The sequence below is a fragment of the Oryzias latipes genome, chromosome 16, assembly GCF_002234675.1.
Source record: "Oryzias latipes chromosome 16, ASM223467v1".
NCBI classification, from domain to species: Eukaryota; Metazoa; Chordata; class Actinopteri; order Beloniformes; family Adrianichthyidae; genus Oryzias; species Oryzias latipes.
In genome coordinates, this window is record NC_019874.2 from 28,158,267 (window position 1) to 28,230,355 (window position 72,089).

The window sequence follows — 72,089 nt, forward strand, 5'->3', positions numbered from 1 at the left end:
TTTCTACATTCAAAGTTAGACTAAAAACATTCCTCTTTGGACAGGCTTATTGTCAGACTAGTTAGTATTCAGAGATTATTTAACTTAATGTTAAATGTGTTTAAATTAAATTTAATAACAATAACTATTGGTTTTAGTAGGCTGCTAGAAGTTGAAGCTGGGGTAACTATGGTGCTCTGGGGTTCTGTCCTCTATTCTCTTCAACTTCTACCCTTCCTCTCTTCTCTATTCTTGATCATTATTCATCCTTTAGTTCTCCATGCCTCTGTTTGGTGCAGTGCGATTCATGTATTCTCCCTCTTTCCCCTCCTGGGGAGTGGGAGTGCTTCCAGATTCCAGTTGGCTCATCCGTGCTTCTGTTCCTGACCGTGTACCTTGTCTCTGGCTTGCCTCTGCTACTGCTCCTACACCCGGCTGTCCCCTGACTCCGTCTGGATGAAGCTCATCTGCTGGACTTTAAATATGTAGTTGTAGAGTTAGATAAGTTAATTCTTCTCTATGAGTTCTGGTACATCGCCTGTCCATCCTGGGGGAGGATTCCTCCTTCATGTGGGCACCCCTGAGGTTTCCGGAATCCGTTTTTTTTAGGAGTTTTTTCTTACCACGAAGGAGGGTCTAAGGGCAGGGATGCCAGTTTAGCTTAGTCTGTTTAGTTAAAGTTTTAGTATTACCCTATTGAATTCTATGCATTTGTGATCCTTTTTGATTGTATGTTTACTTTACAATTACTGTACGAAGCCCACTGAGACGACTGTTGTTGTGAATTAGGGATGCACGAATAAAATTGAATTGAATTGAATTTGGGAGTGTGATTTCTTTAGCCTATCTTTAGCCTATGTCATCAAAATCTGCCAAATGTTGTGCATTAGCTTTAGCTTGGGCTCCAGTGAGTACAGCACCAGACATTTTCCCATCAACATCAGCACGGGTTTTCATTGACTTCAGTGGCTCAGTTTTTTTTTTTCAGCAAGTCCATGAGAACAGGTAAATCACATCCGAGAATAGCATCTACACCACAGCCAACGTCAATAGATGGCCCTGATCATCAATGTTGTCACAGGGTTCTCTTAAGAAATCCAGGAAAAACATCAACTTGTAGGCAAGCCAGAAAAAGATTTCCTTTTTTTTATTTTAATAAAGTCTTTAGGGCACACAAAAAATAAAGCAGGAATGAGGTCAAAAACAACACACATATTTGTCTGACTTCAGAACAATTCACCTTCTTTGTGTTGCCACTCCCACCTAATTAGGCATTTTACACAAAAGAAACAATTATTTTCAGAAATATTTAATTCCTGTTATTCAGGTCAGAACCGTCAGAAAACCTTCTTGTTTTAACCAGCTAGCATTTCTTAAGCCGTTTGGGTTGTTGTCATGCTGAAAAGTCTGCCATAATAATTTTTACTATGCATACACATAAGCAAACTGCTGAACAAAGACACTTTTGCCCTTTTCTAGGAGCGTAAAGGCTTAGTTTGAATCCCGTTCAAACACGCATAAAAATGAAACACACTTTACAGACTTCCAAATGTTTGAGAAACGTCACACATTTACAGACTTTGTCATGTAGGATTTCCCAGCTTGACTTTCTAATCAGGTTTGATCAAAGCTCTGGTCTCACAGATCCAGCGGTTCCGCATGGTGCAGCTCACTTTGTCCCAGCTGGCCAGAGGATCTGCTTGTGGTTTACTTAAAGCACAGGCCTGTGTGTAGCCCGGCTGCTCTGTTGCCCAGAACCTAAGAAAGAAAGTCATCATGGTGGAGATTCAGAGATGTTGGAATCAGTTTGTTTCAAGGTACTATAACAAAAATGAACAAGAACATATCCATATACATCCACATGTAAATGATGCCAATACAATTACTCTTTATCATATTTGCTCTTACACATTTAAACGTGACACACTGAATCTATTTAATCCGTGGAGTTTGATTCATTGTTTGAAAGGGAGTGGGAGGAAATGAATTCATATAATCCCAGTGGGGTTTACTTCACTTTATTTTTATAAATTCAGATAGATATCAGCAGCAGTGATGATGAAATTATGTATGTGTGTTTTGTCCATCCATGCATGTGTGTTGCTTACATCACTGTGAGATTTCCTCCATTTATCCACATCCATGTGCCAGATGTGTCTGTCTTGCTCAAACCGATCCAGTAGCCATGCTTTGGACTGTCATATTCACTTGTGTTATTATTAATGAACTCCTGCAAGTAAAATACAGGAAAATATCACTAAAAAACTTTTAGTTTTTAACCTTATTTTGGAAATGCAACAGCACTCACATTTACATTTAGCATTAAAAAAATAACTTTTTCATGAACACAGCTTCACTGTTTTATTTTTTTATTTAACAACGTCATTGTTGCCATCCTGAAAAAAAAAAAAGTTCTCTTAATGCTCTCTGTTGGTGTGATTGTTTGCGCTGCAACAAACTGGGGTCGTGTCCAGGGTGTATGCTGCCTTTGCCCAACAGTACCCGGGACAGTCTCCAGCAACCCTGGGACCCCAAAAGGGATACAGTGAATAGATGGATGGATGGATGAGAAATATATATACTGTACTTCACAATAAAATAAACCTGCATCACTTTTATAATTAATAAAGAATTGTATAAAAGTATAAAAATCTATCAAAAGATAAATACAACTAACAATTTCTGCAACTAAAAAGCTAGTAGAGACCTGATTGTCACGGTGGGGGGGTGGCTCGAGAGCCGGATGGACCCAGATGCAGAGACAGGAGGCACACAGTTCCGGGGCAAGGGGTTTAATCACAAACAAACGAAAAGCGCTGCAGAGCAGGATGTCAGATCAGGAACAAAAAACTCACTGTGGCGTGGCGTGGCAAGAAACATGGGACATGGCATGACAAAACATGAACACCAGACAGGAAATAACTAATGGACCAACACAGGAGGAAGGCAGAGACAAGACTTAAATACAGACAGGGCAGACAAGACACAGGTGAACACGATCAGGGCAGATGGGGACCAAAGGAAGTAAAACTCAAGAAAACAGACAAAACAGGAGACTTTCAAAATAAAACAGGAAACAGAAACAAGACAGAACAAGGACCAAAAACAAGACAACAAGTTCAAATCATGACAGTACCCCCCCCTCAAGGAACCGCTCCGAGGTTCCAAAAGTCACATGAGGGGGGGGCCCCGGAGGAAAAACCTCGACGGGCACAAGAGTCCAGAGGACGGCCGGGGTCCGAGCGGTCCGGCGAGGCAGGTCCGGAGGACGGCCGGGGGGCCGAACGGTCCGGCGAGGCAGGTCCGGAGAGGCAGGTCCGGAGGACGGCCGGGGGGCCGAGCGGTCCGGCGTGGCAGGTCCGGAGGACGGCCGGGGGGCCGAGCGGTCCGGCGTGGCAGGTCCGGAGGACGGCCGGGGGGCCGAGCGGTCCGGCGTGGCAGGTCCGGCATGAGATGCGTGGAGTCGTCAGGCGTGGAGTCAGGCGTGGAGTCAGGCGTGGAGTCAGGCGTGGAGTCAGGCGTGGAGTCAGGCGTGGAGTCAGGCGTGGAGTCAGGCGTGGAGTCAGGCGTGGAGTCAGGCGTGGAGTCAGGCGTGGAGTCAGGCGTGGAGTCAGGCGTGGAGTCAGGCGTGGAGTCAGGCGTGGAGTCAGGCGTGGAGTCAGGCATGGAGTCAGGCTCTGGCGGGTCGGGCCAGCAGTCGGAGTCAGGCTCTGGCGGGTCGGGCCAGCAGTCGGAGTCAGGCTCTGGCGGGTCGGGCCAGCAGTCGGAGTCAGGCTCTGGCGGGTCGGGCCAGCAGTCGGGCTCTGGCGGGTCGGGCCAGCAGTCGGGCTCTGGCGGGTCGGGCCAGCAGTCGGGCTCTGGCGGGTCGGGCCAGCAGTCAGGCTCTGGCGGGTCGGGCCAGCAGTCAGGCTCTGGCGGGTCGGGCCAGCAGTCAGGCTCTGGCGGGTCGGGCGTGGAGCCGAGCTCAGGCGGGTCAGGCGTGGAGCCGAGCTCAGGCGGGTCAGGCGTGGAGCCGAGCTCAGGCGGGTCAGGCGTGGAGCCGAGCTCAGGCGGGTCAGGCGTGGAGCCGAGCTCAGGCGGGTCAGGCGTGGAGCCGAGCTCAGGTGGGTCAGGCGTGGAGCCGAGCTCAGGCGGGTCAGGCGTGGCAGTGGAACCGGGGACCCATCGGGGCGCAGGCGGCACCCCCCTGGGAGCTGGGATGGGTCGGGGTGCAGGCGGCACCCCCCTGGGAGCCGGGACGGGTTGGGGTGCGTCCGGGACCACCACTGGACATGGCTGTGGTGCGTCCGGGACCACCATTGGGGGAGGTTGTGGTGCATCCGGGACCACCACTGAACGTGGCTGTGGTGCATCCCGGACCACCACTGAACGTGACTGTGGGGGACGGCGGGGACGACGGCGACGTCGACCCCCCCTCATGGCGAGACGGCTCCCAGTGTAGTCCTGCTCTGCTGGGTCCAGAAAATTTGGTTGGTCCATTCTGTCATGGTGCAGGGGGTGGCTCGAGAGCCGGATGGACCCAGATGCAGAGACAGGAGGCACACAGTTCCGGGGCAAGGGGTTTAATCACAAACACAAACGAAAAGCGCTGCAGAGCAGGATGTCAGATCAGGAACAAAAAACTCACTGTGGCGTGGCGTGGCGTGGCGTGGCAAGAAACATGGGACATGGCATGACAAAACATGAACACCAGACAGGAAATAACTAATGGACCAACACAGGAGGAAGGCAGAGACAAGACTTAAATACAGACAGGGCAGACAAGACACAGGTGAACACGATCAGGGCAGATGGGGACCAAAGGAAGTAAAACTCAAGAAAACAGACAAAACAGGAGACTTTCAAAATAAAACAGGAAACAGAAACAAGACAGAACAAGGACCAAAAACAAGACAACAAGTTCAAATCATGACACTGATCCCACTTCCAGTTCTGTGTCTTCAACCTATGAAATTTAATAAACACAAAAATAGTATATAAAAAGAAAAAAAGTTTCGGATTGAAAATTGATTAAAAAATAAAAAAGGGTATTAGAAAAGTCCCAAATATCAGTTTACCGTAAAAACTCGAATGTTCTTTGTAATTGAAAAAATGTTTTCCATATTAAAGACTTTAAATATTAAAGATCCACTCTGATGAAAATAATGTTTTTAACATGTTCTTGTGGTAATTTTCTGAAGGTGGAGGACAAATATAAAGAAACTTAAGCTCGAGATTGTGTTTCTGAGTATTTCTTCATTCAAATGGTTGTCAATCAGAGCTGATGAAAAAATGCTGTTGGAAAAAGGCTGTATTTGTGACTTAGAAATACACGGGGCGGGCCTCAAGCTCAGGATTCTGGACAGGATTTGTATTCCAACGATTCAACCAGATCAATCTGTCTTAAGTTGTAATTTGAATTTAAACAAATTGACCTACACCTTTTTAAAATTGGTTCAAAACGGAACGAAAATGAATCAATTACATTGATACTGGAAAATACCATTTGGATTGAGGTATGGTGTTTTTTTTTATTACATCGTGAAAATGACTAAGAGCATCACAGAAGACAACACCCATGTGAATAGGTGAACACTAGTTATGGTATAAATGGAATCTTTGTTAAAATAAATAGTTAATTTACCTAATTCAGGTGCATCCACTTTTAAATATAAATTCATGCACATCTTTCCTCGTCTTGGCTGGCATCTGGCTCAAAACTGTACGGCCGGAAAGCTCCAATATTGTTAGCCATTTTTATTGTTTTGCTATTATTGGGTTGGGGGTGTAAGCTAGCAGGAGAGAGTGTAAACAGATGGATGATGGGAAGTGGGGAAGGCTTACATAAGTTTATTGGATTTTGGCTAAAAACTGCATCATCATTATTGAAAGACCACTAGGAACACTTTGAAGGCAGTTCAAAAGAGGATGAGAGTGAGACTTTATCCTTAAAGCAAAATACAACATTCAAAACCAGTAAGGTAACCTCAAGCTGAAAGCTTGTTAAAGAGTTGATGGACTATCTGAAACATTTTCTTAGTTGTAAATGTTGATAAATGAAGGGAGTCTTGCCTGTTCCTCCAAGGTTTCAATCACCACCAGATCAGCCTTCTTCTCTTTGCAGAACTCCTGGCTTTTCTTCCAGGTTTTCCACTGACTGTAATACATATCCTTTGTGAACAGGTAGCAATTTGACTGGAACAGAACCCAACCATCCAAGCAAGGTTTACACACTGAAGAACAAAACAAAATGTAAATGTAAAATAAATATATATGTTACTGTACATCCTTTAAATTCAAAGGAGGGGTTTAAAGCCCCACCTTTCTGTGGACAGAGTTCAGTAACAGGGAAGTTTTGGTAGTCCAGGATGACACTGATGGTCCAGTTCAGTTTGTCCCTGTCTGTGCTCAGGTTCTGCATCTGTCTCTGTAAGGCGGTCTTCTCCGTCTGCAGCTGCTGGTTCTGCGCCGTTAACATCATGCTCTGTGTTCGGTGCTCCTGCGCGACTGTAGTCAGACAGACTGATTTGTTGTTGTTCTCACACCAAAAATCTTTGAAGCACGAATGAAACAGACTTACAGGAGATGCTGAGAGAGGCAATGACAAAAATCAGGATGAGACAAAGGATGCCTAAACTGGCAGCAGCCCAAACAAGACGACCATGAGATGCAGGTTTCTTCTTATCGTCTAAACTTGAAGCAGAAAAAGTCAGATTTCTGTGATGAAGTCCAAAGTGGTTTTCTTTTGTTTCCTGTAAAAACTGACCTGAGGTTTTTGGATGTGTGTCCCATGACTTCTCTTCTGTCTTCACCTCATCATAGATGACCTCCATGTTCTGTGTTTTTTCTGCAAAGAAAAATGCCTGCAAAGGTCAAGAAAGCTGGATCGAGTCTGACAGACTTTCAGCACTTGCATTTCTAAATTTACCATGATTTAAAATCATAATAATAATGCTAATAATAATAATGTAACATAATTAAAAGTTGAATAAAAAAGCATATAATTAAAACACTATTTTTGTATTCATGACAAAATAAAAAATGACTTGTAATGATAAAAGTCAGTTCAACCAAATTATCAAGAACAACAATATTACCCCCAAAACCTTTCAACAGCTTTTCCCATCATCAGTCTGTTGCCACACACAGATTCAGTACTCAGCTCAAACATTTCCTTAGGGTGACATCATCTTAGTCTAAACCCAGAACTCACCTTCCACTGACAGACCTGGACAGATCTACCAATGGTACTTTATAATCTCTGGTCATTTTCTAACACATCTCTTCTTATTGATAACTTGATTTTAGACAAGATGAACAGAGGATTTATACAGGGATTTGAGCATCTTATTCCATTCATGTGTTCGTGTTTTTTAATTAATGGTTTTATTTCAGGTCCTGCTGAAGGTTGGCGAATTGTCAAGGGTGAACCCCGCTTTCACCCAATAGTCACCAGGTTAAGAAAATGGGTGGGATGGATGGATGGGTTTTAATCCAAAAAGTTCCTAAAAGAACCATAAGAAGATGCTGCCTAACACAATAGGAACAAACTTCACATATTTAAAAAAATGCACAGCATCTGTTGAGCAGATCTATATCTGCTCAACATTTTAACAGTAATCTTAATGTAATATCAGACAAAGTTGCTCCATTAAATCTTAAAATTGTTAAACTATAAATATGCCCACAGTAGAAAATGGAAGGAAATTGAGCTAAAAAGGCAGTGAAGAAGAGCTAAACGAATGTGGCATAAAACATAGTTAACTGTTTCCTATCAAATCAAGTGTATTTTGCACTTGTAAATTGTTTATCCATTCAATGTAAACCAGCTGATTCTGACATAGGGAAAAGCAGCTTTCTGCCATTATGCAACATGTTACTAACATCAAGTTTTGCATTTTGTGTTGCAATGTATAAAGAAGTTTCTCCAATGCTGCTTTTCTTCATGTCAGAATTAATTGATTGGACAAACAGTCGAAGAGTTTAAAGAGCATGCTGTTTGCTATTGCCAGCAACATTTTTGGTGTTAAAGGGTTAACTTCAAATGCTGGTCTGCCCACAGTCTGTGATGAAGGGGATTGCACATTTTTTCTTCAAATCAGTTGTAATTATTATATTATGTTTTTTTTTTATGTCAATGATGGTAGTTTTTTTAAAGATCTTTTTATCTGCTTTAGCTTATTAGAAAATTAGTGTTCGAGCAACTTCTGGATTTTTGACGCCTGGCAAGAACCGTGTCTGAAGAAACTAAACCCAACTCACTAAGCAGTATTTGGCTGCTTTATTTAAAATTTAACAATCCTATACAAAAGACTTTTTGCTACAAGGTTTATGCTTGTGTAAGAGAGAAGTTAGAGAGAAGTTAGATTGTCTAAAAGGTTTCATTGGAACAGAAAAACATCTGCTTACAGCATCGTAACGGCCTGTCTCCTGGAACTTAAACTACAATGCAAACAAGCACTCAGTCCATACAGACAACATCATAAAAGGACCAGCAGTTTAAACAAATCAGAGGCAAAACAAGAATGTGTCAAAAATGTTCTCCAATTTGGTCGGATGACAGAAAGGACCAGGTACAGGATGCGGGGAGGAATCACCCTCAAGTTTGACTGTTTTTTAAAACTTTTTTTTAAACTTAGAATGATCCATTTAAAAAGTATGTTTTATTAGAAAAACTGAAGTTTTTCATGAACCTCTGTACAATTGAAATGACAATCAAATCACTTTTAAGTTCAAACAAAATAGAAGCATTTATTGGTTTTGTTAAATTCACTAAAAGTTTGGGTTCATAAAAGCCAAAAATGGAGAAGAAAAGTCTCACCTTGAGCAGATGTATTGTTGGCCTTAAAAGTCACATTTATGTAATTAAGATCCTGGTCCTGTCCCGCAGTCATTTAGACTTTAAATTGAACAAAGAAAATCTTAGCAAACCAAACTGAACCACAGAGACTTTGGACAACAAAAGCACAGAAAGTGCTCTTACGTGTGCCCAGTTCTCCTTTTTGGGGGTACAGCTGAGTTACGTGTGATATCCTGTTACACATTTGAGTCATGGAAAAAAACAAGCAAATGCAGAAGAGACTAAAGCCAGAGCCAGGGTTGCATCAGTCTGGGCTCAGGACCAAGGAGCCAGTCAAAAAGGAATTCCCATTAAGTGGTGGTGGACTCCAATGTAGCTTAAAAACGATGAATTCTTGTTGACAAACAGAAACAAGCACATCACAGAACAGCCTCCTTTTTTAAACAAAAAATGTAATGAACAGGACTTGAGAAGCAGGAAAGAAGCTCTTAATGCAGGGGTGTCCAATTCCAGGCCTCAAGGGCTGATGTCCTTTATGTTTTCCAATCAATCTGGCGTTGAAGCTCCTTATTGGCTAAACACACCTGATACAGGTAATCAACAGCAAATGAGGCAGGGTTTCTGGAAAACCAGCAGGTTGCCGGCCCTTGAGGCCTAGATTTGGACACCCCTGTCTCAATGGATTGATACTTCCAGAAGTTTCAAACTATTAACATTTCAAAGAAGATTATATTTCTGTGTATTGATTTTTGTTCCAATTGGCTGTTTTACTTCTTTGAAAAGGCATTAAAATGTGTGAATTAAAGTTGGAATGTATATTGGCTACAAAAACCTGGCAAGATCCATATTTAACAAGCAATCTGACAATCACTGACCAAAGCCAAACTTTATTTAGAGTGGCATTTGTTGTGTAGTGGGACCTTGTTAATGTTTTCAGTGGATTTAACTGTGTTTATGTTTTTGCACGTTTTAGTTAGTCCAATTTGTTTTAAAGTGTCCGTATCAACCTTTTATTAAGCCTTTCCTTTGACTACTAAACAAAAAATTTTAAAAATGAAATTGTAGTTATTTGTGCGGCTCACTTTCCAACCCAGAAGTAAGACGACTCGATCTCTGAAGCCCCGCCTTTCTTGTGCTGGAGCGAGCTACACAACATCAGCTCGCTCCAGCACAAGCACCCGGAGGCTTTTTACGTGGTTGCAGGGGACTTCAACCATGTAAACCTGACAGACACTCTGCCCAAGTTCCACCAGCACATCAACTTTCCAACACGCGGAAATAATATTCTGGACTGTGTCTACACCAACAAAAAAGACGCATACAGAGCTGTCCCCCATCCTCATTTGGGCTTTTCAAACCACATAGCTATAATGCTGGCCCTTGTTTACCGCCCTCTCCTCAGACGACAGACACCAAGACAGCGGACCATCACAGTGTGGCCTAGTGAGGCTGCATCAGCTCTGCAAGACTGTTTCCAGCGCACAGACTGGCGGATCTTCAGGGAGGCAGCTTCGCATGAGGGGGAGGTGGACCTGGAGGATTATGCATCAGGAGTCCTCGGGTACATCAGTAAGTGCACGGAGGATGTCACCAGCACCAGGACTGTAACAGACTACCCCAACCAGAAACCCTGGCTGAACGCAGAGGTGCGGCTCTGCTGAAACACAGGAATGCTGCGTTCCAGTCAGGTGACAAGGTGGCACTCAGAGCAGCAAGAAGGGAGTTACATGCTGGGGTGAGGAGGGCCAAGGCCGCCTAGAGGATTCAGGGACACTTTACGTCGAATGACCCTCGGAGTATGTGGAAGGGCATTAAGTGCATCACAGATTACAACACCAGAGATGCACAATGCCCTGAGGACCCCTCTCTACCAGACGCACTCAACCTCTTTTACTCCCGCTTTGAGGACTCCAACACCGCCCCTCCCAGCACCAAACCCACCATCCAACCTGGCGAAGAGCCTTTCAGCGTGACGCCAGCTGAGGTGAGGAGGACCCTCCAGAGGATCAACCCTCACAAAGCTGCTGGACCCTACAACATCCCTGGATGGGTGCTGAAGGACTGTGCACACCAGCTCACAGAGGTGCTGACAGACATCTTCAACACCTCCCTGATGCAGGCAGTGGTCCCCACCTGCCTGAAAACCGCCACCATCATTCCAATACCCAAATCATCCACAGTGACAGGTCTGACTGACTATCGGCCGGTTGCCCTGACACTGATAGTCATGAAATGTTTCCAAAAACTGGTCATGACCCGCATCACAGAATCCATCGATATCACCAAGGACCTGCACCAATACGCATACAGGTCAAACAGATCCACAGAGGACGCCATATCCTCTGTGGTCCACACAACCCTCACCCACCTAGAGAACAAGAACGCGTACGTTCGACTGCTCTTCGTGGACTTCACATCAGCTTTTAACACCATCATCCCGCAGACCCTCACCCAGAAACTACTCACACTTGGACTGAACCCCACTCTGTGCAACTGGGTCTTGGACTTCCTGACAGACAGACCGCAGTCTGTAAAAATCCGCAACGTCTCCTCCTCCCCGATCACCCTCAGCACGGGCTCTCCCCAGGGCTGTGTGCTGAGCCCCCTCCTGTTCACCCTGCTCACGCCAAGGTTATAATAGTTTCGGATTTTTTATTAGTTTTAGTTTTTATTTAGTTTTGAATTTTTGTTTTTAAATTTATTTAGTTTTAATTAGTTTTTAGAGGCTGCTTTACTAGTTTTTATTAGTTTTTATTTTTTGAAATTGCTTCGTTTTAGTTTAGTTTTTATTAGTTTTAGTGTTAGTTTTAGTTTTTTTTTTTGTAAATTAGGATATTTGTCAGGTGCATGATTCAAAATCACCAGAATAAGTATTGTATAATAAAAACTCAATCAAAGATACATTTTGAAACACTTATTATTCAGAGGACACAAGGACAACCATCCTTAAATTAAAATACAACAGTCGATAACAGCATTAGGTTATTTGCTCTGGCTTCTTTTTCGGGGGAGGGCGGGCGACAGGCTAGCTTGTCTAGGTACTGTTGATTTGCGTTGTTGTGTGCGCTTTTTAAATGTACCGTGGCGTTTCAATGAATGCAGACGCTGGTTTCACCATAAACTCCTCATTTATTCCGAACACTCGGTTACTGTCGGCCGTAACCACGCCGTACAAAAACAGGGTCAGCCTTCCCAACTAAAAACGAGCTTCCCTCCCTAGTCTCGCGGCTCTTCCTCCCCTCTCCCGCCACGCCCACTGTTCTCCATAATCAACAGAGCAATTTAGCATCTAATAAAACATTAATGAATGAACAGAACACGGGGATGCTACACTGTCTCCCCCTTACAAAGTCCCTCGTCCCGAGGGGCCGCAGAAAAAGTCCTTGAGGTGGCCTGGAGGCTTTCTCTGTCTCTGAGGCCTCCTTGGAGTGAGAGTTTGGGGTTGTGCTCGTGTTTCTGGAACCTACAGCTGAGGAGCAGGGGTAGAGTCCAGGGAAGGGGCAGAAAGAGAAGGTTGTAGAAGGGGGCAAGAATGTACGTCGCATGGGGGTGTCACATTTCTTGGAGGATGTTTTGGGGGTCCAGAAAACTGCTGAGGTTGAGCATCACCTCTATAAGGGGCAAGCCGGTCCAGGTGGAGAACCACCCGTCTTCCCCTAGGTGGGAGTCGGACCCTATATACTACCTCACCCAGCACCTCCAACACTTCACAAGGCCCAACCAAGTGGCAGTCAAGTTTGGGGCACCTACCCTTCCTCCGTTTAGGACTGTACACCTACACTAGGTCCCCAGCTTTAAAGTCTCTTCCTCTGGCCCTCATGTCATAGTTCCGTTTCTGTCGTACACCCGCTTTCTGTAGCTGATCACGAGCAAATGCATGGGCAGAGTCCATCCGGTCCTGGAGTCTCCTGGCATATTCCGGTCCTGGTGGAACTGCTGGTGTGTCTGGGGTTTTACCAAAAGCCATCTCGGCTGGTGTCCGTAGCTCTCGTCCCAACATCAGCAGAGCAGGAGTGCACAATGTAGAATCCTGCACAGCAGACCTGTAGGCCAAAAGAACAAGGGGTAAATGACAGTCCCAATCCCGTTGGTGTTCGGCTGTGAGGATGGCGAGTTGTTTTGCCAACGTTTTGTTGAACCGTTCGACCAATCCATCGCTCTGGGGATGCAAAGGTGTGGTCCGTGTCTTTTTTATGCCCAGCTGCTTACACATAGCACCAAATACTGCAGACTCAAAATTTCTGCCTTGATCGCTGTGGATGATCTCCGGTGTTCCAAATCTGGCAAACATCCCAGCCACCAAAGCATCTGCTACAGTCTCTGCTTCCTGGTCTGGTATGGCGTATGCCTCGGGCCATTTTGTAAAATAGTCCATGGCTACGAGAACGTAGCGGTTGCCATGGTCTGTGCGGGGAAAGGGGCCCATAATGTCCACAGCTACCCTCTCCATTGGGGCGCCCACAGCCAACTGCTGGAGCTGGGCACGTGACTGATCTGGCGGGCCCTTGTATGCTGTACAGAGATCGCAGCGACGGCAAAAGTCTTCGACATCCCTCCTCAACCGGCCCCAATAAAACCCTTGTCGGAGTCGTCGAAGAGTTTTTGAAATTCCGAAATGGCCGGCTCCTGTAGTTCCTTGACAGGTTTTTAGAACAGATTGTTTCAGGGAACTGGGGACCACAATCTGCCACCTCTCCTCCCCTGTTGCTGGTTCCTTCCAGGCTCTCTGAAGCACCCCGTCCTTCAATCGTAGGGCCCCGAACTTTTCTAACAGTCCTTTGGTGGTCGGTGAACACCCAGCTACCTCCTCCCACTTTGGTTTCTGCCCAGCCTCCGCCCACCGCAGCACAGGTTTCAGGTCAACATCCTGTTCCTGTTGTGCTCTCCATTCAAGGGGGCTGACGAGTTGTATTGCCCTGCAGATCGGGTCATCACGGTTGTCCACGGGGCCCAGCTCCTCAACGCAGAGCTCTGTTTCCCGGGTCTCCCTTTTTTCACAGTATCCGCACCCAAGAGGGCCACAGGGCCGCCGGGACATGGCATCAGCGTTGGTATGGTGAGCTCCTGCTCTGTACTCCACTTTGAAGGTGTACGGTGCCAACTCCTCCAGCCAACGTGCAATCTGTCCTTCTGGCTCCTTGAAGGACATCAACCATTGAAGTGCTGAGTGGTCAGTACGAACAGTGAACGGTAGTCCACACAGGTAATACTTGAAGTGGCTAACTGCTCTCACAATGGCAAGGAATTCTCTGCGCGTCACGCAGTAGCGCCTCTCTGCTTTGTTGAAAGTACGACTGAAGTACGCCACCACTCTCTCCCCTTCCGATCCAACTTGGCTCAGCACTGCCCCCATTCCTACCTCGCTGGCATCTGTATCCAGAATGAATGGAAGGTTGGGGTCCGGGGGATTAAGAATAGGAGACTCTGTCAAGGCTTTTTTTAAAGAGCCAAAGGCCTGCTCGCACTCTAGTGTCCAGGCAAAATCCTTGTCTTTTCTCTGTAGGCCGAACAAAGGTGCAGCTATACAAGAGAAGCCCCGCACGAAACGCCTGTAGTAGGAAGCTAGGCCGATGAAACTCTTCAGTTCTTTTAGATTGGTGGGGGTTGGCCAGTCTCTCACTGCTTGCACTTTCTCCTCCAGTGTGCTGATGCCATCTCCACCAATCCTGTGCCCCAGAAACTCAAGCTCTCCCTTCATAAAGCAACATTTGTCAGAGTGGAGCTTCAGACCAGCTGCTGCTATTCTCCGTAGAACCCGCCGCAGAGACCCCAAAGCTGTCTCAAAGGAGCCCCCGTGGACCAGAATGTCATCCAAATATATCAGACATTCCTGTCGAGGGGTGTCGGCCAGCACCTTTTCCATTAAACGTTCGAAGGTGGCCGGAGCATCGCACAGGCCAAACGGCAGAACACGAAACTGCCAAAGCCCCCTCCCTGTGCAAAAAGCAGTCTTTGGTTTGGCTTCAGGGCTGAGGGGCACCTGCCAGTATCCACTCCGTAAGTCCAAGGAGGAGAACCAGGAAGAACCGGACACCAAGTCCAAAGACTCATCAATGCGGGGTAATGGATATGAGTCCTTTCTAGTCACACTGTTCAGTGGCCTGTAGTCCACACAGAACCTCATTTTTGAGCTCTTCTTTTTGTTAACCATCACCACTCCCGAAGCCCAGGGACTGTCAGACGGCTCAATTATGCCAGCCCTCAGCATCTCACCAATTGCATCATCAGCAGCTACTTGGTGTGCCAATGGGAGGCGGCGGGTGCGTGTCCTGATGGGCCGTGCATCACCAGTGTGGATTTCATGTTGGACCAGGTGTGTCAAGCCAACTTCTTCTTCAGACAGAGCAAAAATGTCCTTGAATTCTAACAACACCTGCCACAGTTCCTCCTGCTGCCCAGGGTCTAAGTTATCACAGCTGCGTTCCCATACCTTTCTTAATTCAGTCAACCTGTCCAACTTGTCAACAGAAGGCTGTCGGGTTGAGGCGGGAGGCTCTGCAACCGCCGGGGGCTGTGGGTGGTGAGGAAGCGGAAAGTTTTGAAGTGGGGGGTCTAACCGATGGTGTGCTCCTCTCACCTTAGCAGCAGGCAGTTGCGGTCTGGGTACCTGTGAAGAATGCACCATTGGGACTGTGGGGCCCCTGGGAAAGGCCAGCGTGTTATTTCCCAGATCCAGCACGCAGCTGGCAGCCCGCAGAAAGTCCAGTCCCAATATGCAGGGGTCCTGCACTGCTGCAACCCACACCTTAAAGTCCACAGAAAATTCTCCAATCTGTATGGCCACTGTCCCTTTCCCCAACATAGGAGCGAGCTCACCGGTTACAGTCCGCAGTTTCACGATTGTAGGTTCCAGCTGTGTTCCCGCAGGAACCAGGTCAGGTCTCAAAAGTGTAGCTGTGGAGCCGCTGTCAATAAGAGCTATACAAGGGGTCCCGGCCAGGGTGACAGGTATGTGACAAAAATCTCCTTTATGAGTCCAGCCCACCACCCTCAGTGACTCTGTGTCGTCATCTGTCTTTGGCCACAGTGAAGCCCGCTCCAGCTGTTCGGCTGGGTTTCAACCTGGGGAAATGAGGCAGTGGGGGACATAGAGGTTGGGGCCTGTGTCGTCCCATCTACACAGGCCCGGAGTCGTTTCCCTGAACACCAGCCCGTTTTGGGCACCGCACGCTGATATGGCCAGGTTGGCCGCACACCCAGCAAACGGGTGGGTCCCGGCGAGCGCGAGCGCCAGTGCGCGGTGGTGGCACGGCCACAGCTCGGATCAGTTCAGTCAATTCATCCGCCCATGCTGGCTTTTCTTGGCTTGAGTCTGCGTGTACCACAGTCCTTACGACTGGACCGCTGCCAGCGGAGTCGTTCTCTGTTGCTGCTGCTCCAACCATCTCACGTTCCAGGGCTAGCTCCAGAGCCTCCTGCAGGCTGGAGGGATGTGCCAGTTGTGTCTGAATCCGCAGCTCTCTGGGGCTTATGGCTCTGATGAACTGATCTCTGGCTAGTTCACTCTGCACATCAGCAGGCATGTGGGCATATGCTCTCCTTGTTAGGGTTTCAATGTCATTGGCCAGTACACGGAGCGGCTCACCGTCATGTCTTAATCTGTTTGCCAACTCCGAACGAAGGACACTGGGTCTGCAACACTGTCCAACACTGTCCGCCGCTGTAGAGCACTGACCAGAGCTTTATAGTCACCCCTTTCTGCAGGGCTGAGCAGCAGCAGGCATGTTAATGCTTCATCTGTGAGGCACATGGCCAGCTGTAGAGCTTTAACATCTTCTGACCAGCCTGCAGCATGCGCTAAAAGTTCAAACTGGGCATGGAAAGCCTCCCAATCCGCTTTGCCGGAGTATTTCGGAGTTTTCACCTGGAATTGGGCTGGCCGGGCGCCGCCATCTTTGTTTACATTCGGCTTGACGTCACTGTCCGCGGGCTTTTTCGCGCCGGCTCTGGCTGCCTCGCTGAAGCCGGCATCAGCAGCCATCTCCCTTGCTGTTTGTCTCAGACGGGCTACGTGCTCCGCAGCGTGGCTCAATCCTACCAGATGTCCAGACAGACCAGCGCAATCATCGTGCGTCATCTCCTCCTTAATTTTGGGACGAGCGTCGGGTTTTCCTCGCGGCGTCGCCATCTTCCCCGCTGACTGAGTTGCAATGCACGGCAAGCCCTACCAGACTAGCGGTGAGGTGAGTCAGAACTCAGAAGTTCTCCTTTTTTTTGTTTGATTGCTTTTACTTCTGACACCAATGTGGCGTTTCAATGAATGCAGACGCTGGTTTCACCATAAACTCCTCATTTATTCCGAACACTCGGTTACTGTCGGCCGTAACCACGCCGTACAAAAACAGGGTCAGCCTTCCCAACTAAAAACGAGCTTCCCTCCCTAGTCTCGCGGCTCTTCCTCCCCTCTCCCGCCACGCCCACTGTTCTCCATAATCAACAGAGCAATTTAGCATCTAATAAAACATTAACGAATGAACAGAACACGGGGATGCTACAGTACTTTTAGATTCGTAGGGTTTTTCCCTTTGAGGAGCGTTCCACAAATTTTGTCTCCTGCTTCGACTACAAGGCACTTACTTTAGTTTTCGACGCTGTTATATTCAAAAAGTCCCAAATAGGACTCTCCCGCTTTCTCCCAACTTTTACTGCAGCCATCACGCTCATGTAAATGTCTATGACAACGCTAGCCGGCAGTGTCCGACAGACATCATGTGACGTCACAGACTACGTGATGCCGTAAGGTTCAGATTAAAGCCCTGCGCGGGACTATTTTCGCGCCCGCTGAATTTCTGACCAATCCCGCCCGCTCCCGCAACGTATGCGTTACACTCCCGCCCACACCCGCAATATGTATGTCCACTCCCGCCCGCAACCGCAAAACTCATAGAATTTAGTCCCGCACAGTAATAGAGAAGCATTGATTTTGTATTGTCTCCCGTCCCGCAGGAAAAAAACATGTATTTGTATTGATATTATTAAAGAGATTCATGTCCCTCCTCCAGCCTCATCTTTTCATGCATTCCTCTTGTGTAATTTGCAACTTAATTATTAAATATATTTTCACAAATCCCGTTCGGTTAAAAGTGTGCGTGTGTGCGCGCGCAGACAGACGGCCTGAAGCGCGCTCTTAGTAAGAGGCGGGGCGGGGCGCACCCCCAACAACAGGTTAGATGACAGAGGCCATTGGGCGTCTCTACCTGGTGCCTTCACGGAGCTTCAGTACATAAGAATCCAACAGCCGCTCAGCCTAACGTAGTCCGCTAATATATATTCATGAGATATTCATGGCAGCACTGATCCCGCGGGTTTTTTTCTGCCGCCCGCTCCCGCCCGCAGCACAATTCAAACCGCCCAATCCCGCGAGATTTGGGTGAAGTAAATAGACTTTATTTCAACCCAAAAGACTTATGTATTAACAAAGACGAAAACGAAGTATTTTTTGGGGTTAATATTATTTAGTTTCAGTTAGTTTTATACACACAACAAACAGTTTTAGTTAGTTTTCGTTTTTTTAAAAACTCTCGTTTTTATTTTTATTTCAGTTAACGAAAATGTTTTTTCAGTTCTAGTTTTAGTTTTTTCGTTCGTTTTCGTTAACTATAATAACCTTGGCTCACGCACGACTGCACAGCGAGTCACCCCAGCTGTCTGATCGTGAAGTTTGCGGATGACACAGCTGTGGTTGGACGCATCTCCAACAAGTCTGACTACAGGCAGGAGGTGGAACATCTGGAGAGCTGGTGCAGAGACAACAACCTCTGCATCAATGGGAAGAAGACCAAGGAGATGATCGTGGATTTCAGGAAGGACAGATGCCCCCCTCCCCCCATTCACATCGGAGGGGACTCGGTGGAAGTGGTTTCTAGCTTCAGGTATCTGGGCGTGCACATCTCCAGCAACCTTACCTGGAGCACCAACACCTCCTGCCTGGTCAAAAAGGCACACCAGCGCCTGTATTTCCTGAGGAGGCTCAAACGAGCTGGGATGGGGATCTCAGTCCTGACCTCCTTCTACAGGTGTGTGGTGGAGAGCGTCATGACCTCCTGCATCACGGTGTGGCACGGTAGCTACTCTGCAGCAGAGAGGAAAGCTCTGCAACGAGTGACAAAAGCTGCACAGAGGACTGTGGGCTGCAGCCTGCCGTCCACCACTGACATCTATACGACCAGATGCAGGAAACGGGCCTCCCACATCCTGAAAGACCCCACTCACCCCTCACACCTTCTGTTCTCCCTGCTCCCCTCAGGCAGGAGACTGAGGAGCATAAAGAGCAGGACCACCAAACTGAGGAACAGTTTCTTTCCTGAAGCAGTCAGACTGCTGAACTCCGGTTGATCACTGCACCCCCCCCCCCCCCCCCACCACCCTCTCTATGGACAACAAGCTAATTCCCAAGTGCAATATCATAGGGCTGTGCAATACTTAACATAATATACTGTGCAATTTGAAAAATACTTCTGTGCAATACTCATCAGGAACCACACCGTAACATATTTATATCACATTGACATTATTATTGATATATTTATTTATGTCTGAATGTAAACGGCTGGCCCGGGACCAGAAAGCCTAATTTCGTTTTATCATGATAAAATGACAATAAAGTTTTCCTGATTCCTGATTCCTGATTCTCCGTGTGGGTGCCGCCCATTTCATGACATGCCTCTGCAGCATATCTGTTTTCGTGGCCGAAACAAACAAAATCCCAGCTTTTGCAAAGAGGAATGTGCATATCGTGCATATAAAATGAAAGCATTTTTGTTGATCACTGCTAGCTTCATGGGCTTCTGTTTTAGCATGGGGGGGGGGGGGGTGTACAGTTTATCTACGTCACAATGTGAAAACCTGCTCACGTTGTGTTTTTAGAGAAATACTCAGAAATGCTTGACTGGATCAAAATACCCTTTTGGTGTGTTTTTCGAGATGAATTACAGTTTTAATAAATTCAAAAGCTCAACAAGTTCATTTTGCATGATAAAGTTCAGTACAAATGAACTTTGACCTGTTTGTTGAACTTTTGGGAGGGAAGTGGTTAAATCAGTTGGTCAACAGCTGTAAAATGATGACAGATTAGGATTTTATTTTCTGGAACAGCTCAGTTTGTTCAGCAATGGTTGATATATACCGGAACTGCTGCACTTTAAGCTGTAAGACTTCCTCTTCATTAACATTAATACACTTCCTCATGACTCTCTTCCTCTTAGGTCTGATCAGATTGGTCAGTTTGAGTATTTCCTAATATCCTTCAGCAGATTGCAGCGTGGTCTTCTGCAGTTAACAGGCTCCACAACCAAACTGTGCTGAAAAGCTCGTTTCATTTTTTATCTACAATACAGTAACTGAAATGTTCTCTTAGCCTCTAAATAGTAACAATCCCATGAAGGGTGAATTATTAAACATACATGATCTATTTTTTATATTTTCTAATTAAAAATCTCTGGTTTTCAGTTTCTGTTTCTTTGCAGTAGAAATGCTGTATACATAGATTTACTTCAGTTAATTTATAACGCTCTAATTAACAACTGATTTTTTGCAATACACAAGACAAAAACAATGAACAACAAACCAGCTAGATTCATTGCAGATGTGAAAATCCAACTTACTCCAGATGACCCTGAGAGAGGCAGACTGTCTCTATTATGCAACTACAACGGCATAAACTACTGAATATTATCAGAATCAGAATCAGAAATACTATATTGATCCCACACGTGGGAAATTTGTTCGTTACCATAACAACTGACAGGAAAAAAGACTAAGAATAATATAAATAAAAAAACAAGAACAAGGAAAATGTGGTATAATTTAAAGAGCTATTTACAAAACAGTGCAGGTAAAGAGATGTGCAAAAGAAATGTGCAAAATAAAGAAAAAGAGAAAAGAAAATGTGCAAAGGTTATCTTCTGCATTGTGAGTTATTGAACAGGGTTATAGTATTGGGCAGGAAGGATTTCTGGTACCGGGCAGTTTTGGAGCGGAGCTGTCTGAGCCTTCTAGAGAAGGAGCTCCGCTGTTTGTCCAGAACAGGGTGGAGAGGATGCTCTGGGTTGTCCATGATGGATAAGATCTTGTTTAGTGACCTCCTCTCCATCACTGCTTCAAAAGTTTCCTGTTTGCAGCCAATGACAGAACCCACCTTCCTGATCAGCTTGTTCAGTCTGTTGGTGTCACTGACTGCAATGCTGCTTCCCCAGCAGACCACGGAGGAGAACAAGGTGCTGGCTACCACAGACTGGTAGAAGATCCCCAGCATCGTGCTGCACACATTAAATGACCTCAGCTTCCTTAGGAAGTAGAGTCTGCTGCAGGCCTTCTTGTACACAGTAGTGCTGTGGCTCCTCCAGCTAAGTCTGCTGTCGATAGTCACACCCAGATATTTATACTCCTCCACCGCTTCCACATCCTTACCCAGGATGCAGAGGGGTTGTAAGACTGTCCTTTTCCTCCGGTAGTCGATCACCATCTCCCTGGTCTTGTCCACATTGAGCAGCAGGTGATTCTCTCCAGCCCACTCCACAAATCCGTCCACCAGCGTCCTGTACTCCTCCTCCCGTCCACCGCTTATACACCCCACAACCACAGAGTCATCAGAGAATTTCTGTAGGTGACATGACTCTGAGTTGTGCTGAAAATCTGAGGTGTATAAGGTGAACAGAAATGGAGAGAGCACAGTGCCCTGTGGGGCTCCCACACCACTCAGCACCACATCAGACAGGACGCCGCCCAGTCGGACAAACTGTGGCCTGTCTGTCAGGTAGTCAGTGATCCAGGAGACGGTGGACGCACCAGCACCCATCAGCCGCAGCTTATCACCCAGTAAAGAAGGCCGGATGGTGTTAAAGGCACTGGAGAAGTCAAAGAAGGTGATTCTCACCATGCCTCCACCACCATCCAGGTGTGAGTGAGCTCGCTGCAGCAGATGGATGACAGCATCATCCAGACGCGGCCGGTAGGCAAACTGCAGGGGGTCCAGAGAAGAGCTCACCAACGGTCTCACTTGAGCCAACACCAGCCTCTCCAGCACCTTCATCATATGAGAGGTGAGGGCAACTGGACGGAAATCCCCGGGGTGAGATGGAGAGGTGGAGAGGTCTTCTTGGGAAAGTAAAAATTAGTAAAGTCAAAAGACCCTTGTTTCAGGAAAAATAACTTATATTCTGTCTTACAAGACAAATAATCTTAATAATTTTTTTCAAATTTGACCCGGTGGGTTCCCCGGGGTTGGTGACTGGAAGAATTCTTTTTAGGAAATTTTTTTCTTAAACAATTAGGAGATTTTCTGTCATGGCTACAGAACACTTTTCGACCCAGGCGCTGGAACCCGGAAGGAACAGAGGTGGACGAGTGTGGCAGGTAAGATGTTTTAATAATCAAGTAGTTGAGAGATCGAGAGCAGGATCCTGGATTCCCAAACATGCGAAGAACAGACTTCGGCAGCGTCACTGGTGGATTCTTCCGCAGGAGTCGTCGTCGTCGGTGGGGGTCCGAGAGATGAGAGGAGATGGCAGAGGCTCGAGGTGTAACCAGCATGAAAAGACAGAGAAAGTTCCGGACTGAGGCTTATTCTGGCGACCACTTGTGGCTATGGATTCCTGGAGGTAATGGAGACAGAAGTTAGGTGCAGGCTTAACGTAACAAGGTAACATGAACGAGACGTGATCACCAACTATACACCACCAGGGGCAAAACGGACTGGCGAAGAATAATGATCCTGGAGCTCCTTAAGAAGGCAGGTGAGGCGATGAGGTAAGTGGTCGCAGCTGGGATGAATCAGGAGCCAAGCGGAGAGGAAAGGGGGAGGAGTCTGACAGAGGCACCATATCATTTTCTGCTAATTTAAATGATATCTTTTGAATTAGAAGAGTATTTGACTTATTTTAATGGAGTCTATTTTTGCAGTGTGTATCTGTGATCACTAGAAGGGTTTTCAGCACTGACTAAGCAAAAGATTAAAGTGAACAAAAGAAAGGAACTAGCAGAATCAGATTGAGTGAGGTTTACCATCAGTGTTGACCAGTTATATTCTAGGTTCTGCTTCATTTGGGGACTGGTTCCTGATTTTTCACTAGATTAATAATAAGCATCATCACAAACTGCCCCAGGGAGCTACATGACAAACATTTGAAGCCTCCAGTAAGCAGAGGCATTTCTCTGTTGAGATTCATGAACTTACTGAGGTCAAACATGTTTCTATGCATCCTTTTTTTATACCCAGTTATTCCCATCCAGGGTCCAAGTGCTGCCAGTGCAAACCCAGCTACTGTCGTATTAAGCTGTGGTACACTCTACAAGTTTGCTAGTCCATCCCAGGGCCACACAGAGACAAACTGCCACAAACACTCACATTCACAACAAAAGTTCAGCTTATACGATTAACCTTTGAAGGATGTCTTTGGACTTTGGGAGGAAGCACGAGAGCCCAGAGAAAACCCACACATGCATGGAGGAGACCTCCACAAAGACGCGACCCAGCTGGCCACAAAAAAATATTACGTAGCAGTGAATTAGCTGAAACATAATCTAGTGTTAGCAGTGTCAGTGTCATCCCCTCCATGACTCAGCTGGAGTTTCTAAACTTTGTTTCATGGCAGGTTTATACAACTGTGATCACAGGCTTTCTTTATCTTGACATAGGCTGAAAATCCCCCTGAAATGGAGCCAAGCCATACGGCCAAAAAATAAAATCTTTGATTATTTTTTGTTCCAAATTCATTTTTAGATTTTTATCGATTATTTTCTCCCACCTTTTACATTCTTTAACAAGAAATGACAAATGACAGAATATACTGAACAACAACTATTTTACAACTATTGCAGTCTCACACTATGGTTCCCAAACTGCACGAAAGATTTTACAATTTCACATCAACATTGAACACATGGATGATGTTTATAGTTCTGATATTCATAAAGCTCTTGTGGTAAAGTATACTGTGACTGCTTACAGATATTATAACAGTTATAACTCACCAGATTAATCCACTTTAGACAACTGTGTGACAGGCTTTTAAAATGCAAAGCAAACATTTACAGCACATTACAAGAATTTTGATTTAAACATTTTTATGACATAAACTTAACATAAACAATCAAATACTGTTGGGAGTTAATGAATACTAATTATTAGTTATGGTACAAAATTCCTAAAGGCACTGAAAAAGAGTAAAAACAAAATCTACAAGTGTTTCCAACACAAAGCTAACCAGAAAAGACTTTACACAATTCTATGAGGTAATAGTATACAGTCACACATCTTCAGGAGCGCAACTACCCAATTTCATATGGGTATGCGGCCACGTTAACACCCCCCCCCCCCCCCCCCCCCCACACACACACACACACACTCAAACACACAGACATAAATGCACAAAGTAAAAGTAAAACGTCCCATCCACCCCTCCTAAAGCTATCTAAACATCCACAAAACACTTTTATTGTTTAAATGTATCCATCTCATTATTTCTTATCTGATCTTTTGACCCAGCAGAACATTTTTGTGAGCAATTTTCAACCATGTATTTCCTCAATGATTTCCCAGATTTGTGAGGTGAAGGCCTTTCAGAATGATCTTCTGAGTAATGCCTTGCCCCAGCCCTCTCCTCTGTACCTTTCTGTTCTTCTCCATCTTCATCATCATCTGAACCTCTCTCCTCATTCTTCTCTGTTGAGACTGACTTGTCATGTATGTCTGCATTTGTTTTCCCAAAATAAGTGAACAGGTGGTCGGCAGAAGTTTAAACCAAGATGAGTAACTAGGTTTTGTGTCTTCAATAGTTTAATTATTCTTACCTGAAGTCATCTCTGCTCTCTTTTCTATCAGATGCATGACCAACCTTACGTCTGTCTCCTCACATCTTGCCTGTGTTCTTCTCCACTAAATCCTATGGCCAAGCAACAATTATTTCATGTTTTAAATAAATTAAACATCTTGCTAATGGATGTTTTTTAAAATGGAGAATACAATTTGAAAATGACTGACTTGGTATAAACTGGCTTTGCCCTGAATGTCCACCATCAGACCAGCCTGTTTCCTTTCTCCGTCTGTCCTGATTCTTTTTCTCTCTTCTCGTCTTTCTCTCCATCCTCACAGCTGTAAGATTTAAACTTTGTGTTAGGAAGATTTTAAAAGAATACACTGACTAAACTATATCTAAAAATAGAAACATTTTTAATTTAAATCATATTTTTGTTGGATATCGCTTAGTGGTGGGATCGAATAAAATAAATTTCTCTATTGTTGTTAAACAACACTAAATGTTGAACTAAAATCCAAAGTGTCATTTAGTCAAAGTGATAGTAAAATCAACAGGCTGTAAATGAAATAGTCACTTAAAACATATACTTTTAACATAAAAATAAACAAAAATACCATCTAACCCACCATCACGCATACTTCTCCCTTCTGCCCATTGGAGCAGCTTTTATCATCATTTAGTGCTGTTTCAGTCATAGGATAAAAACTTTTTCAGTGTTTTGGTACATCTAGTTAAAGAAACTATTCATGTCTGTCTGAAACTAAACCAGCACAAACAAGCTCCTTTATTTTCTCTTCATGATCAGTGATACTGAAAATCCTGCTCAGTACAGCTGCAAGACACTTTTGTGACCATAGTAGCTTTAACCTGAATGTTTCCAAGCCTGTTTTTAACCCTTGTGCTATCTTAGATGACCCCACTCTTACATTGACGTGTTCTCCCTACCATGACAAAGGTGGATAAAAGTGGAAAGATTTCATATAATCAATGGACACCAGTGAAGATCACAAATCATTGAAGAAAAAAGGTTCAGAGCACTGTCAAGTGGGTCTAGATGACCCAACTCCCAATGTTAAAGTGCCTAGGATAGCACAAGGGTTAATCACTGCTGTAAAATAACTTTTCTTCATTCTACATCTTTGTCCCTTTTGCGTTTTCTGTTTTGAGGCCCCGATTGTTTTGCCCTTTGCCTTTCCATTTAAAGCGGGCTGTCATCAGATGATAACATAATTCAAATAAAACTCCCTCGTGCGCTCCAGCACGTTCTCGCAGACACGTGCTGGATTGCGCTCTCTGTACAAGACCCGAGTGAGGGAGGAGCGGCTGCGGCGCACAATCGCGCACAATCAGTTACAATGTGCTTCTGTAACTGATCATATCTTGTAAATATATGCGCACAAACAGCTGTGAAATTAGAAAATACGAACTATTAATAATTTTCCCAACTTCAGTTTCGTGCCCTCTTTGGCGGGCGCCCCTATGTGAGGCATGTGCTGCATACCCACTTATTGCGCCCCTGCACATCTTAAAACACACTCCTGTCTGCAGTGGTTGACCTCAGCACAACATATGATAAATAGAAAAACGATTAATTCCTTTTGTCTTTGTTCAGGTTTTCAGCAACAAAGGATACAAGTCAGAACCTCTCCTCTGCATCACTCTGTAAGAGCAAAAGCATCAAATTTAAAATTCTGCTAAATGATGTACAAATTGAAAAGAACTGTACTTCCTCAAAAAGACGTTATAAACGGTGTTGGAAACCACACCTTTAAACTGTAATGAATCTTCTACCGTCTAAAGCTGGTAGGAACCGTTACAGGGGAAGAGAAGTTGTTTGCTGATCTCCTTTACATTTAAAATCAACCCTGGCTCCATTTAAGATCATTCTGCTTTGATGCACAGCAGAATTTGATGTTGAAGAATGGAGGAGGAGATCCAGTACTCCTCTGTGGTTTTCAAAGATGGAGCTTCAGTTCCAAGAAGTAAGTCTCCTGATTTGATTAATTTATACACATCATGTTTGTACCTTTAGAACTTTAGAACAGGGCAGATTTGTGTTTTGACTGAGTTGGTAATTTTTGCAGGTTTTCCATTTTTTATTTTATTTTATTTTTTTCAAATTTCTTGTTACTTCCATCTTAATACGTTTATTAATTAAGGCCCATAGAGCAATTGTTGTTGGAGGTAACAAGTATCCGATTTAATCCATGCTATGTTGTCAACCCAGGGTGAAGGTGTATCATAAAGAAATAAATGTCCCGAATCAGAGAGACAGTGATAAACTGCTGTTTGCTTGAGTGTCAGATATCCCAGACAAGCCCCCGACTCATGTTTCAATCAAAACCCATGGAAGAAGAGAGAAGGTGTCACATAAATAAGAACATTTCATGAACCGGAGGGGCTGTAAAAAGGGGTAGCTTTTAATTAACTGTCAGGTGCGAAAGAAAAGGGCCGTCAAAAGTAAGACAAAGGAGTGCAGTCAATTCAAGTTAGACAATAAAATTACTTCAATAAAATCAAGTCACAGATTTGAAATCAGTTTTTCTTAAATTGCAAACAAAATGATCAGTGTATGGAGTCTCTTTTTATTGAAGGCCGGGGTCAATTACATGAAAGTGGGTCATTCAGAACAGGAACATCATATCTTGTATAATCAGCACTTTGCATGTCAGTGTTTTCTTACTGAATGACAGAACTGAGATCATATCAGGGTAATAGCAGCGTGTGAGCAAATGATTACTACATAAACTCCAAAAGCAGAAACCAGTGTTATTAAGACGTGTTTTGTACATTTACTCTGAATCTGCTCCAGGTTCAGATCTGCTCACAGACAGATGAATGTGATGAAAGAGCAATAGAGAATGAATGAATGACAAAGTTGTTCCTGCTGTATCTGGCATGGTTGTTGTCTCCAGCAACTGTTTAAATCTTCATTAAATAATTAAACAAAAAAATAAAAAAAGAATGAAAACAAAAACAAAAAGGGGCTTTTACAAATATACACCCTGGCTATCAAAACATACATATCCCCTTAGTGTAATAGTAGAACCTGTCCAACACAAAAGGCCTTCAGCTTTCATCTGTTTGGTCAGTTGTTGGACAGAGGTGGATGTAATCCATGGTAAGGTGCAGGACTGTCATGCAGGAAACCCGGGTTCGATTCCCAGGGCGGAATGAACAATTAATGGTAAAATGACAATGGGGCAATTACCATAACAATGTCGGGCAATTAACATCACCCAGTTTACGCTACCGCCTACCTCACAACATGAGAGACAATGAACCACATGTCATGCCGGCTCAGATGTCACCCGGCCAAACAAGGTCTGCGTCAGGTGCTGAGGGACCAGAGCACCCTGATGGAAAGTGGGCTACTGGAACAAGACGGAAATGGACTAGATGTGAGAACAAGGTGCTGTTAGAATGCTACTACTCAAGTAATCCCACCCAGAGGGGTTACATGCAGAGAATGTGGAATGAATGGATGCTTTGAAACCCACAAACAAGGCTAGATGCCAAACAACTGGTAGCCCAGTGCTCTAACATCCACAAACGGCAACTCCTATCACAACTTGAGATCGAAGCGATACAATACAATGCAAGGGAGAGCCAGAACAACAGGTCAGAGAGGAGGTTATACCACACTCCCACCCTGAGATTGGGTATACAGCCCCAACAACCACAAGTACGCTGAGCGAGGCAGCAACTGACCTGAAAAACAAGATCATGTCTACAATGAACACTAGGCAACCCCGACACCAGCTACAACGGTTAAGTGATATACCGCCTGAAAGTCTACTGGAAACTGTGAATGAAGCATTGAGGGCCTACCACAACAATCACAGAAACCAATGAACTGGTTTACACTTCAGCAGCAGTGATCCTTGAGATGCTTGGCTATAAGAGCAACCATGGAAGAAAACAGTACCCACCATGGAAGCAACGGTTTGGTACAAAATCAAGGCAACTCGGAAGGATGTGAGTAAGCTAAATACCTCCAACGAGTAAGGCAAATCCTGAGAAGCCAGCTCAATGGCAAAAATAAGACCCGGGCAATAAACAGCTACGCACTGCCAGTTATCAGATACCCTGCAGGAATAATAAGATGGCCAAAGGAAAAGAGATACAGACCACGGATGTTAAAACGCGAAAGCTCCTCACCATGCATGGAGGGTTCCATCCCAAATCCAGCACCCTGAGACTGTATGCTAGCCGCAAGGAAGGAGGCCGAGGACTAGTGAGCGTTGAAGCCACTATCCAGAAAGAAACATCCAAAATGCATGTGTACATCAAGCTCAAGGCCCCAACTGACAGTGTGCTCAGTGAATGTCTCAGCCAATGGAGAGCAGAGGATACAGTGCTGGAGGACAGATCCTCTTGGGAGGACAAACCCCTGCATGGGATGTACCACCGGACCATAACTGAAGTGGCTGATATCAAGAAGTCCTACCAATGGCTTGAAAGGGCTGGCCTACAGGACAGCACTGAAGCACTCATCCTGGCAGCCCAGGAACAAGCCCTGAGCACCAGAGCAAAAGAGACTCAGATCTACCACACCAGACAAGACCCAAGGTGTAGGCTGTGGAAAGAGGCCCCTGAAACAATCCAGCACATAACTGCAGGGTGTAAGATGCTGGCAGGGAAAGCATACATGGAGCGCCACAATCAAGTGACTGGAATAATACACAGGAACATGTGTGCAGAATATGGACTGGAAACCCCAAGGTCAAAATGGGAAACACCTCCGAAGGTGGTAAAGAATGAGAGGGCAAAGATCCTGTGGGACTTCCAGATCCAGACTGATAGGATGGTAATGGCGAACCAACCAGACATTGTAGTGGTGGATAAAGAACAGAGGAAAGCCGTTGTGGTGGATGTGGCAGTGCCAAGTGATGGGAACATCAGGAAGAAGGAACATGAGAAACTGGAGAAATACCAGGGACTCAGAGAAGAACTGGAGAAAGCATGGAAAGTGAAGGTGACAGTGGTGCCTGTGGTAATTGGAGCACTCGGGGCAGTAACCCCCAAGCTGGAGGAGTGGCTACAACAGATACCTGGAAAGACCTCAGACCTCTCAGTCCAGAAAAGCGCAGTGCTAGGAACAGCTAAGATACTGCAGGACCCTCAAGCTCCCAGGCCTCTGGTAGAGGACCCGAGCTTGGAGGAGAAACCACCAGTGGAGGGTGAGGGGGCGTTTTTTTTTTTTATATATAAGCTGGGGTCCTCTACCAGAGGCCTAGAGGGTCCTGCAGTATCTTAGCTGTTCCTAGCACTGCTCCAAGTATCTGTTGTTGTCCAACAACAGATGACCAGTTTAACAGGTAAGTTAAACCAGCAAAGCCTAACAATGTAATTAAAACCAATTGAAATGTAAGTGAAATGTCTTTCTGTCTTTGCTCAAAACACTATTGTTATGCAGAGGTCTTTTGGTTATCATGCATGTCTAGAAAAAACACACAAAAAGACTTGAGGGTATTAAATTAAAATCTTCTCAAAGTTATGCACTAAGAAATACAAAAATCATCATATGAAGCAAAAAGTGCTTCAACTTGTGGTTAAATTTCACTCAGAGAATGTTTTATTACATTTTTGTCCAGTATAATAAGTTTAAAAACAATTTAAGTTACAGGTTAATAACATTGGAGGTTTTGGTTGATAAAGTTCACATAGTTACAGTTTTCAGGACGTGTTTTGTCTGATTCTTAGACCTATAAACATGGAAGGATGAAGTAAAAAGAAACTTTTGCTAATGATGGCTATTTTTTATACTTCTATCACACAGAGAACAAAGAGGAAAACGGCATTTATTCTCAATGTGTACCTGAAAACATTCGTCCCTCTGCACCACGTGAGTTGTGACATAATTTAAACAATAAACACTTGAACCTAACATTTATTGATGCTGCTGCTTCTGTCTGTTGTCTTTGGAATCATAGTGATAACAATGTTCAATTAGTCCATCTTCTCTCTTATTACAAGTTAGAATGATTAAGTTGTACTCTATGTTGTAACTATGGCTGGGCAATATAGCATTTTTCACGTCACAATATAGTTTTTCATATCAGGCAATAACGAAAGATATCACAATATAAAGCAAATAGCTATATTTATCAATTTTGAACATTCTGTGGCTCATCATAGAAATGTGTAATCATCAGCAGGTTGTTTAGATTTAAATATTTATTTCCTATCAAACATGTTTTCATTGGTTATACCAGATAACACTATTTTACGCATAAATACTTCAAGACGTTTTCCTTTTTGACATTTTTTCTGATTTGTTTTAAGAAAATGAAATTGCACAACAGTGATTTATAAAGGTTACGAACATGCCTTTATTGTCGTCTCATCTCTCAGGAAGGAACAGGGGTGTTCACCACAACATCTGACGGGTTACAGTTTTTGGTGGAACATCTGCTGTGTAATGCTACACAGCCGCATCTAAAACACAGTGAATTCAATTGTATTATTATATTTAAAAATATAAGTTTTTTATTAATGTCCTATGAATTAATCTTCCACCACGTCCTAAATTTTGGTGTGTGAAAATACTGTCCAACTTTAAACTGGTCCGTCTTTACATATAGGCGACACACGGAACAGCTCGTTAGCATAGCATTTGTCTGTTGCCATGCAACAGCGCTGTCTCCAAATCTATATTTTTAAAAAGATTTCTGTTGCTGCTGTGGGTCCAGCAGGTTTATCCTCCAGTTCTGACTGGATACTGTTAAAAATCACTGCATGTTCTGCTGCTAAACGCTACACAGGTGAAGTGACCACTGGGGTGGAGGGTGTCTTACGTGTGCTTGTTTAAATCGCGTGCAGACGGTAGATGAGGAGAGGATAAAGAAATTCTCCAAAAGCAGAGCTAATAAATATAATTAATTTGACGCGAACATTTACTCACTATGTGGCGACTAACCCTCGAACTTTTACTCGCCAAAGAGGAGAAATGCTTGCAACTAGCGATTGTTTCAGACCCTTCAAAGCAAAAATTGACTGCAATAAACTAATTTTTCTATCAGGAAAAGTTCTAGTGTGATATACATCATTATTGTTTAGTCACACAGCCCTATCTGGGAACAAAATAAAATAGAAATATCTGATGAAAAAAAATCCTCAGATGACAGAAGTGATGTAAATTCATGAGCTATAAAACATAAACACAATAAAGGCAAAAACCCACTTTTTTTTAAAAAAACAGCTGTCTTAAACAAAGTTCACTTCTCTTATTCTGTTCATTATTTTTTCTGCAGCAAACCAGAATGAAACCATTTATTCTGACATTATAAAAGGAAAGAAAAAGAGGAAAATGGAGAATGCACCAAGTAAGTCATGTATTGTTTTCAAATATAATGCATTTTGTCAATAATTAGACAAATTATGACTTCACGATGAAAAGCCTAAATATAGAGTAATTCCCTTTTTAAAATGTGTTTATTTTTGCTACCCTAACTCTATTTACCATCATAGTAGTAGGTTTAGGGGCTGTCATCTGGAGTTTGTTTTGAAGTTAGAAGACGTTTCACCTCTTATGCAAGAGGCTTTGTCAATTAAGAAATAGATGGTAAAAGAGCTGGTATATATGCGCTCATGGGGGAGGAGCCAGACCTGAAACTGGATGGTATTGTCAACTTAGCGTACATGGTTTCAGGTCGTTAAGAGTCCTTTGTCCTCAGCTGGGCTTGGGGAGCCAGTGACTCCCTGTTAATGACCCAGGTGGAACTGGTTCGGTTTGTTTGGGTTTTAGAACACTGCCGTAGATGGATGGAAGAATAAACCTGTGACCACCATTCTTATTAACCATTGTGCTATCTTGGATGAACCCACCCATACTTTGACATGTTCTCCCTACCATGACAAAGGTGGATAAAGGTAGAAAGATTTCATGTAATCCATGGACACCAATGAGGTTCACAAATCATTGAAGAAAAAAGGTTCAGAGCACTGTCTAGTGGGTCTAGATGACCCAACTCCCAACGTTAAAGTGCCTAGGATAGCACAAGGGTTAAGACAAGGTTTATCCTTCTTGACAAAGATGCCTCCTCGCTCAAACCATCCTTTCTCTCTGGCTAGAATTCGGACTTCACTATATTTGATCGAGTGGTTTGTGGCTATCAAGTGTAGGTGCACTGCAGACTCAGCTCCAATTGAGTTGGCTCTGCGATGTAGGTAAAGCCGTTTGTGTAGAGGTTGTTTGGTTTCTCCTATGTACTGTTCATTGCAAGTCTCTTTGCAATGGATAAAATACACAAGGTTGCTCTGTTTATAGCTGGGAATTTTGTCCTTAGGATGAACCAGTTTTTGTCAGAGAGTATTAACTGGTTTGAGATGAACTGGGATGTTGTGTTGTCTGAAAATTATTTTTTAGTTTTTCAGACAGGCCTGATAGTATATAAGGAATGGAAATACTTAACTATGTAATCCAGCAAAAAGATTTACAGAGAAATAAGATTTAATCAAATAAAAATGCCAACCTGCTGAAGAGGTTTGTGATCTAATGAACAGTGACAAGTGAGATTAAGGGTGATTTAGGCAGGCAGCTGTTAAGTACGGAGCCTGTGACCTGACATGGGTTAAAAAAAAGAAATTTGTTCCCATGAAATAGTTATTTCATTCCCACTGAATAATATGTAGTTCCTATGACATAATTCTTTAGTTCCCACGAAATATGTTTCCTTTTTTCTGTAGCAAAGAAGAACCCGGAAACTGATTTTGACTCAAAAAGTGAAGAAACTACACAAACTGCTGTAATAAGTAAGTATTTCTGATCATCTTAGTGACCATTCAAGCATATCCTTTAACTGATGATACCAGTACTCTGAATTTGAAAACAAACAGGTTTGATTACAGAATTTTAAAATTAGCCAGTGTCTGAAAAAAACATAACCTCTCCAGAATTGCCGGACTCCTGTGGTAAACGAGAATCTCCTCAAGTGTCTACTAGTGATGTGGAATTCAAAAATATCCACCACCATTCAGCAATCTCTCTTTATTGTCTGAGAGATTTGTTTCACTATCTGTAGAATTCTTAAAACAAGGCTGTTGTCACCTTCGAGACAGGGCATCGTTTTTATTTCAGAATTCAATTTCTGGACCACCAGAACACTTGCTAGTGCATCAAGATGAACATATAGGAAGGTTAGCAAATAAATGTGATGTTACACACTTCTACCTAAAGACAGATAAAAGAAACATTACAAAATTTAAGATTATCCACTTTTAGCAAGAGTTCTTGTTATCCTGCAACCATTTGAGAATCGCTCATGTGTTGTTCACCTCACATCTGGAACACAACCAATCAAACACTCTAAGTTTGTCTGTTGATATATCTGTCCAAAACTTCGATAACAAGCTCATATCAATAATGGACAAAGTCGCTCCCTTAAAAATAAAAATGGTCAAAGCCAAAGCACCCCCTCCTTGGAGAACAGAGGAAACCAAGAGACTTAAGAAAATCTGTAGGGTTGCTGAACGAAATTGGCGCAAAACAAAACTAACAATTCATTACCAAATCTTTAAGGAAAAACTAACCCAATACAACAAATTTATTAAACATGCAAAGCAGGAATACTATTCAAAATTAATAGCTGACAATTTTTCTAATCCAAAGATTCTTTTTTCCACCATTGACAGACTAATCAATCCGATCTCTTCCAGCCCATATTCTATTCTTAGCAGTTTAAAATGTGAAGAGTTTGCAGTCCACTTCACTGATAAGATAAATAACATTAGATTTAATATCACCCAACGACTAATAACAGTTCAGTCTGATGCATTCTGTTTGCCTTTTAAGAACACACTAGAGAGTTTTGTCTTGATTGATGCTGCAAAGCTTCGTAAAGTGATTTCCCAACTTAAAAGTAAATGTTCTCTGGATCCCATCCCCACCTCTCTTTTTAAGTCTGTGTCTTCATCCTGTGAGGAGGAACTCCTGAACATCGTCAATCGCTCTCTTCAGACTGGGATCTTTCCCACATCCTTAAAGACTGCTATAGTGAGACCCACTCTGAATAAGAGCGGTTTAGATGTTTCAAATCTAGATAATTACCGACGAGTCTCAAACCTGCCATTTTTAAGTAAGATTTTAGAAAAACTAGTTTTTATCCAACTAAATGATTTTATTAATAAAAATAATATTTTAGAAAAATTTCAGTCTGGTTTTAGATCACATCACTCCACAGAGACGGTGCTAGTCAAGGTTATAGATGATCTCAGGTCTAATTTTGATGAAAAGAAAACATCTGTTTTAGTATTGCTGGACCTGAGTGCAGCCTTCGACACAGTTGACCACTCCATTCTTCTAAACAGACTGCATGACATGGTTGGGATCACAGGAACTGTGTACAGCTGGTTTGAATCCTACCTCACAGGAAGAGATTTTATTGTCAGTGTAAATGATGCATCATCTGGGAGGCACGGACTGAGATGTGGTGTGCCACAAGGTTCAGTACTTGGCCCCACACTTTTTAACCTCTACATGCTACCGCTAGGTGATGTCATCAGGAGACATGGCATAAACTTTCATAGTTATGCTGATGACACCCAGTTATATGTGGCTGTGTCTCCTGATAACATGGGACCCATTGATGACCTTTTAAGTTGTGTTTTAGATATTGAAACATGGATGGGAGAGAACTTCTTAAAGCTCAATCAAGACAAAACTGACATTTTAATTGTTGGTCCTGAAGCTGAGAGAGAAAGGGTCCAATCCTATTTATCAACTTTTAATCTGAATGTGTGCAATAAAGTAAAAAACCTCGGTGTGATTTTAGATGCAGATCTTAACTTTGAAGCACACGCAAACCAGGTTACAAAGACTGCATTTTATCATCTTAGAAATATTGCCCGAGTGAGACCCTTTCTCTCACAAGCCAGTGCTGAAATATTAATCCATGCTTTTATAACATCTAGGATAGACTATTGTAATGCTATTCTTTCTGGTGCTAAGAGAAATACTATAAACCGGCTGCAGCTTGTTCAAAACTCAGCTGCAAGTCTTTTAACCAGAACCAGAACTGGATCGATTTTAAGGTTCTTTTATTAGTTTCTAAAAGTTTACATGGAACTGGACCCTCATTTTGATCAGATTTAATTTTAGTCTATGACCCTCCCAGAGCCCTCAGGTCCACAGGTGCAGGTCTGCTGGTGGTCCCAGAGGTCAGAACTAAAACCCACGGCGAGGCCTCCTTTCAGCACTGTGGGCCTCGCCTGTGGAACAGCCTGCCTGAGGAGGTGAGGGCTTCAGCCACTGTGGAGGTTTTTAAGAAAAAACTTAAGACACATCTTTTTAGTAAAGCTTTTACATAGTTTTTACTTGTCCACATGTTTTTATTTGATTTGATAAAATTTTAACTTTACTTGTCCACATGTTTTTATTTGATTTGATAAAATTTTAACAGATAATTTTATTTGTTTTTATTTTAATGGAGGAATGTGTATGTGTTGAGTTTTTGTGTGTTTTTATTAATTCATTTATTTTATTATTATTTGGATTTATTTTTATTATTATTGCATTATTTTTACTTTGTTTATTATTTTAACTATTATATACATATTTTTATCTTATTTGTTTTTATTCTTTCTTTGAGAAGCACTTTGAGATGCTATGAAGCATGAAAAGCGCTATATAAATAAAGTTGAATTTGAATTTTGAATTTGAATTTGTCCAGCTGTACCACATAGGAGACAGTTTCTACATTTTACAGATGATGTGCTTTTCTTCCATCTGGACAATGTGGAACCTTCCAGCGAGTCAAACCCAGGAGGAGAATTCAAAGCAAAATGTTTGCAGTCAAGGTTAAACACAGTGTTGGAAAGTTAAACACTTTTGAACCAATCACCAGTGTCTTAGGGTCTTGTAAATACATACTGGAAAAGTATTTTGTCAGGAAGACAAAGAGTCCGCAGGAAACCTGAGCCAGAAGTTTGCTGTTTTACAATCACACAGCATTCAAAGAAAAAAAACGTTGTATTCTTTCAGTTATGAACTTTTAAAAAAAAAAGTATTTGACCATTATTGCTAATTTTGGTTCCATTTTCTTAAACCAAGCAGAAGTCCATGGATCTGTCAGCAGGTCTCGTCTCTTGCTGGTGTGTTTGGGGATCATTTGTTTCCTCTCGTGTGCCATCATCATCAGCAGCGTCATTTACTGTAAGTTCAAACAAATATTATTTTATTGATGTATTTTTTGTAACATGTAACTGTTTTGTACTGAGCTCGTGACCTGACATGGGTAAAATAATGAATATCTTTTTCCCACAAACTAATATCTCGTGTCCAAAGCACACAAGTGTATGCATCTCAACATTCCTAACACTCACACTACTTCTGTCAATTTACGCCTGTGTAGGATTTAGCTTAGGGTGATGAAGTAGCAGAAACGTGGCAATTTTTAATATAAACCACTCATAAAAGAAGTATAATGAAGTGAAGGACAAATCAGACGGACCAACAGCAGCAACTAGAAAGTTTCAATAAAAAGTGTCAAATGATTCTATGATAATGAGCTGTTGTGTGCATTTGTAATGTGACAAAGTAGAGGTGTCCAACCTTTTTAGCACTACAAAACCCAGTTGTGCAGGTTAAGTGTGTGTGTGTGAGTGGGTGTGTGTGTATATGGGGGTGGCCGTGGTGCAGCGGTAGGGAGGTTGACCCATGACCGTAAGATTGAACGCCCATGAGTCGAAGTGTCCTTGGGCAAGACACCTTGCTTCTGGTGGTAGGCCGGCGACTGTTTTTGGCAGCGGAGCCGCCACCAGTGTGTGAATGTGTGTGTGACTGTAAAGCGCTTTGGGCCTTTTAGGTAGAAAAGCGCTATATAAGTAAACGCCATTTACCGTTTACCGTGTGTGTGTGTAGGCGTGTGCGTGTGTAGGTGGGTTAACATCTGTTCTCTCTGTCCAACAAAATACTCTGTCCAGCATCATAGTACCTATGAGTTGGAAACACTCCACAGTGATCTCATAGAAAGAAAAAGCAACCCTGAGGTTCTGCATGATTTCCATCCTGTGACCTTTGCATCCCTGACAATGAAGTCCATGTGGAGGATCATAAAGGATCATAAAGGATCACATCACACAGCTAACTGACCCAATAATGGATCCACTTCAGTTTGCTTATGAGACTGGCAGAGGTCTTGATGAAAGATAGAACTGCCATAATAAATGAGATATACTTCTAGATCAGGGGTCGGCAACCTTTTGTACTCAAAGAGCCATTTGGGACCGCCCCTAATAAAAAAGAAAGCACTCGGAGCCACAACCCGTTTTGACATCATTATATATATTATGCATGTATATATTATTCAAAGGTGCTCATTACGTCGATCGCGATCTACCGGTCGACCTTCAATGACATGAGTGTAGATCGCGGGCCAGAAAAGATTAAAAAAAAAAAAAGTACTTCTTTAAAATCCACCAGCCAATCAAAATCCTCACTGAGAAGTAAGGGACTTGATTGACATGTAGATTGGCCAATCGGACATCGTCTGAAGCATACGTCGCTGCAAATGCACATTATTTTCTTTAAAAGATGATACCGCGGCCGCGTGTGGGAGGAGCTACTGGTTCTGGTCTGATGGCTGCATGGAGCGATGTGTTTATCAATGCATGGTAGACACTGAGAATGTGGAGAGATCAGGTTTATTATTTTGAAGAGTTCTACTTGGTAATCATGTTTCCATGTTTGAGTTCATAAAATCATCCCAGAGAAAGTCTCTGCTTCAACTCCCGCAGGGAAAGCTGTGTCTCAATCTGACGTCCGTGTTTGCATCTCTGACAGAGTTTGAAGCCAAAGCCCCTCCTCCGCCTCTTTACCTGCTTTTCCTCTCTACCTGTTCACCTGTTCACATCCTCTGCAGCTGAGAGTTGTTTCCCCCGCGCTCCTCAGTGTGTCCTACACAGAGAGTGCAAAATACGGTCATAGCAGGATGACAAGATAGTCGGGGCCTCCAGCGCATGGATGAAAGAGCCGGACGCAGGTTATAGCGGGGATAGAGCGGGTTAAGCAAATGAATGGAAGAAGGCGGCCCGCTGAAGAAATATTCAATAGTGTACACATTTTATTATTAGTCTGAACTATCTTTTATTTAGAAAATTTTTTCATTTTATCAGTCCAGTACGGGAAAAAAACATAATCAAAACTTGTGTTGGGCGGTTTTTGGCTGGGTCTGGCGGTTTTCAGATGACTTTTGGGCTTGAAAACTGTGACTATCTGGCAACACTGGCGCGAACTCTCAGTCTGTCATCAGCGAGTTGGTCTCTGCCCCGCGGTACGTCAAGTTCCCGGCAGAAGATCGGAGTGTTCATTGAAGCCGCCCCGCGTGTGTCCTCCTGCTATCAGCTCTGCAGTTCTCGCCCGATAAATATGAGCTCATAATGAAGCTGTTTTTTACGTGGCTTGCGCTTCATAAGGAACCATCAGTGCCTTTGAAATGCCATGAAAAATGAACAAACTAAAATAAAATTTAATTATTATAAAATACTCATTATTTTCCAAAGTCACAGGGAGCCACAACAGATGGATGAAAGAGCCACATGTGGCTCCGAAACGATGGGTTGCCGACCCCTGTTCTAGATATACAACAGAGATGAATCCACTGTGTATGGAAACAAAAAACATTTATCTACAAATGCTACAAAAACTGCTTTAAAAGCTGGTTGATGAATAAACCAGGAAAACACGTTGTGGCATTATGCTAGCATATTGGAATGACAGAAACCATTTATCCCAAAGTTTGTTAGAACAACAGTAAACAGATGCTGTTCAGTCACAGTCATAGTGTGTCATAGAGACAAACCAAACTTAAATGTGTATCGACTCTTTAACCTGAGGGGCTATAATCTACTAACACCTGACAACATTTTGCATTTTGGAAACTTCTAGCAAACTTGGCTCACAATTTTTAATCAACAGTTGTAGTTCAGTGAGACAAACAAATTCCAGAATCCTGAAACATTATATGCATGAATGTCACAAAATTAGAAATGTTTTAGTAAAAATCTGCTTTTTTGAAAAAATGTCAAATGATTGAATTAATGGTTATTTGTGTCATTTGGGTTGCAGTTGCCATGGAAACAAAGAAACTGAAGCTAAATCTCAGTGACCTGGAAGCAAAAACTGATCAACTGACTTTGGAGAAAAGAGATTTACAAAACCAGACTGAAGATCTGAGGATGAACATGACAAAACTAGACAATCAGAATCAAGATCTGAGGGTGAACATGACAAAACTAGAGAATCAGACACAGCAGCTGAATGCAGAGAAGATGTTCTATGAGAACCAAACCAAGGAGATGACGGTTAACATGACAATCCTACAAAACCAGAACGAGCAGCTGAGAAACAACAGTGACAAACTCAGCAAGATCCAGGCAGCAATCATCAGATACTCCAACTTTCCAGCTGATCTCTTCTGCCCTGATGGAGGTAAATGTTAAAGCTGTGGCTCTGACAAATGTTTGCTTTATCAGTAACAAAATAATTTGTTTGATTTATATAAAACTTTAATCAAATTAAGAAAAAAAAATACAAAGTAGTTTGTTTTGTGAGGATAAATAGCTTTTCATTCTTTTGTTTTTATTTATTTATTTATTTTTACCTTTTTAAAAAATTTTACAGTATAGAATTATATTTAAAATGATAATAATTCTGTTTCTTTCTTTCTTACCTACAGTTTGTCAGACGTGTCCCAAAGACTGGATTCAGTTTCAGGAAAGCTGCCATTTTTTTTATAACTTAAACTCTCAGTGGAAAACATGGGACCAAAGCCGACAGTTTTGTCAAGGCAAAAAGTCAGACCTGGTGGTTATCAGCAGTCAAGAGGAACAGGTTTGATACAAAATGTTAAACTAAATGGATTTTGTTCTTTTTTTAAAACTGCATGAAGTTGTGAATGTTTTTATGTCACAAATGAATTTACAGACGTTCATTAAAAGCAAAGTACAATACTACTATGACACCTGGCACGGATACTGGATTGGTTTACAAAAAGTGAACAACTGGATCTGGGTGGATGGCAGTCCAGACAACCTTGGGTAAAGAAGAATTCTTACTACATATTAACATGTTGATTAAATTTGCTGATGGGTTTTTATTCATTTTTAGGTACTGGAACAACCCAGGGAGCTCAGAAAATTTTACACTTATAATCCAAAATGCAGCTTTGACCCAGAGCTGGATCCAAAACAGAAATGGCTTTTTGAACAGTTTCATCTGTGAGATTAAAGCTTTAATTTTCTGATCAGTTAAACTGAACTTTTTTCCTGCTACTGTGTTTCTTCTGTGTTTACTTTTTAATTTTTTTAGTTGAAATGAGATATGTTATAAACCTTAATATTATGATTCAAATTGTTGCAATCAAGCCTCAAATGTTTTGTTTTCACTGTGTACCAATTGTGAATTTTTAAAGCAGCCTAATTTCTTAAATCCCTTTAGCAATTTGATTGGAAATAGTTTGAGGCTTTTACTTAAATCGAATTTCAAGTCCAGCCTCACAGTGAGCAGGTTCTTTTTTCTTTTCTTGGAGTCAGACGGCACAAAACTCTGCAGACCTGTGTAAAACTACTCCACCCCTTTTTTTTAAAAGTGTGCCTCATCTCAACAATACAGAAAACCAGACTGTCCAAAAGGACTTGTAATGGCCACCTTCTATGAACAGTTAAAAAGATACAGTTTTTGTCTACATGAAATAGCATGTATTTAAATAAAAATGTTGCTTTGCCTACTTCTGCATTCTACATGTACAGGTAAATGTAAAGATGGTGTAGAAATGCTTCCTTTTTTTCAGCATTTAAGATGAATTTACATTTTACATTTACATTTTAAGATATATTTTTTTTAAATGGGCTGCACAGTACCACAGTGGCACTCTTACCTCACAGCAACAAGGCCCCCTAAAACAGAACACCAATGGGGGACCTTTCTGTGTGGAGTTTGCATGTTCTCCTCATGCATGCGTGGGTTCTCTCCGGGGTCTCCGGCTTCCTCCCACCGACTGCTTCATAGGTCGATTGGCAACTCTAAATTGTCCATTGTTGTGAGTGTGAATGGATGTGTGATTGTGGCCCTGTGAGAGACTGGCGACCTGTCCTGGGTGTCCCCTTGCTTTGCCCACAAGTGGCCGGGATAGGCTCCAGCAACCCCGTGACCCCGAAAGGGATAAAACGGCAGAAGAAGAAGATAAATGAATGAATGAATTAAAAAAGCATGCCTATTAACGAACACTCTAAACAAGAGTGACTTAGAAAACTTGTCTCCGATGAAACTTATATAAAAATTATTTCTTTATTCATCTTGTTTTTTTCATGTTTTGCCTGAACTTTAACCCTAGATTAAAATTCTTTAAAACCCGTGAAGTATTACATTTTTTACTCCTTGTGTTTCACATATTTATGGAAACCCTCAAGTTACTGAGTATCTTGAAAAGTAACAAGAGATAAAAACTCCCTGTTTGTTATTTTTTTAAATAAAAACAGGTAAATAATGGTTATAATCAAAAATAAAAAAAACTTTCATTTAAAATATAATTTTATGATGAGCTGAATTGAACCAGAATAACTCAGCTTTCAATGTTTCTACTGAGGATCACACATGAAATAAATAAGTCAATAAAAACTAATAATAAATAAACAACAACTCTCATCTGAGCACAACAGAAATCCCTCCCATCAGCTGCTGCTCTTGTGTCATAGTCCTCATTACAGTCATTTTCTGGACAGATTAATCTCCAAGAACACGTCTGACATCTTCTCTACTCGACTCTCAAACAGTCTTCTCCTTGATAGGCCTTAACCCTTGTGCTATCTTAGATGAGCCCACCTTTACATTGATGTGTTCTCCCTACCATGACAAAGGTGGATAAAGGCGGAAAGATTTCATGTAATCCATGGAGACCAGTGAAGATCACAAATCATTGAAGAAAAAAGGTTCAGAGCACTGTCTAGTGGGTCTAAATGACCCAACTCCCAATGTTAAAGTGCCTAGGATAGCACAAGGGTTACAGTGTTTTCCAAACCCTATTATTGTGTTCGGGTAAAAACTGACCCATTTTCCACACTCGAACACAATTCTAAGGGTGGAGACCAGCAGAAACCCTCATGTCCTACAAACACTGACCTCTTGTGTACATTAGGGGAAAAACAAGAACAAGGGGACCTATTCTCCAACACAAACACACATTTGTGCACACACACACACACACTCAAACACACGTACATATCACAAGGAAGGTGGAACCTTGGACCATCTGTCCCCTACCCCATGCATGGCCGGGGGTACAAGGCACAAAGCAATGGCGGCCGTGTTCCCTGGATGCCTGCTTCCTGTTCCTCTCTCCACACAGGGAGAGAGGGGTTGGGCTGGAGCTATGGAGCTATGCCTCCCTTCTCTGGCTTTGGGGGCCCCTGTGGGGGTCCTGCTGGCCCTGGCCTGGGTGGCGGATGTGATTGCCCGGCGGGTATTTGCTACTGTGCGTGTTGGGGGAAATCCTGGCTGCAGCTGCGGCAGGGGTCTTCATGTGGGGATGACTGGGCACTTTTCCTCCTTCTTTTTACATTCCATCATCCATTTTAGAAGAACATAAACATTCACCCGAGCACAAGCACTATTTCACCTTTGCACAAATAGTTTGTGTGACTGAATGAAATGTTTCACGTGTTAATCTGAAGGCATAAGTATTTGTGTGTGAACATTCATTGTGTTGTGTACATGTTGACATGTTTGGAGCCAACAGGTATGTTTGTAACATTTGAGTGTGTGTGGACAGGCGTGTGTGTAACATTCCTCTCTCTTCTTCCCTCCTTTTCTTTTCCGTCCGGTCCAACATAAAACTGTTACAATTATATTTGATATAAATAAAGTTTAGCCTAAATTACAAAAGGGGTTTATTAAAATAGACATCTGGTATGAACATTTTTGGAGCCAACAGGTATGTTTATAACACTTGAGTGAGTGTGTGGACAGGCCCCGCCCCTTCTAGATTTGTATTACTTCTGAACCTGACCGCAATGATTGTAAACTTCCAGCAACTTCCTTTTGCTGCTTCACAGTTCTACCCCCCCTTCCTCTTTAATCACCCTCCTACACCCCCCTCCATCTCTAACATCCCTCTCTCTTCTTCCATTCTTTTCTTTTCCAACACAAAATTGTTAAAAATATAATTAAGATGAATAACGTTTAGCGTAAATTACAAAGTTCAAAGAAACATCTAGTGTGTCAAAAGATTCATAAAACTGTTTTAATAGTAAAATCTGTCCAACACAAGAGGCTTTCAGCTCTCATCTAACTGCTCAGCTGTTGACAAATAATTAAAAAAATGGAATAAACTTAAAAGTTAAAAAGTTGATTTTGCATACTAAAGGTCCTTAAAAGTTCAGTACAAATGCACTTCGACCTGTTTGCAGACATTTTGGGAGGAAAGTGGTTGGATTATTGTAGTCTAAAAGTTCCAGAAAATGGCCTGTTATGATGCCGCTGGTTAAACTGATGACAGATTAGGATTTTCTTTTTTTTGTAGTTTCTGGAACAGCTCAGAGTTTTTTCGGCAATGGTTGATATATACCAGAACTGCTGCACTTTAAGCTGTAAGACTTCCTCTTTATTGACATTAATACACTTCCTCATGACTCTCTTCCTCTCAGGTCTGATCAGATTGGTCAGTTTGAGTATTTCCTAATATCCTTCAGCAGATTGGTCTTCTGCAGTTAACAGGCTCCACAACCAAACTGGTTTGGACATGTTCAGAGGAGGGATAGTGGATATATTGGTAGAAGGATGTTGGAGATGGAGCTGCCTGGCAGGAGGGCAAGAGGACGGCCAAAGAGGAGATATATGGATGTCTTAACAGAGGACATGAAGTTGGCTAATGTTAGGGTAGAAGATGTCCATGATAGAGTGAGGTGGAAAATGATGATTCGCTGTGGCGACCCCTGATGGGAAAAGCCGAAAGAGAAAGAAGATTTTAGTTTGTTGTTTTGTTTTTGTCTTTCATTGTTAAGCACTTTGGTCAGCCTCTGTTGTTTTTAAAAGCGCTTTATAAATAAAGTTGACTTAACCTGACTTTATCCTTTGTGCTATCTTAGGCACTTTAACATTGGGAGCTGGGTCATCTAGACCCACTAGACAGTGCCCTGAACCTTTTTTCTTCAATGATTTGTGATCTTCACTGGTGTCCATGGATTACATGAAATCTTTCCACCTTTATCCACCTTTGTCATGGTAGGGAGAACACGTCCATGTAAGGGTGGGGTCATCTAAGATAGCACAAGGGTTATTGACATATGGTTCATCACTAAGGCAAAAAATCAACCTGAAATAGAGCTTAGTGATGTGGCCGAAAAATACAATCATAAAGATGTTGTGGTAAAGTATACTGTGGCTGCTTACATAAATTATAGCAGTTATAACTAACCAGATGGAATAACTTTAGACAATCGTGTGACAGGCAAAGCAAACATTTACAGCATATTTCAAGGATTTTTATAACATAAACTTAACAAACAATCAAATAATGTTGGGAGTTGATGAATACTAATTATTAGTTATGGTACCAAATTCCTGAAGGCACTGACCTGACAGTTTGGTTTAGCAGCTGCACCGTCACCGATAGGTAGAAACTGCAGAGAGTCGTAGAGATTGCTCGGAAAATCATTGGGCGCCCTCTCCCCACCTTGACGGACATCTACTGCGCTGCATCACTAGGGCTCAGAACATTATCAAGGACAGTTCACACCCCGGCTCAGACCTGATCAAGCTGCTGCTCTCTGGGAGGCGCTACAGAGGCATCAGAAGCAACACGAAGCAACACGAAAAGACTCAAAAACAGCTTCTTTCCCAAGGCAATAGATACACAGATAAAATCCATACTTCTGTCCACAGCGTCATCAACACTGTACCTCATTGCTACCTCTTAAACATCTGACATGTTTACTCACAATTTTGCACACAAATTTCGGACATTCTTTATTATAGTTTATATTTGTACACTTGTATACTGATCTATTTATTTTGTATTATATTTCGTTATTGCTTGCTATTCTTGCACTGTAATGGTGATGCTTCAATCTCATTGTTCAACGGACAATGACAATGAAGAAAATAATCTAATCTAATCGAAAGAGAGTAAAAACAAAATTTAAAAGTGTTTCCAACCCAAAGGTAACCAGAAATGACTTTACTCAACACTATGAGACAAGAGTATTGAAGTAACATCTTAAAACACACTTCTGTCTGCAGTGGTTGACCTCAGCACAACATATGATAAACAGAAAAACTATGAATTCCTTTTGTCTTTGTTTAGATTTTCAGGAACAGAGGAAACAGGTCAGAACCTCTCCTCTGCATCACTCTAACAGCAAAAGCATCAAATTAAAAATATCCAAAATGATTTGCAAATTAAAAAGAACCGTACTTCCTCAAAAAGACGACACAAACGATGTTGGAAACCACATCTTGAAACTATAATCAGATCTTCTGCAATTCTGTCTAAAGCTGGTAGGAACCGTTACAGGGGAAGAAGAAGTTGTTGTTTAAAGGTCTGCTGATCTCCTTTACATTTAAAATCAACCCTGGCTCCATTTAAGCTCATTCTGCTTTGATACACAGCAGAATTTGATGTTGAAGGATGGAGGAGGAGATCCAATACTCCTCTGTGGTTTTCAAAGGTAGAGCTTCAGCTCCAAGAAGTAAGTCTCCTGATTTGATTAATTTATACACAAGTTTATACTTTTTGAATTTATAGAAATTAGGAGAAAAGAAAAGTTTTTTTTTGTCTTTGGTCCAGATGTCTTCTCTCTTTTTTAAGAAAAACAAAAACTAACAGTCAGGCACCCATTTAACAGATCTGTTTCAAAGTTAATTACTATTAACAATTAATATATTTAACGTGTACAGTATACATTTAATGAACTGGAGGGGCTGTAAAAGGGGGGGGGCTTTTAATTAACTGTCAGGTGCAAAACAAAGGGCTGTCAAAAGTAAGACAAAGGAGTGCAGTCAATTCAAGTTAGACACTATAAATTTGGGTTTTGTCATGTTAATGATGCTCTTGTCCCTTTTAATTGCTTTTCTGTTCTGCAGACAATAAGGAGGAACTTTCTGTTTATTCTTCTATAAAAATTAAAAAGCCTACAACCGTTGCAACAGGTAAGCTAAAGCAGCAATTCCTAACAATGTAATTAATACCAATAGAAATGTAATGAAATGTCTTTCTGTCTTTGCTCAGAGCTCTTTTGTTATGCAGAGGTCTTTTGGTTATCATGTATTTCTAGAAAAAACACACAAAAAGACTTGAGGCAAATGAAGCAAAAAGTGCTTTTACTTCTGGTTAAATTTCACTTTGGACTATCAGAGAATGTTTTAATCCATTTTGGTCCAGTATAATAAGTTAAAAAACATTTTAAGTTAAGTGTTAATATTGACCAATAGACTATATTGGAGGATTTGGTAGATAAAGTTCACATAGTTCCATTGTTGAGGACGTGTTTTGTCTGATTCTTAGACCTATGAACAGGAAAGGATGAAATAAAAAGAAACTTTTGCTAATGATGGCTATTTTTTATACTTCTATCACACAGAGAACAAAGAGGAGAACGTCATATATCCTCAATGTGTACCTGAAAACATTCGTCCCTCTGCACCACGTGAGTTGTGACAGAAATTAAACAATAAACACTTGAACCTGACATTTATTGATGCTGCTGCTTCTGTCTGTTGTCTTTGGAATCATAGTGATGAAAATGTGCAAATAGTCCATCTTCTCTCTTATTACAAGTTACACTGATTAAGCTGTACTCTCTAAAACTATGGCTGGGCGATATAGTATTTTTCATATCACAATATAGTTTTTCATATCAGGCAATAACGAAAGATATCACAATATAAACCAAATAGCTATATTTATCAATTTTGAAGATTCTGTGGCTCACAATTGAAATATTTATTTCCTAACAACAGATGCACCAAAGGAACATGATGCAACAGTTAAACTAGGTGGAGTCACTATCTAGCGGACTGCGGTCCGGATCCGGACTCAGAAGCTGGGTCATGCGGAACCAGACCTCGACCCGAACTGCAAAACTAATACAATGGGCACCTCTTTTTAAAATGGTGCAGCTCTTGTTGTCGTTGCAACCAACACGTTCTCATTCCCAACTCAGCGTGTGTGGGTGTATTTCCCTCCACGTCATTTTTTGACATTTTGGGTGTCCCCAACTCTTCGTTTTTCGACGTGCTGCATGTTCCCATTAAATCAGTACCGGCTCAAGGTCCAAGGGAAACAGACAGGAAAAAATACATTTGCTAACTTTGATTCTTTCCGATTTTTTATTTTCTGACTCAGAAGTAAGTTTTCTTTTTGGAAAACTACCAGATGTCATGGTTTGGGTTTCTTTCTATTGGTTTTCGTTTACGGTCTTGTTTGCCACGTTTGAGTTCTGTTTCCTGTTTTATTTTGAAAGGTTTCCTGTTTTGTTATGCTTTTGAGTTTTACTTCCCTGGTCCCAATCTCGTGTGATCATGTTCACTCGTGTCTTGTCAGTGCTATTTGTATTTAAGTCTTGTGCTGGTCCATTAACGACTCTTCCCTGACTACCTTCTGCCATGTGTTCATGCTATGCCCACAGTAAGTTTACTTTTGTGTTCCTGCTCTGCAGCGCTTTTTGTTAGTTGATTAAATCCGTTGCCCTGGAACCGTGTCCTCCCGTCTCTGCATTCTGGGTCCTTCATGTTCATCAGCCCCTCCCCTACCTGACAGAATTGGACCAGCCATATTTCTTCCTGGACCCAGCAGAGCGGGACATGCAGCTTCTGGTGGCCTACTGCTTTGAACCAGAGCGGACCAGGACATACTGGGATTTTGACCAGGCCCAGTTCTCCCCCATAGAGGGGAGTCGTCTTGCCATGAGGGGAGCCGTCTTGCCATGAGGTGGAGTCATTTTGCCATGCCAGGGTCGTCATCGTCGTCACCGCCCCGTTCAACGTCCAGTTCCTGTTCCGGAGGTGGTCCTGGACGCACCACAGCCTGTTCCAGTGGTGGGATCGGATGCACCCCAGCCCATTCCTGTTCCAGTGGTGGTCCCGGATGAACCCCAGCCCATTCCCTTTTCCAGTGATGGTCCCGGACGCACCACAGCCTGTTGCACCCCATCCCGCCCTGGCTCCCAGGAGGGTCCCTGATGCACCTCAGCCCGACCTTGACTTTAACATGCCGCTCCCAGTCTCCGTGCCTGACCGGCTAAATGACTCCATGCCCGACCCGCCGGAGTTGACGACTGGCCCGATCCCTCAGAGGACTCCATGCCTGACCCGCCGGCTGACTCCATGCCTGACCCGCCAGTCGACTGCTGGCAGAACTCAGACTTAGCCACGCTCGCCCCAGACTTTATGCCAGACCCGCCTCATATGCCACGCCGGACTGCGCGGCCTCCCGGCCGTCCTCCGGACCTGCCACGCCGGACTGCACGGCCTCCCGTCTGTCCTCCGGACTCATTTTCTCTGTCTCGCTGGTGTGCCTCCTAGGACTCTGTTGCCCGTTAAAGTTTGTCCTCCGGGCCCCCTCCTCCTTGGTTGACTTTTGGAACCTTGGTTTGGTTCCCTTGAGGGGGGGGTACTGTCATGGTTTGGGTTTCTTTCTATTTTGGTTTTCGCTTATGGTCTTGTCATGTTTGAGTTTTGTTTCCTGTTTTATTTTGAAAAGTTTCCTGTTTTGTTGTGCTTTTGAGTTTTACTTCCCTGGTCCCAATCTCTTCTGATCATGTTCACCTGTGTCTTGTCAGTCCTGTTTGTATTCAAGTCTTGTCTCTGCCTTCCTCTTCTGCTGTTCCATTAACGTCTCTTCCCTGACTCCCTTCTGCCATGTCTTCATGCTATGCCCACAGTAAGTTTAGTTTTGTGTTCCTGCTCTGCAGCGCTTTTTGTTAGTTGATTAAATACGTTGTCCTGGAACCGTGTCTTCCCGTCTCTGCATTCTTGGTCCTTCATTTTCATCAGCCTTCTCAACCTGACAACGGATTCCGTTCACCAAATCCTCATGTCACGCCCCGTCGCGTCACATAAAGCGGCTGCTCACTCGGAGTGCTAGCTAAGTTATAAGCCCAAACTTAAAAGTTAACAAGAGCCAATCAAAAAGACTACTATGAAAAGTTTCATTGTGGAGAAAAGATCTAGGAAGGAAACTGAAGAAGAGCTTGAACTGAAACATGAAACTGTAAAGCTGCTGTCTAAAGGAAAAACCAGGAGTTATAAAAAAGTCATCGAGTAAATGTGTAGCAAAATTAGACTATCTAATTTGACAATTAAATTGAATTAACTGAAATGCTTTTTCATTTGTCACAATGTAACTGTATTAATTGACTCAAAAATAAAATTGAAAGTCAATCCTCCAAAATGCTTTTATTTTCTACTTAAATAAGCTCATTTTGTGACATAATTGAAGCGAAAAAGCAAAGAGGACATTGCATTTTTGTTTTCACAACCACTGTCCGAAAAGTGTCGCATAATTCATTTCCAATCAGCATTTTCGGGGGGGGGATGACATCTGTGCTCACTCTTCTTCTGTGTTGTAGGTCCTACCAACAAACGGCAAAAGTTTAGCATGAAATCTGTGCTAAATCTGTTGAGGGAGGCTGCAGCTGTCATCGAACAGCAAAATCAGCAGGAAGCAGCAAAAGACGATCTTCTAAATGGGCTTTTATTGTTGTTATTGATTATAGTTATTATACATCATTGACTTTAAAGCTGCAGCGCTCTCAGGAAGGGAGGGGGTGGTGGGGGTTCAGCACAACATTAGACAGGTCACTGTTTTTGGTGTGACATCTGTACTGTAATGCTACAAAGACTGCTAAAACACAGTCGAACACATTTTATTATTATATTTAGAAAAAAAAAGATTTTTTAATAATGTCCTATGAATTAATCTTGTTTTGTTTATCCACCACATCCTAAATTTTGATCTGTGAAAATACTGTCTAACTTTAAACCGGTTTTGTGTTTACATATAGGCGACACACAGAACAGCTCGTTAGCATAGCATTTGTCTGTTGCTATGCAACAGCGTTGTCTCCAAATCTACACTTGTTTCTGTTGCTGCTGTGGGTCCAGCGGGTTTATCCTCCAGTTCTGACTTAAAAAATGTTTAAAGTGTTAAAAATCACTGCATGTTCTGCTGTTAAACGCTACACATAGGAGAAGTGACCACGGGGGAGGAGGGTGTCTTCGTGCACTAGTTTACGTTGCGTGCAGATGGTAGATGAAGAGAGGATAAAAGAAATTTCCCAAAAGAAGAGCTAATGAGTAAGGGTTACTGGCCAACAAAGTATACATAATCAATTTTTAACGCACGCTGTAGAAGCCTGAACCATCCGAATCAGAGGACAGGTCAGGGTCGTCCTTACTTCCAGGAAGTAAGGAAAAACATAATAAACATAATAAATGGTAAAAGCCCAAAGGTTTTCTTAGAAATCAGCTCATTCTGTTCCTTTTTTATATAAAAAAACCAGAACGAAGCCATTTATTCTGACATTAAAAAAGAGAAGAAAAAGATAAAGAAAAAGAATGCACCAGTTAAGTCATGTGTTTTTAAATATAATGCATTTTATCATTAGACAAATTCTGACTTCATGATAAGAAGACTGAATGTGAAGTCTTTTTTTAAATGTGTTTTGCCACCCTAACTCTATTTACCAACAAAAACCAAATAAATGTTGGTCTCAGCTAAGGTTTACTGGTGAAACTGTTTGATTGTTGGTTTAAACATCATAGTATTATTTTAACACAAACTGAATATCTGCTGTTTTGCTAGTTATGACACACAATGGAGGAGATAAGTATTTGATCCCCTGCTGATGTTGTAGGTTTACACACTTAAAAATAAATTGTTAGTCTGTCATCCTAATGGTATGTAGTGTTTTCTTGAGAACAGGTGTGTTTTGATGTCTTCACTCCATGTAACGCTGTGAAAACTACAGAACAGGGTTGTACAAAAACTGTTAGACTCAGTCTGTACACATCAACTTTTCACAGCTGGTTGACTCCTATTCCAAGCTGCTCTTTGCATGGATCTTTAAAGTCTTGTATGATGTGAGAATAAACACATCAGCCTGATATCAAATCCTGCGATTTCTCAGGAACTCTGGCGTTACTAGCGTTATACACAACTTCATATAACAGTGCAATACAACTTACCGTAGTATCAAACAGAATAAAATCAAATAAAACACAATTTTCACATTTTAATAACACTATTTTCAACCAAAGGTATTTCTTCCTTTAAACAACAAATAAACTAACCTTGCAACCTTTCCAGTGACACTTACAGGTAAGATAATTCGAACAGTTAGAGACAGATAATCACAAAAAGAAAATCCAGAAATCGACTTTAAAATCTGTATACATTTATTTGCATTTCATTGAAGGAAATAAGTATTTAATCCCAGTAATCATTAAGAGTTCTGATTTACACAGACTAGTTAGAGTCTCCTAATCAACCTGTCACCTGAATTGAAGACACCTGTTTGAACCTGTTTAAAAGACACTTGTCCATTCAGTTTATCAGTCAGAGTCCAAACTCCCAACATGGGAAAGACTAAAGAGCTTTCAGTAGATTTAAGAGGGAGGATTGTAATCCAACACAAGACTGGAATTGGCAACAAAACCATCAGCAAGAACCTTGGGTTAAGGTGACAACTGTTGGTGCAATTGTGCCAAAACGCAAGAAAATGACCAAACAAGATCTCACCTGGTGAGGTTTCTATGATCATGAGAACATTGAGAAATCGGCTAAAAAACCACAAAGGGAGTTAACGATGATCTCAAAGTAGCTGGAACCACAGTCAGCTAAAAAACCATTGGGAAGACGTTACACTTTGATGGTTTAACATCATGTAAAGTATCCCTGCTTAAGAAAGCACATGTGTGCACCCACCTGAAGTTTAACAACACATTCATGATTTAGACAGTGACTGGGAGAAGGTGCGGTGGTCAGATCATACCGAAATTGAGCTCTTTGGTATCAACTCAACCTGTCATATTTGGAGGAAGGGAAATGTTGCCTATGACCAGAGAACACCTTCCCCGCAGTCAAGCATGGAGGTGGAAGCATTATAGTTCCCATGTGGATGGGAGGATGGACAGAAATGTGTATCGTCAAATCCTGAGTGATAAGCTCCCTCCCTTCATCAGGTTTAAAATGGGTGGTGGATGGAAGGACAGTAGAAATAGACAAGGATAGAGGACAGAACCCTTGTTCACCATAGCATTCCCAGCTTCAGACTTCTACAAGCCTAGTAACAAATAATTCTTATAGTTAAGTTGAATGTGACCCTTGTGCTATCCTAGGCATTTTAACATAAGGAGTTGTGTCATCTAGACCCACTAGACAGTGCTCTGAACCTTTTTTCTTCAATGATTTGTGATCTTCACTGGTGTCCATGGATGAACATGTCAATGTAAGGGTGGGGTCATCTAAAATAGCACAAGGGTTAAACATGTTAATGGTGAGTTAACTATTCTCTTATTACTATCTAGTCTGACAATAAGCCTGTCCAAAGAGGAATGTTTTCAGTCTAACTTTGAATGTAGAAACTGTGTCGGCCTCTCTTACATGAACTGTGAGTTTATTCGATAAAACAGGGGCTTGATGGCTAAACGCTCTACCTTCAACTTCACTTTTACAGTAAGAGGTCTTTGATATAGGACGGGGCCATTCCATGCAAGGTCTATCAGGTTAGCAGGAGGATTTTTAACTTAATCCCAGTTGATTCTAGAATCAACTGGGAGCCAGTGAAGTGAAACTAACACAGGGGTGATGTGATCTCTTCTGCTAGCTCCTGCTAACAATCTAGCTGCTGCATTCTGAACAAGCTGGAGACTTCTTAAGGAACTTTTAGGACACGCTGCTAACAAAGAATTACAGTAATCCAGCCTAGACGTAAAAAAAAAGCATCGATGAGTTTTTCAGCATCACTTTTACGTAATGTATTTCTGATCTTAGCAATATTGTGACGGTGAAAAAAAAAGTTTTACACGCCTGAGATATGTGATTCTTCAATGATAACAGCTTAATGACCCAAGAAATACAGACAAGGCAACCAAGGAATAGCTGAAGAAGCATATCAAGGTCATGGAGAGGCCCAGCCAGTCTCAAGACCTCAATCTTTTATAGCAGTGGTCCCCAACGGCCTGTGGGTCACATGGTACCGGGCCACAGACAGAAAAACAATGCATACACTAACTTCAATTATTTCCATTTTGTTTATTTTCTGATACTGATGGAAGTTTTAGTTTGGATAACTACAGGATTCTGTTCTCCACATCAGTCTTAAAATGGATATGCATTTGAAAAATTAAACCTGTTTTTTTTCTCCTAAAACAGGCAAAGTAACTACAAATATTGCTATTAAAATTTGACGGCGCAACTTTACAAATGGCATCCATACTTTGATGTTAAAGCATTAATATGTATAAGTCAAATAAAAATACACATCCACTCCATAGATCCATAAACGTCCTAACTGACCAACTTCCCCAAAATCATTGTAACTACTTTAATAATCAAAGCTGTTTTCTTTACAGTGAGACCTTAACAGTTTCTTAAGTGTTTTTTCTGTTTATGTTTTTTAGCAAAGAAGAACACAGAAATTGATTTTGACTCAAAAAGTGAAGAAACTACACAAACTGCTGTAATAAGTAAGTATTTCTGATCATCTTAGTGACCATTCAAGAATATCCTTTAACTGATGATACCAGTACTATGAGTTTGAAAACAAAATGGTTTGATTACAGCATTTTAAAATTAGCCATGTGCTTAAAAAACATAACCTCTCCAGACTTGCAGGACTCCCGCAGTAAACAAGAATCTCCTCAAGTGTCTACTAGTGATGCAGAATTCAAAAATATCCACAACCATTCAGCAATCTCTGTGTATCGTCTGAGAGATTTGTTTCCCCATCTGTAGAATTCTAAAAACACGGCTGTTGTCACCACACCTTCGGGACAGGGCATCGTTTATATTTCAGAATTAAATTTCTGGACCACTTCAGTAGAACACTTGCTGGTGTATCAAGATGAACATAAAGGAAGGTTAGCAAATAAATGTGATAGGTTATAGCTTATAAGTTATTGATGTTACACACTTCTACCGAAACACAAATAAAGAAACAATACGAAATTTAAGATTAGCTACTTTTAGCAAGAGTTCTTGTTATCCTGCAGTCATTTGAGAAGTGCTCATGTGTTGTCCAGCTGTACCACATAGGAGACAGTTTCTCCATTTTACAGATGATTTGCTCTTCTTCCATCTAGACAATGTGGAACCTTCCAGTGAGTCAAATCCAGGAGGAGAATTCAAAGCAAAATGTTTGCAGTCAAGGTTAATCAGTGTTCAAAAGTTAAACACTTTTGAACCGATCATCAGTGTCTTAGGGTCTTGTAAATATATAAATATCAGAATCAGAAATACTTGATTGATCCCACACATGAGAAATGTGTTCATTACTGTAGCAGTAAAAGAAGAATAGTAGATATAAGAGAAAATAGAATATAAAAAACAAAATTGTTAGGCTGATGCCATCCGAGCCGGCTGCTTTGTGCTGGTTAAGGTTCTCCAGCTGTTTCTTCTCCTGGCAGACTGTTCAGTCAAGCAGGGAGGGAGGGGTTGTAGGTGAACTAGGGGGCAGAGGGGGTTTTAAAGGTGAGGAGGTGTGGGGGGTTCATAACTGAGAGGGAGCAGGAGCAGGGGAGAGGTGTAGTGGAGGCGAGGGGGGAAAGGCTGAGGCATTCAGAGAGCTAAACCTATTGAAAAAGTTGTCAGCTCTCTCTTTGCTGCCTATGATGGGTCTGCTTCTCCCCCCACATCCTCTGATCTTCTTCATTCCAGACCACACCGCTCTCATGTTGTCCTGCTGGAGTTTGAATTCCAGCTTTCCCCTGTATGAATCTCTCCCCTTCCTGAGCTGATCCTGTAGTTGATGCTGCAACCTCTGCAGACCAGAAGGCTCTATTTTCAAGTCACTGCTGATCTATATGGAAGCGATTCTATAGCATATTTAAAAATAAAAGTCCAAACCAGAAATGCTTTTTCATTTTCAAAATGTAACTGCATTTTTTGACTCAGAAATAAAATGAAAAAGCAATCCGCCAAAAGGCTTTTTTTCTTCTTCTTGAACACCGCTTATCCTGTCACTTCGACGAACCGCGGTGCGTCCGAAGGAGGACCGCAGAAGGCGGAAATGCTGCTACTTAGTCCTGAGAAGATATGTAAAATAATCAGGAGTGCACAACTGTTATGAAGAGTGGCTTGAAGCGTTGTTCTGAAGTTCGCCACTAGAGGACGCGCCATTTTTTTGAGTTAATAAAAATCACAATTTGTAAGCAGAGGTAAACAGAGGAGCAATGGGCGATCTTTCCAGAGCAGTTCAGTTTAATTAGCTCGTGTGTGCGTCCATGAGAGCGGTGAGCCCATTTTTTGTGTTTGTTAAGGTAAAATATGTTGTTTCTGGGTGTGGACATTTTCTGCTAACTTAACAAGTTAAGCTAGTTTTGGTTTGAAGTTTATTGGATTTATTTAGCTCCTACAAATATCATAAGTTTCTTGGTATAATATTTTGAGTATTGATTCTATCGAGGTTTGTGGAATGTTTGTTATGTGCAGATATAACAGGCTAATTTGTTATTATTACGAGTTATTATTATTGAATTTGGTTTATTATAATTGCATTATTTGTTTTCTTCATTCTGTGTTTAGAACCACACACACAAACCCAAACCAGAAATATACATGTGCTGGACTGTAAAGCCAAACCCAGATTAAAGAAGGAACAGAAAAAGGTCATCCTCTGGTCTGTCATTGCTTGGGAGAATACAGACACTTGACCAGTGTGCTCTCTGCGATGATCCACATCCGAAAAGTAAAGACTGAAGTCTTCAATACAACAATCATCACAAAGCCCCCTCCTCTGCCGCTAACACAAAGCTACACTGCTCCTAGCATGTGTCTGTTAGCAGCCGGACACACGGAGATAGCACTGACGTCATCGCCCCGCCTCCCCGCTGGAAATGCTAAGTCAAATTGAAATATGCGACACTATTCACAGGGTAGATGTTAAAATGATGATGCAATCCCCTCTTGGCATTTTTGTTTTAATTATGACACAGAATAAGCGTTTTTTAAGTCGAAATAAAAACAAATATTTTGAAGTATTGATTTTTCATTTGAATTTTGAGTCATTTGATGCAGCTACATTTTGAAAATGAAAAAGCATTTCTGTTAATCCGTTTAAATTGTCAAATTAGACATTTCTAAATGAATTTTGCTACATGTTTACCAGAGAACCTTTTGAAAATGAAATTTGAAATACCATTTTCCTTATCATTTTAATTAAGTGACAGAATAAGCTGTGTTGAGGAAGGAAAAGAAAAGGCATTTCAGCGGATCATTTTAATTTTGAGTCAAAAAATACAGCTTCATTTTGAAAATGAAAAACATTTCTGGTTTTGACTTTTATTTTTAATTATGCTACAGAATCGCTTCCATAGATCCAGGGTTTGTTGTTGGGGAAGCAGCAAATAGTTGAGTAGGCACAACAGACTCCTCACAGAGCTTAGTATACTCCGTAATGCAGTCTGTCATGCCGTCAATGTCCTCCCCATGAGGCGTGCAAAGAGCATCCCAGTCTGTGGACCCCAGACAGTCCTGCAGGGCCTGCTCTGTTTCTGGAGTCCACCCCTTCACAGTCTTTTTGTGCACAGGTGCACATACTGACAAAAAGCATTCTGTCAGGAAGACAAAAAAGTCAGGTGCCATGGCTGAAAAGGAAACCTGAACCAGAAGCTTTCTGTTTTACAATCACACAGCATTCAATTAGTATTCTTTCAGTTATGAATGAAGACTTATACAAAAATATATTTTACAAGTATTGCTAATTTTGGTTCTATTTTCTTAAACCAAGCAGAAGTCCATGGATCTGGCAGCAGGTCTCATCTCTTGCTGGTGGGTTTGGGGATAATTTGTTTCATCTTGTGTGCCATCATCATCATCAGCATCAGTTACTGTAAGTTCAAACACATAATATTTTATTTATTTATGTATTTTTTTTTTTTTACATGCAACTGTTTTTGTACTAAAATAAATGATTTTGTGTAACTGGCTTAAGCCTAAGTAACAATTGTCCTCATGGCTAGATATGGGAGAAAAATGGGAAAACCTGTAAAGGGCACACAGGTGACTCATATCTATTAGCAAAGTTGTAGACTTCTGGGTGAACTAAAAGAAAAAGATTAATGCACATTCTACAGGCGTGCTCCACACAACAGGTCATAGTGAACACTTAAACAACAAACAATGGCAAGTAAAGGCTGAAGTAGGTAAGACAGCTGTGTCTACAAAAAAAAAAATCCTGCTCGATGTGCAAGGGGCCAATGAGTAACGTTTACGTAATAATTGAATGCTATGTGGGCGCTCCTTTCGTAAGACTGTTAGAAAGTAGACAGAGTTTATGTGGTCATGGTACAGGTGGACTCACATGCAGCTTTCACACAGAAAAGGGCCAGTACTGAGGGTGTTGTAGGGGTAACAAAAAAACAGCATTACTGATACATCATAATTATTATAATAAGTCTTACAAATGCCTCAAAATACAATTAACACACACACACACACAACAATTATACGTTACATTTTATGAGACTCCTTAAGGTAGCTGTATTAGATGAGCCTGTGGCTGCTCCTCTCTACAACCATTCACAGGCCCAGACAACCAAATAACCTGCAGAACCCATATTGATAAATCCCCTGTGTGGATCAACCTCCAGGTGCCTGTGGGAAAAAGGCTTAAACAACTATACACTTATATAGTTAAACAACTATACATTCTCCAGCTAAATTATTATTAGGTTTCATTTACTAGTAAACTTCATGTGGAGACCCCTGAGGTTTCTTCGTTTTTTCCGGAATCCGTTTTTTTTTTTTAGGAGTTTTTCCTTACCGCAAAGGGGGGTCTAAGGGCAGGGATGCCAGTATAGCTTAGTCAGTTTGTTAGTTTATTTTAGTATTTTCCTATTGAACTCTTTGTATTCCTGATCCTTTTGAGTTCATGTTTTACTTCGAAGCCCATCGAGACGACTGTTGTTGTGATTTTGGGCTATACAAATAAAATTGAATTGAATTGAATTGAATTAAACTAGTACTCTGTTGAACCCCTTTCACCTTCAGAACTGCCTTAATCCTTGGTGGCATAGATTCACAAGGTACTGGAAACGTTCTTCAGAGAGTTTGGTCCATATTGTATACATGACGGCATCACACAGTTGCTTCAGATTTGTTAGCTGTACATCCATGATACCAATCTCCTGTTCCACCACATCCCAAAAGGTGGTCTACAGCAGTGTTTTTCAACCAGTGTGCCGCGGCACACTAGTGTGCTGTGGGAGATGGTCAAGTGTGCCGTGGGAAATTGCCCTCATTAACTGATCTAAAAACATTTTCCATCTCCTGGATATCCGCTCTTTGTTCATCCAAACAAACCCTGATAAAACACTGAGAAGTAAAGAATATGAAAGAACGTAAAATACTTTTTTCTTTGTGTTTGATTCTATTAAAGACATTTTGATAAGAATGACGGTACTGCGATTTAGCCGCATCTCAAACTCTGTTTTAGGAAAAGTCCATCCCTTTAACTTTACTAATCATTCTTGGAGTCTTAATCACATGTCATCAGTCTGACCAATCAGAAGTGGTTAAAGCAGGGGTGTCAAACATACGGCCCGCGGGCCGTATCCGTCCCTCCAGGTGGTTTAGTCCGGCCCACACATGAAGAGTAAAAATCATAAGGATGATTAAAAAGAAAGCAAGTTTCTAGTCCATTCCTGTGGAGAGTTATGATTTTTTAAAGAAATAACCGAAATGCGCAATTCCGCCACTAGAGGGAGCAAAGGAAAGGCAAAACAGGTGAATCAGCATATCTCTGCATGTGCCAAAAGTGAAACCTAACAGCTCTGTGTCTGGGTAAGATGCCCTTTGGTTCCCTATGAGCCTTTCCGCTGTTATGTTGCTTTAAGGATGATCAGTAGCAACACCCTAATGACCAAAATGTTGTCAAAAAATGAAGTGGAGTGAAGAGCTTTCCAGGAAATATGGACAGTTTTCTTTTTTTCCTTTCTTTCACGAAGCTGAATCCAAAACCCCCATGCTTGGTATTTCATCAACAGGTTGCAGTGCTCAAAGAATATAACATTCAGCACCACTAAGAGACTTACCAGAAAGAAAAGTCTCTGGATTGCTTCAGTGTCAGATGTAAAATATTCTGTCTGTATAAAATTGAATAGACCAACTTCTTTTTATTGAATGTAATTTTATTCGAGATCCAATGGCCCAAAGTGATTAGGCTACCATGTTGGTTGAGGCATTTTTTTTTTTCCAACTGAGTAAGAAAAACTAAAACAAAGCTGTTATTTTGCCTTTACGTTACTGGTCCGGCCCACTTGAGATCAGACGGGCTGAATGTGGCCCCCGGACCAAAATGAGTTTGACACCCCTGGGTTAAAGTGTTCACTTCCTTGTTTCGATTTAGCTCATAAAGTCTCTCGGTTCTAACAAAAATACCAGCTAAAGCTCGTCTTTAGCGGTGTAGCTTTCCACAGAATCTGGTCTCAGACCGTGGAACAAGTGAACAACACAATGAAGCTCAGAGACGCTCGTCTGTCTGCGGTCGGCGGATTTTTCCACTACATCTCCCATGATGCATTGCTTTAAAGTGACAGCGCAAGTCTTAGCGCACAATGAGTCTCTCCTCTTAACGTCTTAAAACAACAACAAACACACAAACAGTTTTGAATATTTTAACTTAACTTTTATTACATCTTTTAGAAAAAACAGCTGCAGCTTCCAGCTTTTTCTGCCACAATTATCACAAAAATGCATCTGAGATTGTGGAGGGACTGTAGATTAATACAGACTATGAGCGTTTCCTTTTTTTCTTTTCTTTTTTTTGGATGCTGGTGTGCCGCGGGATTTTTGTCAAGGTTAAAGTGTGAACACATGGATCGTGGGTCAGGGCTATTTGGATCACTGAAATCAATCTGTGATAATTAGTTTGCCAGGTGAGATCCGTTAAAGAATAAATTACTGAGGAAGGACGTTCCACATTAATAAACAGACCAACATTTTCAAGTAATACAGCAAAGAACAGTGATCTCTGCTGCTGAAATTTTTGAATGCTTTGAACAAGGTATGAAAACCTTGAATATTTCATGAAAACTTCATCCTGATCATTGTGTCATTGAAATATTTGTGGTTGACTATATGGGTTGGTGCAAGTAAAGGCAGAATGAGGAAGACAAATACATCAGATTAAGAGAACAGCTGCTAAAATACAATTACAAAGCAGCAAGCACGTATTTGAAGCTGCTGGAGTTCCACCAACATCAAGGTTTAGGATCCTCCAGAGGTTTGCAGAAATACGTAAACCTTCTTTTCTGCTCCCCTCAAGTTTTCTAACCTTTCTCTGAGAACATTTTTAAGGCTCCTCCTTTCCACCCATGTGCAACGTACACACGTGTGTAACTCAACAATGCTAACACTCACATTACTGCTGTCAATTCACACCCGTGTAGGAATCTAGCTCACGGTGATGACGTAGCAGCAACATGGCCAATTTTAACATAAACCACTCATAAAGAAAGTATAATGTAGTGTAGAAAAAAATCAGAAGGACCAACAGCAGCAACTAGAAAGTTCCAATAAAAAGTGTCAATTGATTCTCATGCTGTGTTAATGAGCTCATCTGTGCATTTGTAATTTGATAAAGCAGAGGTGTCCAACCTTTTTAGCACCAAAAAACCCTGTTTTGAAGAGTAACTGTGTGTGTGTGTGGGTAGGTGGGTTAACATCTGTTTTCTCTGTCCAACAAAATACTCTGTCAATCTTCATACTGTAGTACCTATGAGTTGGAAACACTCCACAGTGATCTCATAGAAAGAGCAAACAACCCTGAGGTCCTGAATGATTTCCATCCTGTGCATCCCTGACAATGAAGTCCATGTGGAGGATCATAAAGGATCACATCACACAGCTAACCAACCAAAAATTGGATCCACTTCAGGTTGCTCATGAGACTGGCAGAGGTCTTGATGAAAGATAGAACTGCCATAATAAATAAGATATACTTCTAGATATACAACAGACATGAATCCACTGTTTATGGAAACAAAAAACATTTATCTACAAATGCTACAAAGACTGCTTTAAAAACTGATTGATGAATAAACAAGGAAAACTCTTTGTGGCATTATGCTAGCATATTGGAATGACAGAAACCATTTATCCCAAAGTTTGTTAGAACAACAGTAAACAGTAAACAGTCACAGTCATAGTGTCAGTTAGGGAGGGCTGGTGAGCATGAAGGACCCAAAATGCAGAAACAGGAGGCACACGGTTCCAGGGCAAGGGGTTTATAACTTAACAAAAAGCACTGCAGAGCAGAGAAACAAAGCTAAACTTACTGTGGCAGAAACATGAGAACATGGCATAAGACAGTCAGGGAAGAGACGGTATGGACCAGCACAAGAGGAAGGCAGAGACGAGACTTAAACACAAAACAGGACTAACAAGACACAGGTGAACACGATCAGGAGAAATTTAGACAAGGGAAGTAAAACTCAAAAGCAAACAGGAAACCTTCCCAAATAAGACAGGAAACAGAACTCAAACATGGCAAAACTAAGGCAAAGACACCCAAACCATGACACATAGTGTGTCATAGAGACAAACCAAAGCTAAATATGTATCAGCTCTTTAACTTGAGGCGCTAGAATCTACAAACACTTCACAATAAATTACATTTTGGAAACTTCTTAGCAAATTTTTATTAAAATTTTAATCCACAGTTGCAGTTCAGTGAGAAAAAGGAATTCCAGAATCCTGAAACATTAAATGCATGACGTCACAAAATTAGAAATATTTCTGTAAAAATCTGCTTTTCTGGAAAAAATGTCAAATGATTGAATTCATGTTTATTTGTGTCATTGGGATTGCAGTCGCCATGGAAACAAAGAAACTGAAGCTAAATCTCAGTGACCTGGAAGCAAAAACTGAGCAACTGACTTTAGAGAAGAGAGATTTACAAAACCAGACTGAAGATCTGAGGATGAACATGACAAAACTAGAGAATCAGACACAGCAGCTGACTGCAGAGAAGATGTTCTTCAAAAACCAAACCATGGAGATGACGGTTAACATGACAATCCTACAAAACCAGACTAAAGATCTGAGGATGAACATGACAAAACTAGAGAATCAGACTGAAGATCTGAGGACGAATGTGACAAAACTGACTGCAGAGAAGATGTTCTTTGAGAACCAAACAAAGGAGATGACGGTTAACATGACAATCCTACAAAACCAGAACGAGCAGCTGAGAAACAACAGTGACAAACTCAACAGGACCCAGGCAGCAATCCTCAAGCACCCCAATTTAGCTATCTTCTGCCCTGATGGAGGTAAATGTTTAATCTGTGATTCTGTGATTCAGGCTTTGTTTGTCACTTGGGGGCAGGAACCGTTCTGGTTGATCTGATTGGCCAAAATTTGCATGTCAATTACTGCGAAGCAGCGGGCCGGGACTTTCTTTTAGAGGCTTTAATAGAAAAGAAACACGGCTGTAACGTGGATTAAAACGGTAACAGATGTAGTGATTTTCACATGAGAAAAACTTCCAGCACAAAAAAACCTGCTGCACTTTCTTACCTTGGTCTTGGGTCATTGGTTAAGGTTTTAATCCACGTTACATCCGCCGTTCTTTTCTATTAAAGCCTCTAACACAGACAGGGGGGCAAACAAGTTTGACACAAAGAGCAGAAATTTCTAGCTGTGACAGTCAAAGAGCCACACACTGACCTGCCACACACACACAAACACACAATTAAATCTGTTTTATTTCCCATAACACTCCTCTCCTTAAAATACAACAACACTGGATTAAACTGTGCCGTTTCAGTTATGGGTTTTTTTCTGTATTTAACGTTACAACATACCAGTGAAACATGCATGCTGATGTGTGTTTTTAAAAGGCAGTGAGCGCAACACTGAGTTGGCTGTGATGTCATCAATCAGCATCCAACAATCCATCAAAGTCCTCATTTTCTGCATCTGAAATGAACATCTGGGCTAAATTTCAAACACGCCAGCTTCCCTTTCGTCATTGTCAGAGTCCATCTTGTGGCCGTGCGGCTCCAAAGAACAGTGAAAGCAGACGCGTCAGGACAAGCTTAAGTCCTACAGTCCAAAAGTGTGGCGTAACTCTCCTGATTACTCACAGTAGCCGCGGTTACATGGGCAGAATATCTTGATCGGATCAATGGTCGGGTTAAAATTCACCCGTGCACATGGGCACAGAAAACCTTTTTTCCGATTAGAACAAACGTTCCCATGGCTCACACTTTCGTTCGGAATGAATAATTTGGGCATGCGCAGTAGTGTAAAATCACCCGGATGCGGAAATAGGTCCCGTTGTAAACAAACCGCTGCCCCAGACATTTATACAGCAGCTCGGTAACATACGAGACGATCTTCCAAACGTGCTTTTTATTAATGTTATGAATATTATGAAGTGCCTGTTTGCTCATCGTTATATTTAATCTGTGTGGTCAGTGCTTTTTGTGTAAGAATTAAGATGGACGAAAGCTTAGGACAGGCTAACACGGGCTAACATCATTAGCCTGATGGATGGACACAAAATCCACAACCGTGCGAGAAACGCAGCAATCTGCAGCTTTCTAAGGACTGAGCGACATTTATTTTCTGCTCTGAAAAGTTTACACAGACCGCCCCGAAAGCCACTCTGTGAGCTGGCGCCCCGAGCTCTGTTCGAACACGGGTCCTCCTGAGTCCTGCAGCCACTAACCCAGAGCGGCGGGACGGCTCGCAGTCTGAATTCTCCCACACATAACAAAACAACAAAACGCACACGTAACCCCCCCCCCCCCCCCCCCCCGACACAAAATTATTAATCCAGCTGCTCTGCTCACTCGGGTGCCAGTGGACCGAGTGAGCGTCGGGGGGCACGAAGCGCTCCTCCTCCGAATCTCCCCGGTGAGGGGTGAAAGAGAGGGGAGAGCCAGCGGGGCGAGAGCGGAGCGGCGCTTTTCACGGGGCGTCCGCAGAGCGGCTGGTCGGTCCCGTATGAGCTCCAAAGCTTTCTCTCAGCGAAACACCGTCTATGCATGACGTAACCCAGAGCAGTAGTGACACACGATCGGAATGACTGTTTACATGCTCTACGATCAGATAAACGATCGGTATAACCCACCTATCTCGATCGGAAAGAAATTCTGATCCGAATGAGTCTGATCGGGGCAGAGTATTCCGAACGGCGCGTTTACATGACGCATTTTCTTTCCGATCAGGCGTTCATTCCGATTACTTTTGCCCATGTAAACGCGGCTACTGATGTCCCCTCACCCTCCCCACCAAGGGGCCCTAAATGTCTAAGGTGCGGTTAAAATTGGCAGGTAGGGTGCTAGGAGGAAATCCGCTGTTGCTGACAGTGATGTCCAAGCACCCCCCCCCTACCAAGGGCCCTTTATGTCTAAGGTGCAAATAAAACCAAAAGAGGGGGGGCTCACTCCATACGGCAACCATGGGAGGGGTACCACTAACAAGTAACTCCCCCCCCAAGGTGCATCGCAGGCTAAACCCCCCACCCCTTCACCCTAATATGAGGTTATATGAGGAAGAGGGTAGGTTGGGGACGGCTAGTAGACTGTCCCCCCCTCTGGTCAGGCCTCGAGGGGACTGAGGCAGCCAACCGGCCGGGGCAACCGCAGATTGCCTCAGCGGAGACCCCGACCCGTCAACCCCCCAAGGTCCCGTACCAAAAGTGGGCTCCCCCTCCCCCCCCAGAACGCCCCCCCACAGGACAGGGCCGACAAGCCCCCACCCCACCCCAGACCCCGCAGCCGAAGCGAATGACCCCCAGAGCGACCGAGGGCCCCAAGAGGGTTGCCCCGTCCCCGAGCAGGGCCCCCTGCCAACCCCCCCCCCAGCACAGGAGAAGGGGCCACCCCCCCAAGCCAAGCCAGGCCACCACCACCCCCCACGCCCCCCCTCGCCAAATTTGACATGCAAACTTTAGCCAATCAGATCAACCAGAAAGGTTCCTTCCCCCAAGTGACAAACACACCCTGAACACCGCCCCGCAAGTGACAAACACGCCCCCTTAACACTGGGCGCAAATCCTGGTGAGGGCGCAAAGGAGAACTGTCTCCAGAAGATCACCACTCGGTTAGGAATGCAGGCCTGCAGTTGAAATATATGGTTCGCTCGGTTAGAATTGTGCCTGCGCGGTTGTAAGGTTCCTCACTCAGTTCCTGAATATGCCGCTCAGTTGTGTTTACGCCCTTTCACTTTATGGCAGAGATGAGACGCCATACAATAGTTTTTCGTTTGAATGTGAATTTTATTTATTTACTTTTTAACACTTTTTAAAAATGTCACAGTCATATAGAATTAAAGTTAAAATGTCCAGATTTTAATTTCATCTCTTTCTTTCTTACCTACAGTTTGTCAGACATGTCCCAAAGACTGGATTCAGTTTCAGGGAAGCTGCTATTTTTTTTATAACTTAAACTCTCCGTGGAAAACATGGGACCAAAGCCGACAGCTTTGTCAAAGCAGCAAATCAGACCTGGTGGTTATCAGCAGTCTTGAGGAACAGGTTTGTTACAAAATGTTAAACTAAATGGATTTTATTAATTTTTTTTAACTGAAAAAATGTGTAAATCTTTATATCTCAAAATTACATTTACAGACATTCATCTATGACACAATACAATACTACCTTGACTTCTGGCACGGATACTGGATTGGTTTACAAAAAGTGAACAACTGGATCTGGGTGGATGGCAGTTCAGACACACTTGGGTAAGGAAGAATTCTTACTACATATTAACATGTTTATTAAATGTGCTGATGGGTTTTTATTTATTTTTAGGTACTGGAACAACCCAGGGAGCTCAGAAGATTTTACACTTATAGCCAAAGATCCAGCTTTGAACCAGAGCTGGATCCAAAACAGAAATGGCTTTTTGAACAAATTCATCTGTGAAATTAAAGCTTTAATTTTCTGATCAGTTAAACTGAACTTTTTTTCCTGCTACTGTGTTTCTTCTGTCTTTACTTTTTCATGTTTTAGTTTTAAGGTGATATGTTATAAACCTCAGTATCATAATTAAAATTGTTGCAATCAAGCCTCAAATCTCAGAATGTTAGCTTTAAAATGTCTGTAGCTCTGGGTTGTTGCATGACCCAACTTTGACCTCCTGATCTCCTAAAAACAAACCCTGACCAGCCCACACTGCACTAGAGAACAGGGAGGCTTGTTGTTTTGTCATCTTCATTTTGGCCAAAAGTCCCAAAGTTCTGTGGTTCTGCTTTCCACTAACTTCATGATCTTCTGTCATTTTAATGCAACATACCTGTTCTGACCGCTTTAGATCTGGTTTTGTTCTTGTTTTGTTTTCACTGTGTACCAATTGTGGATTTGGAAATCTGCCTCATTTTAAATCACTTTCAGATTTCGAATGGAAATAGGTTGAGGCTTTTAGTTAAATTGAATTTAAATTACCTTAGAGTCCAGCCTCATAGTGAGCAGGTTTCTTTTTTGGAGTCAGACGGTCCAAAACTCTGCAGACCTGTGTAAAACTACTCCACCCCTTTTTTAGTCTGCCTCATCTGAACAAGACAGAAAACCAGACTGTCCAGGGACTTGTAATGGGCACCTTCTATGAACAGTTAAAAAATAATGTTTTAGTCTACATTAAATAGCATGTATTTAAATGAAATTGTTGTTTTGTCCACTTTCACATGGACAGGTAAATGTAAAGATGGTGTAGAAATGTTAACATTTAGTTTTGAAAAATGATCTATGACCCCCACGTACAATGAATAATGACTATCTAACTTCTTAAAAACATGTAAGGCTTGGCTCTACTGTAAGGAAAAAGTATTTGGGAGTCACTTCCTGTGACGTCATTTCCGGGTGAGCTATTCCCAGTGCTAGTTGTGTGACTGCTGTCCTCTTGTTTGGCATTAGCCTTACTACTATTGCTTACTCTAAGGGTTATCTGGGTTAATATTCACATCTAGTACCTTTTATTAGCTAATTCACCACTGTTAAACCGCTTTCTGTTCACTTTTCTCATTTTGCTAAATAAACCACTTCTCTTTACTTAAACACCGCTAGCCTTAGCTTAGAACCTAGTATGGCCACCACCACTCCTTCCGCCTCTCCTCCTCTCTCCTGCCCCATGTGCCATATGTTTAGTGATGATCCTGCCTCCTTTAGTGAAGATAGGGGTAGGTGTGTTAAGTGTAGTCTTGTGTTAGACTTGGAGGCCAGGCTGGAGCAGTTAGAAGCGCGGCTCCGCACAGTGGAAGCTAAGCCGGCTAGCCAGGTCGTTACTCGTAGCGCGGGCCGCGCTACCAGGGCTAACTTAGCTAGCACCCCAGCGCCCTCCCAACAGCCGGGAGACAGTCAGGGGTTTGTACCGGTTGGGAGGAAACATAGTGCTAAACGCAAAAACTTAGAGCACCCGAGACTCCACGTTAGTAATAGGTTCTCCCCCCTCAGCGACACACCCGCTGAACACTCAACTCTGGTTATAGGCTCTTCTGAAGTTAGAAACGTGGAGCTCCCAGCGGCTACAGTCAGGTGTTATCCGGGGGCCAGAGTTGGTGACATCGAGGGGAACCTTAGGATGTTAGCTCAGAGTAAGTCCAGGTTCCGTCGAGTCGTGATTCACGCAGGCGGTAATGATGCCCGACGGAGACAGTCAGAGGTGGTTAAGTTAAACGTAACTTCGGTGTGTAAACTGGCTAAGACGATGTCCGACACTGTAATTTTCTCTGGTCCCCTGCCGAACTTAGTCAGTGATGAAATGTACAGCCGCTTTTCATCATTTAACCGCTGGCTTTCTAGATGGTGCCCAGAAAACGGCGTTGTTTTTGTGGATAACTGGAGCGCGTTTTGGGGGAAGCCCGGTCTCATGCGGAGAGACGGCGTCCATCCCACCCGGGACGGTGCCGCTCTTCTTTCTAGAAACATTTCTGCTAGCCTTAGTCTGTTAACCTGACAATCCAGAGACGAGACCCGGGCGCAGAGCAGCAGTGTAAAACGCTCCTCTGAGCCTCCCTTAGGGTTAGTGCCGGTGCAAAACCCATGCAGGGAAAGTCAAGCAGGTCCGAGCTTTAGCTTATGTGCTGAAAGACAAATGAAAGGAGCGCGTCATAGAAACTTAAAAGTGACAGACAGCAGTTCTCACAAGCAGAATTATGTCATTAAATGCGGTTTATTAAACATTCGATCCATTTCCTCCAAGTCCCTCTTAGTCAACGAGTTAATTACTGATAACAATCTTAGTCTTTTAGCCTTAACAGAAACTTGGCTCCATCAGGATGACTATGTTAGATTGAATGAAGCAACCCCCCCCACTTATGCTAACTATCAGAAATCCAGGATTTCAGGGAAAGGAGGTGGTTTGGCAGTAATATCACAGTCTAGCTTACTTCTCAGCCCTAAAGTTAAAAATGCTTATAATTCATTTGAAAGCATCATATTGTCTTTAAGTCACCCAAACAGGAAAACTCGAAAACCTGTTTTACTCATAATTATTTATCGCCCCCCCGGCCCATATTTAGAATTTTTAACTGAGTTTTCCGACTTCCTATCGACTATTGTCTTAGATTCTGATCAAATTATAATATTAGGGGATTTTAATATTCATGTTGATGACCCCAGTGACTGCCTAGGAAAGGCTTTTGCAGCTTTATTAGATGATGTTGGTTTCACCCAAAGTGTGAATGAACCCACTCACTGTCATAAGCACACCCTGGACCTTGTTCTAACCCATGGGATAGAGATCAGCCAGCTGAGTGTCCTTCCTCTTAACCCCATCATTTCTGATCACTTTCTGATTACCTTCCAGTTTACACTGGAACATCCTTCTGTCCCAGTGAATAAGAAACAACTTAGAAGAACCTTAACTGACCGTTCTGTGTCTGAGTTTAAACACACAGTTCAGCCAGTACTTAGTGATATTCTGAGAAAATACTCTGAGACCAGCTCCCATAGTATCAGTCCTAGTATAAATGACCACTTTGTTAATGATGCCTTACAAGCCCTCAGGAGTACACTCGATGTTGTTGCCCCCTTGAAACCTAAGTTCGTCAGACAAAACCGAGTAGCACCGTGGTTTAACGCTGAAACTCGTTCTCTTAAACGAGAAACCCGTAAGTTGGAAAGAGAATGGCGCCGCTCCGGTTCAGAGCAGTCTCTGGATATCTGGAAACATAGCCTATTAAATTATAAAAAAGCTCTGCGTAGAGCTAGAAGCCAGTACTATTCAACCTTAATATCAGAGAATGGAAACAATCCAAGATTTCTTTTTAGCACTATAGCTAAATTAACTCGCAGTCAGAGCTCAGTAGAACCACATGTTCCTGTTTCTCTCAGCTCTGATGATTTTCTTACATTTTTCGATAGTAAAATCTCAAATATTAGACATAAGTTAAATCAAGTTATTCCTATTATCAGCCCAGAACAGGCTGAAGCGGTAGAAATGGAGGCATCCATAGAAACCTCTGTAACATTAGACTGCTTCACTGCTGTGGATCAAGCGGAAATAACATCAATTATTACGTCCTCCAAATCCTCAACGTGTCTGTTAGACCCAATTCCCACTAGACTTTTTAAAGAAACTTTTCCCCTAATTAATGATCCCATATTAACAATGATAAATGCCTCTCTGGAAACGGGTTACGTGCCACAGTCTTTTAAATATGCAGTTGTTAAACCTCTTCTGAAAAAGCCCAGTTTGGATCCTAGCATCTTGGCCAACTATAGACCGATATCAAACCTGCCCTTTATTTCTAAAATCCTAGAAAGAGTTGTAGTTAAGCAGCTTTACTGCCACCTACAGGACAACAGCCACTTTGAAGACTTTCAGTCGGGGTTTAGACCTCACCACAGTACGGAAACTGCACTAGTTAGAGTCTCTAATGACTTGTTATTGGCCTCAGAAAAGGGACTACTTTCTATTCTGGTCCTGTTGGACCTCAGTGCTGCCTTTGACACTATCGACCACGGTATTTTACTCCATAGATTAGAGCAGGACATAGGGATCAGAGGATCTGCTCTCCAGTGGTTTAAATCCTATCTGTCTGATAGGTATCAGTTCGTTAATGTAAATGGCCATTCCTCTCAGTGCACTCGAGTCAACTATGGAGTCCCACAGGGCTCAGTCTTGGGACCGATCCTGTTTACGCTTTATATGTTACCCCTAGGAAACATAATCAGGAAACACAGCATTAATTTTCATTGTTATGCCGACGATACGCAGTTGTATTTATCCATGAAGCCTGACCAGAATGACCAGATAGAGAAACTGAACGCCTGCATCAGTGACATCAAGACCTGGATGACAATTAATTACCTCCTCTTGAACCCAGAAAAAACTGAGGTCATTATACTTGGTCCTAAAAACCTCAGAGATGCTCTGTCTGCTCAGATAGTCTCCCTGGATGGCATAAGTATAGCCCCTAATTCCACAGTTAGAAACCTTGGGGTTTTACTTGACCAGGATTTATCATTTAAGGCTCACATATCTCAGGCATGTAGAACTGCCTTTTTTCACCTGCGAAATATTGCTAAGATCAGAAATATACTTTCTAAGAGTGATGCTGAAAAACTCATCCATGCATTTGTTACGTCGAGGCTGGATTACTGTAACTCCTTGTTAGCAGCGTGTCCTAAGAGTTCCTTAAGAAGTCTCCAGCTTGTTCAGAACGCAGCTGCTAGATTGTTAGCTGGAACCAGCAGAAGAGATCACATCACTCCTGTGTTAGTTTCGCTCCATTGGCTCCCAGTTGATTCTAGAATTAAGTTCAAGATCCTCCTGTTAACCTATAAGGCCTTACATGGAATGGCCCCGTCCTATATTAAGGACCTCATAGTCCCTTACCAACCAATCAGAACACTTCGCTCGCAAAATGCAGGACTGCTTGTGGTTCCTAGAATTAGTAAAAGTACGGTTGGAGGTAGAGCGTTTAGCCACCAAGCCCCTGTCTTATGGAATAAACTCCCAGCTCATGTAAGAGAGGCCGACTCAGTTTCTACATTCAAAGCTAGACTGAAAACATTCCTCTTTGGACAGGCTTATTGTCAGACTAGCTAGTATTCAGAGATTATTTAACTTAATGTTAGTTTGTTTAAATTAAACTTAATAATAACTATTTCTTTTAAAAGGCTGCTAGAAGTTGAAGCTGGGGTAACTATGGTGCACTGGGGTTCTGTCCTCTTTCCTTTTTTACTTCTACCCTTCCTCTCCTCTATTCTTGATCATAATTTATCATTTAGTTCTCCATGCCTCTGTTTGGTGCAGTGCGATTCATGTATTGTCCCTCTTTTCCTCTCCCCTCCTGGGGAGTGGGAGTGCTTCCAGACTCCAGTTGGCTCATCCGTGCTCCAGTTCCTGACCGTTTACCTCGCCTTTGCTCCTGCTCCTACACCTGGCTGTGGATCCTGCCTCTGGC

At 42.3% G+C, this 72,089-nt stretch overlaps 2 protein-coding genes across 4 annotated transcripts in view; one reads left to right on the forward strand and one right to left on the reverse strand.

Annotated features, from left to right (window-relative positions):
* Positions 1 to 1,135: 1,135 nt before the first annotated feature.
* LOC101160760 (C-type lectin domain family 12 member B) lies at positions 1,136 to 8,957 on the reverse strand. Of its 2 annotated transcripts, XM_011485776.3 has the most exons (7): positions 8,780 to 8,957; positions 6,725 to 6,805; positions 6,539 to 6,646; positions 6,280 to 6,465; positions 6,031 to 6,191; positions 2,088 to 2,209; positions 1,136 to 1,737 (listed from the first exon to the last, which is right to left on the reverse strand). In XM_011485776.3, the coding sequence occupies exons 1-7, from the start codon at positions 8,850 to 8,852 to the stop codon at positions 1,590 to 1,592; spliced, it is 879 nt and encodes a 292-aa protein (XP_011484078.1). In that variant the 5' UTR covers positions 8,853 to 8,957; the 3' UTR covers positions 1,136 to 1,589. The 2 variants fall into 2 exon arrangements, with proteins under 2 accessions (XP_011484078.1, XP_020566071.1); XM_020710412.1 differs by lacking the exon at positions 8,780 to 8,957 and having other exon boundaries at positions 6,539 to 6,651.
* A 30,607-nt stretch (positions 8,958 to 39,564) lies between these two features.
* LOC110016710 (natural killer cells antigen CD94-like) overlaps positions 39,565 to 72,089 on the forward strand; it is a 157,236-nt gene continuing 124,711 nt past the window's right edge. The window contains exons 1-4 of one of the 2 annotated variants that reach the window (XM_023963862.1): positions 39,565 to 39,943; positions 40,191 to 40,345; positions 40,439 to 40,551; positions 40,622 to 41,240. In XM_023963862.1, the coding sequence (XP_023819630.1) occupies positions 39,586 to 39,943; positions 40,191 to 40,345; positions 40,439 to 40,551; positions 40,622 to 40,757 (762 nt within the window). In that variant the 5' untranslated portion in view covers positions 39,565 to 39,585 and the 3' untranslated portion in view covers positions 40,758 to 41,240. Of the gene's footprint in view, positions 39,944 to 40,190; positions 40,346 to 40,438; positions 40,552 to 40,621; positions 41,241 to 72,089 lie in introns of those variants that run through there. The other variant, XM_023963863.1, reaches the window with a different exon arrangement.

Bases quoted from the DNA above. Each gene is read 5' to 3' on its own strand.
- LOC101160760 (XM_011485776.3), bottom strand. From the start codon at position 8,852: ATGACTGCGGGACAGGACCAGGATCTTAATTACATAAATGTGACTTTT. The intron at 6,647-6,724 runs GTCAGTTTTTAC...CTTCAAGTTTAG, and splicing joins CACACATCCAAAAACCTCAG to ACGATAAGAAGAAACCTGCA. The intron at 1,738-2,087 runs GTAAGCAACACA...TTTCTTTCTTAG, and splicing joins GGAGGAAATCTCACAGTGAT to GTTCTGGGCAACAGAGCAGC.